Source organism: Leuciscus leuciscus, assembly GCF_965113295.1.
Source record: "Leuciscus leuciscus genome assembly, chromosome: 22".
In the NCBI taxonomy this organism is placed as follows: Eukaryota; Metazoa; Chordata; class Actinopteri; order Cypriniformes; family Leuciscidae; genus Leuciscus; species Leuciscus leuciscus.
The window spans coordinates 5,627-71,453 of NC_138746.1; the positions used below are offsets into that span (position 1 = coordinate 5,627).

The window sequence follows — 65,827 nt, forward strand, 5'->3', positions numbered from 1 at the left end:
AAAAAATAAAATGACATGAAATTATATGTATAGGCAAAAACAATGGGATTTTTTTTTTCAATCACCAATAAATTTGGGGGTTTCAGGATTTTTTCAACCAAAATTTGTATAAAGATTATTCTCAACTATGTTATGAAAGAAATAATGGAATGAATTGATACACCATTTTACTTTATGCAATATGTGGGTAAAATGTCCATAAATTAATATTCCCATTCAATGCAATGTATCTATAAACTGTATCTAATGTGCACATTAATGTGTTCTTGGAGCAACATTTAATGAAAAAAGAAGTGTAATAATTGGAGTAATAATTGGCAACATTTGAATAATAATATCTAATATTTCATAGAAATATTGATGTATAATTTATTTCCATATTCACTTGTTTCGTCTCACAAAATGCCTGATAAACATGATTTAAGTCCTGGTGTCCTCTACAGTGGACACGTATGAAATCAATGCCCTGTTCTGTAACAGAATTTTTTTTTTTTTTTTTAAACCCCTTAACATTTTCCTGAGATGTTGTTTTATGAAATACAATCTGAAAAGTAGTCCAATTTACTTTTTTTTTACCAAAAAAAAAACCTCTACTGCCTATGCTAATAATTCCTTGCAGTATACGTTGCATGGCCCACGTTTCATTTATAGAACAAACTAATGCCACAGTTTTACCCTTACCACGACCTTGCTTGGCACCGAAGTCCTTAATAGCCAGCCCCGTCCAGGTCTGCTCAGACAGGCACTTCATTATGGCCTCATCCGACTCTATGGCGAGGTTGGAAGGAGATGGTTTCCACAACCGTTGAATCTCCTCTGGCTTCGGGTAGTTGGACTTCCACCCCTCCTGCCTAATCAGCCTCGACAACTTTCCGGTCGAAGGCTTATGGACTTTGAAGTGTTCTGAAAGACAAAATGAAACCACTTTACTCAAAAGAAGTCAAAAGTGATCGGTGTGAGTCGGACATTGCTGCGTTTTGATAGAGATAGTGTGTGGTAGAAAAAGGTCTTTGGGTTTTGGGTTTGCATAAAAAAAATAAAAATAAAAAAAAACACACAACCCCACAGCAACCTGCAGCGTCTGCATGTTAAAATGCGGGACAATGCTGTATTGGTGGATTCGGAGACTTACCCAGAAGATATTCCCGCCTCTGGGCGTACTGCGAGACCCGCCACTTATCATAGAAGGTGCCGTCTTCAGGAAACCCATACTTCACACGCTGTTTTTTCGATGGAGGCTGCCCATCCAGTGAAATGGGAAAACTGGTCACAAATGCAGAGAAGTCTTTGCGGGCAGTTGGCAGACTCGAACTGCCTCCGGCTGTAGCCAATTCAGCAAATGACTGGTGGTCGTCGTCCGAAGAATTGCTTTGTAGGCGAGGAACAAAAAGGTTTGTTACTTGGGCAAAATTATGGCTACTCGGATGTAAAGATTGTTTGTGACATGTTAGGTCCTTGCTGCGTGAAGAGACTTACACGCACAAAGAGTCCAGCAGCACAGCTGCGTCAACAGCGTCCTGTGGTCCGACATCACGAGCGCCACGGTCCAGGTAAAACTGCACCGCCTGCCGTTGGGGCTCCGTTAGCTTCTGCGCAGCAATGCCAACCGCCCTGCGCACATCCTGGCTAGTAAAGTGGGGAAGTTTGTGCCTGCAGAAACAAAATGGAACACAAAGGGTTGCCTGTGAAATGACTGTGACTGACAAAATGTAGTTAACGGTGTGCACTCACACACGCATATGTGCAGGTACATACAGATCGTGTAGGCATTTGAGGTCTCGCGATACGCTGGAGACCGCCTCACCGGAGGACACAAGAAAGAAGGCATTGCATGGTTTCTCGTGACAGATGTTCCCTGGCCTTATCTTGCTGAAGTAGACCTGCAAACACTATGGGAAACAAAAACAAAAAAGGGAAAAAATGTCTGTGCGAACAAAAGATTATTAAATGGTATAAACAATGGTAGCAAGTCATCGGCTGTTTATGTCATACTAAAACTCACAGCTTCCTCCCATTGGGTCAGGGCAAGCAGCGTGTTGGTATCCGTGCCCCTCCCTACGCCGATCACCACCCTGCCACTATGCTCAAACCGATCAAGCCAATCTGAATCCTGGATAACGAAAGAGCGGTCACTAATGCATACGTAAACACTGCATCATATCATGAGCGTAAAGTCTTTAAAGTAGACATGGACTTACTGTCAAGGACTCCACAGCAATCGGGCGCAGCATGTGGGCAAAAACCAGTGTAGCTTCGCAGTAGTACCTATACATGGTACTTTCTCTGTGCCCGAGTTTTCTGCCCATCTCCAGATCTTGACACATCCTGTTTATTTCCGGCTTCGCCACTCTTAAAATAGTTTGACAATCTTTGAGTGCAGCAATCCCAAAGAGGAAGAACCTGTTTGGACAAAACAAAAAACAAGACAGGTGTAAGGGATCTGCTGGAGGCAAGTATAGATGAGAACTCAAATGCATTTAGAAACATATCAAGATCAGACATAGAACAAAAGCACAGCGTGGCATTAACTCACAACAGAAGGATGGGACGGCATGACACTCAGCAAACACGGGTACAGTGAAACAAAAAACTGACAAAGACACGTGGCAAACATGAGGGCTTAAATACACACAAGACTAATGACAAGACAAGGGACACCTGTAAACAATGAACCAATGACAACATGGCACATTAGACAAGGGAACACATGGCAGGATCATACTCAACACCAGACAAACAGCTGACAGACACTGTGTCGAGTTGATGAGGGTGATTGACTGATTGATTGCAGAGTGTTTGCAGGTGAGAGCCAAGAGCATTTCTTGGCATTGTGACTTTATCATCTCAGGATAAAAGTGTGGTCGCACATGTCAGTGAGTTTGTTTGTTTGTTTTATTCAGTTGCATTGTCACCTTATGGTAGGTAACATCCACACTACATTTCTCATGATTGATGTTCTTAATTAGTACTTTTGTCTTGTTTCCAGTACAAATGGCTAAATAATCTCAAGTCGAAATGCATTTACTAGAGGAGTAGATTTGTATAAGATGCTGCACTGCAAAAAACAAACATTTTCTTACTTAGTATTATTGTCTGGTTTCCAGTCCAAACATCTAAAAATTCTTACATGAAGATGCATTAAAATGAAGTGGGTTTTTACTCAACACAAGCTAAACTATCTGTCCATGGATTAAGAAAAAGAACCTTAAATTCAATAAGAAACCATATTTTTCTTACCCCATGGACCGATAGTTTTGCTTGTGTTAAGCAAAAAAACCCTTCATTTTAATTATTTCCACAGAAAACCAGACATAATATAGCATTTTACTACTTTAGTAAATTCATCTTGATTTTAAGAAATTCTTTTGATATTAGGACTGGAAAACAAGACACGGATACTAAGTAAGAAAAGCATTTTTTGCAGTGAATGTCTTTGTTAACAACTCCCTTCAATCTGATTTACTTATCACAGAAAACAGGACCCACTATAATTATGACATCTAGTGAATGCATCCTGATTTAAGAATTGTTAGATATTTGGACTGGAAAACGAGACAAGGATACGGAGGGGGAATAACACTCTTTTTCTTTTTGCAGTGTAGCACACGGTTTACTGCACTTACTTTTGAGTCGGACCAGACGGGACTACGCGGGTTGGAGATGGAGCTTCAGCATCGGTCTCCGAGGGCTGATTGGCAACGAAGAAGCCGCGGCGAAGAAGTTCATTGACCAAGTTGGCCTGGGAGCATCTGTCAGGAATGAGCTTGCAGATGACATTGTAGTCCCAGTTTCTGCCGTAGCGGACCCAACCCTTGCTTGAGGCCTTTGCGCTCTGCACCTCGGCTGCTCTCTCCTCTGGAGTGCTGCTCCTCATGCACACACGAGCCAGGTGAACGGAGATGCACTCCTGAGGCTTGTGGCACCGCAAGCAGTGGACAAGATGACGATCAGGAGTCCTGGGAGACAAACAGACACGTGAAAGAAATTATTTCAACGATTTTAAAGAACAATTCATGATTTGAAGAAATGTAATTAAAAAAAAAAACCACACTAAATGAGCAGCAGCACAACAGGGCCTGCCCTGCACTAATGCCATTTGCATTGTGAGGGCCTTAGTCTGTGCACGCTCACACCCTTTAATGACAATGGTCATCTTAAACCTAAACGTTGTCTTTAAACGCTGAGAAACACACAATGAATTCGCTTGAAAACTTGGTTTTAAAAAAATAAAATAATTTGTTTGTGCAATTGTTGTAGTAATTGTTTGTTCTTCTAAACAACTCGCTTTGTTTGTATTCTTTCCAGAAAACAAGACATTGCATCTTATTCCGTTTTACTCCTCTATTAAATGCATAATTATTTATATATAGTGTATATATATTTTTCAATATTTGGACTGTTTTAAAAAAAAAAGACAAACACTAAGTTGGAAAATCATTTTTGGTAGTGTATTTGCAGTCCAGTTTAAACTAAGAATATAGGTGGAAAATGCCTGGTGATCGGGTGTCTCTTAAATTGAAAACACAATAGGTTTGCTTTGAAACGTTGTTAACATGAGTTTTTTGTTTGTTTGTTTTTTTTTGGTTGAGAGAAATTGGTTTCTCTGTAACCACCATGACCTCTGACCTCAATGAATTGATTGTAGCTTATTCACAAAAAACAAGTCGAAGTTGAAAGCTGGATTCTAACTATACATTTTCTTTACATAAAGGCTTTACTTCAAAACTTTGGAACTACACTACCGTTTAGCAGTTTTAGACCTGTAAGACGTCTTAATGTTTTCAAAAAATGTCCCGTTAGCGCTTACCACGAAGACCACGCCCATAGCACCTATAGCACCTTGAATACTTAATGTTTATATATATGAGACACTTCAGAAATCAATCGCATGCCGAATAGCCGATCAAAAAACATTGATTATTATTACCATAAATGTTGATACTCGGAGACTATGTTGCTGCAAATAAGTCGGAGGAACGCGGGCGCATTCGTCGACCTGGAGCTGACTAGAGGAAACCGATATAACACAAAAAAATAATGTTTAGAAGCATTACCTTTTCTGTACTGTATCAGCCATGGAAAAATCAGTCAGGGAATAATACGTATTCGACAAAGTCTAATAAGTAAAAGTTGTTCGATAAAGTCGTTTGGTTTCCGCTATTCAAAGTGGAATTTAAATCCAATGGGGTGGGGCCTAACTTTTTTCCAACATCACTACATGGAATAAAAGTCTGGAATGAAAGTGTGTTGATCAAACATTTAATAACCTAAGGTCAACGATGTGTAATACAATTTTTTAAAAATATTTTTAAACCAATATGTAAAAAGAAGATATATATATATTTAGTACAACTGTTTGTAAGTATTCTTATTTATTTTCTACACATTATTATTTTATTGCAGGAATGATTGATCATTAGTTACATTGACAAGCAAACAACTCCAAATGCATAATTGCATATCATAACTCACAATTTATAAGGACAAAACAGAACTGCTATTAATAACTATGTTAATACTTATTTGAGAGAAATAAATCTGAATTACTAAAGTTATTGGTTGTAACTACAATATAATAACATTATAGAAATGAAGATTACATGTTTTTTGTAAAATACATTCATAGAACCATGTATATATGAATAAAAGGAACATTTGCAGTGAATAGTATCACATAAGCTGAAGGAAGTCACAATTTTTTTTTTCAAATGCATAATTGCATCCTGTGTTTCTACTTAAATCCTTCAATTATGAATTTATAGAGGTTACTAACTGTTTCATAACTCGCAATTTATAAGGACAAAACAGAACTGCCATTAAAAACTATGTTAATACTTATTTGAGAGAAATAAATCTGAATTACTAAAGTTATTTGGTAATGTGTTTGATCAATGTCACAATGTGACGTTGATTCTAAATAATTTTTTTTAAACACTGGTAATACAATGTCGCTGTCTGATGTACCAAGTTAATGTTGAAATAACATTAATATGTAAACTGCACTTCAATGGTGTGTCAACAAATTGGCATTATAAGGCATTAAGTTGCTTTGATTCTAGGGGGGACTTTATAAAAAAAGGAAAAAAAAAGAAAAGAAAACAAGCTTATTTGTATATGTACCTTCATATTTATTAAATTCACATTGTTATGGTGACATTTTCCAGAGCAGCATTGATAGGTTTGCTGTGCAGATGTTTCTCACTGGCCCACCCTGTTCAGGCAGCACAACCACTGTACATACTGGAAAGACGTCTCCTGCACATAAGGGGACAGCGCTGTCATATTCATGGTGGGGAAGGGGTAAAAAAAATCTGGCAGGCTCTGGCATCACTCCAACAGATATTTGATCTGTTTATATCCATATAAACAACTAATTCATACAGTCCTCGGAACCGAGCTTCGGATAAGCATGAAATCAAAATAGTACTTGCAGCCAGTAGTGTTCGCAGGGTGGGTGTGGTGTTGGGTTTTGTGGGGGACGGACACGTTGAGCACTTGTTTGCACAGGACAGCTCCTAGGTGCTGACAGTGGAAAAAAGTGCAGTGACTTACATTTTACACAGGGTGGCGCCAGTACTCATCAAACCCTGAAGCACACAGAAGAAAAACTTTATGCCAAACCTCACTTACTGAGGTGAAGCACACGATGAGGCTCTGGTAATCAGTCAAAAAAAAAAAAAAAAAAAAACTGAAATAACATTCCCACATTTCCATTGCTTTACAGGTGCTATATTCACGGTGCTATATTCACTCTCACTTGCAACATGATTTAAAAATTAATAATGATGTTAAACTAGTTCTCATGAATTATGACATTAATCAGAATAATAAGATGTCTGAATAGAGATGTCTGAATAATAAGATGAATGAATGTATATTTGAATATTTTATTCATATTTAATGTTTATTAACCATCACAATTAATTAAATAAATAAATATTAACAAGTATAATAAATGTCTGTTTTGATTCTATAAAAGATGTGCAACAGAGTGACGCTCCATCACAAGTGATCTGGCATCAAATCTGGTACTGCATCAGTCCAAACCTAACCCAAATCAAAACCTAACTCACACACAAGCTGAAAACAAGCCCCACCCACTCAAGCACAATCCAAATCTACCCAAGTCCAAACAACCAAAAGTCTAACTCCATCCATCCATGTGACACAGGCCTAAAAGACATTCACTTTTTCAAACATAAAAATATATTTTTTAACAAAAGTTGTTTAAACTCATGTATCTATATATTCATCTATTCATCTATCTATCTATTTATCTATCTATCCATCCATCCATCCATCCATCCATCACTCCATCACTCCATCCATCCATGTATAACACAGGCCTAAAAACATTCACTTTTTCAAACAAAAACATATTTTTTTTAACAAAAAGTGGTTTAAACTCATGTATCTATATATTCATCTATTCATCTATCTATCCATCCATCCATCCATCCATCCATCCATCACTCCATCACTCCATCCATCAATGTAACACAGGCCTAAAAAACATTCACTTTTTCAAACAAAAACATTTTTTTTAACAAAAACATTTTTTTTAACAAAAAGTTGTTTAAACTCATGTACCTATCTATCCATCCATCCATCCATCCATCCATCCATCCATCACTCCATCCATCAATCTATCTATAGAAATAGACACTTACCTGTCAGCATTGGTGCTGTTTCAGCACTCGTGCTGATATGCACGGCAAATGCAACCATTTTGCATTGACAGGTGAACAGCTGGGGGAAAACTCAAGTTCAGTTTGCGTCAGGGCGTCTGCATGGATGCAGGGTCAAAGGCCAAAGGCCTGGCACGCTACCTCACCTAACCAGCTAAACCTACCCACCACCTGCACAAAAAAACAGAAAACAAAACCAAAAAACACTGACCACTGGCGGGACCTACACAGACCCTACCCAAAATATACCAGGATAGACCACCCCTATATAAAATAACCCTAGATACAACAGCAATTTATAAAATAGACCCCTGTTAAAAAAAAACAAATCTAAAAAATAAAGTGCAGTACCGTGTCTACACACCTGGTGGCGCTAGAGGCGCACCAAACCACCACCAGTCGACTAGCCATACATCAATTACTATATAAACCAAGTTTCGTACAGATAAAACACACCGTTGCAGATATATGGACAGTTAAGATTCGGCCAATCAGATGCCCTTTATGCAAATGAGGGTGGTTACTAATGAGGGTGAAAGTCGTTTTTACCTCCCTACCTATATGCCATTTTAACCCTAACCTAACCATAGCCCCAAACTAACCCTAAACCCAAACTAACCATTAGTCCAAAGACTACTTTCAATATTTAACACAAAACAATAAAAAAATATGAACAAACAGTCGATCAAACTCATCTATCCATCTATCCATCTATCCATCTATCCATCTATCTATCCATCCATCCATCCATCACTCCATCACTCCATCACTCCATCCATCCATGTATAACACAGGCCTAAAAACATTCACTTTTTCAAACAAAAACTTTTTTTTTTTTAACAAAAAGTTGTTTAAACTCATGTATCTATATATTCATCTATTCATCTATCTATCTATTTATCTATCTATCCATCCATCCATCCATCCATCCATCACTCCATCCATCCATGTATAACACAGGCCTAAAAACATTCACTTTTTCAAACAAAAACATATTTTTTTTAACAAAAAGTGGTTTAAACTCATGTATCTATATATTCATCTATTCATCTATCTATCCATCCATCCATCCATCCATCCATCACTCCATCACTCCATCCATCAATGTAACACAGGCCTAAAAAACATTCACTTTTTCAAACAAAAACATTTTTTTTAACAAAAACATTTTTTTTAACAAAAAGTTGTTTCAACTCATGTACCTATCTATCCATCCATCCATCCATCCATCCATCCATCCATCCATCCATCCATCCATCCATCCATCCATCCATCCATCCATCACTCCATCCATCAATCTATCTATAGAAATAGACACTTACCTGTCAGCATTGGTGCTGTTTCAGCACTCGTGCTGATATGCACGGCAAATGCAACCATTTTGCATTGACAGGTGAACAGCTGGGGGAAAACTCAAGTTCAGTTTGCGTCAGGGCGTCTGCATGGATGCAGGGTCAAAGGCCAAAGGCCTGGCACGCTACCTCACCTAACCAGCTAAACCTACCCACCACCTGCACAAAAAAACAGAAAACAAAACCAAAAAACACTGACCACTGGCGGGACCTACACAGACCCTACCCAAAATATACCAGGATAGACCACCCCTATATAAAATAACCCTAGATACAACAGCAATTTATAAAATAGACCCCTGTTAAAAAAAAACAAATCTAAAAAATAAAGTGCAGTACCGTGTCTACACACCTGGTGGCGCTAGAGGCGCACCAAACCACCACCAGTCGACTAGCCATACATCAATTACTATATAAACCAAGTTTCGTACAGATAAAACACACCGTTGCAGATATATGGACAGTTAAGATTCGGCCAATCAGATGCCCTTTATGCAAATGAGGGTGGTTACTAATGAGGGTGAAAGTCGTTTTTACCTCCCTACCTATATGCCATTTTAACCCTAACCTAACCATAGCCCCAAACTAACCCTAAACCCAAACTAACCATTAGTCCAAAGACTACTTTCAATATTTAACACAAAACAATAAAAAAATATGAACAAACAGTCGATCAAACTCATCTATCCATCTATCCATCTATCCATCTATCCATCTATCTATCCATCCATCCATCCATCACTCCATCACTCCATCACTCCATCCATCCATGTATAACACAGGCCTAAAAACATTCACTTTTTCAAACAAAAACTTTTTTTTTTTTAACAAAAAGTTGTTTAAACTCATGTATCTATATATTCATCTATTCATCTATCTATCTATTTATCTATCTATCCATCCATCCATCCATCCATCCATCACTCCATCCATCCATGTATAACACAGGCCTAAAAACATTCACTTTTTCAAACAAAAACATATTTTTTTTAACAAAAAGTGGTTTAAACTCATGTATCTATATATTCATCTATTCATCTATCTATCCATCCATCCATCCATCCATCCATCACTCCATCACTCCATCCATCAATGTAACACAGGCCTAAAAAACATTCACTTTTTCAAACAAAAACATTTTTTTTAACAAAAACATTTTTTTTAACAAAAAGTTGTTTCAACTCATGTACCTATCTATCCATCCATCCATCCATCCATCCATCCATCCATCCATCCATCCATCCATCCATCCATCCATCACTCCATCCATCAATCTATCTATAGAAATAGACACTTACCTGTCAGCATTGGTGCTGTTTCAGCACTCGTGCTGATATGCACGGCAAATGCAACCATTTTGCATTGACAGGTGAACAGCTGGGGGAAAACTCAAGTTCAGTTTGCGTCAGGGCGTCTGCATGGATGCAGGGTCAAAGGCCAAAGGCCTGGCACGCTACCTCACCTAACCAGCTAAACCTACCCACCACCTGCACAAAAAAACAGAAAACAAAACCAAAAAACACTGACCACTGGCGGGACCTACACAGACCCTACCCAAAATATACCAGGATAGACCACCCCTATATAAAATAACCCTAGATACAACAGCAATTTATAAAATAGACCCCTGTTAAAAAAAAACAAATCTAAAAAATAAAGTGCAGTACCGTGTCTACACACCTGGTGGCGCTAGAGGCGCACCAAACCACCACCAGTCGACTAGCCATACATCAATTACTATATAAACCAAGTTTCGTACAGATAAAACACACCGTTGCAGATATATGGACAGTTAAGATTCGGCCAATCAGATGCCCTTTATGCAAATGAGGGTGGTTACTAATGAGGGTGAAAGTCGTTTTTACCTCCCTACCTATATGCCATTTTAACCCTAACCTAACCATAGCCTCAAACTAACCCTAAACCCAAACTAACCATTAGTCCAAAGACTACTTTCAATATTTAACACAAAACAATAAAAAAATATGAACAAACAGTCGATCAAACTCATCTATCCATCTATCCATCTATCCATCTATCCATCTATCTATCCATCCATCCATCCATCACTCCATCACTCCATCACTCCATCCATCCATGTATAACACAGGCCTAAAAACATTCACTTTTTCAAACAAAAACTTTTTTTTTTTTAACAAAAAGTTGTTTAAACTCATGTATCTATATATTCATCTATTCATCTATCTATCTATTTATCTATCTATCCATCCATCCATCCATCCATCCATCACTCCATCCATCCATGTATAACACAGGCCTAAAAACATTCACTTTTTCAAACAAAAACATATTTTTTTTAACAAAAAGTGGTTTAAACTCATGTATCTATATATTCATCTATTCATCTATCTATCCATCCATCCATCCATCCATCCATCACTCCATCACTCCATCCATCAATGTAACACAGGCCTAAAAAACATTCACTTTTTCAAACAAAAACATTTTTTTTAACAAAAACATTTTTTTTAACAAAAAGTTGTTTCAACTCATGTACCTATCTATCCATCCATCCATCCATCCATCCATCCATCCATCCATCCATCCATCCATCCATCCATCCATCACTCCATCCATCAATCTATCTATAGAAATAGACACTTACCTGTCAGCATTGGTGCTGTTTCAGCACTCGTGCTGATATGCACGGCAAATGCAACCATTTTGCATTGACAGGTGAACAGCTGGGGGAAAACTCAAGTTCAGTTTGCGTCAGGGCGTCTGCATGGATGCAGGGTCAAAGGCCAAAGGCCTGGCACGCTACCTCACCTAACCAGCTAAACCTACCCACCACCTGCACAAAAAAACAGAAAACAAAACCAAAAAACACTGACCACTGGCGGGACCTACACAGACCCTACCCAAAATATACCAGGATAGACCACCCCTATATAAAATAACCCTAGATACAACAGCAATTTATAAAATAGACCCCTGTTAAAAAAAAACAAATCTAAAAAATAAAGTGCAGTACCGTGTCTACACACCTGGTGGCGCTAGAGGCGCACCAAACCACCACCAGTCGACTAGCCATACATCAATTACTATATAAACCAAGTTTCGTACAGATAAAACACACCGTTGCAGATATATGGACAGTTAAGATTCGGCCAATCAGATGCCCTTTATGCAAATGAGGGTGGTTACTAATGAGGGTGAAAGTCGTTTTTACCTCCCTACCTAACACTCTAACCCTAACCCTAACCCTAACCCTAACCTCTAACCCTAACCCTAACTAACCCTAACCCTATCTATCCATCCATCCATCCATCACTCCATCACTCCATCACTCCATCCATCCATGTATAACACAGGCCTAAAAACATTCACTTTTTCAAACAAAAACTTTTTTTTTTTTAACAAAAAGTTGTTTAAACTCATGTATCTATATATTCATCTATTCATCTATCTATCTATTTATCTATCTATCCATCCATCCATCCATCCATCCATCACTCCATCCATCCATGTATAACACAGGCCTAAAAACATTCACTTTTTCAAACAAAAACATATTTTTTTTAACAAAAAGTGGTTTAAACTCATGTATCTATATATTCATCTATTCATCTATCTATCCATCCATCCATCCATCCATCCATCACTCCATCACTCCATCCATCAATGTAACACAGGCCTAAAAAACATTCACTTTTTCAAACAAAAACATTTTTTTTAACAAAAACATTTTTTTTAACAAAAAGTTGTTTCAACTCATGTACCTATCTATCCATCCATCCATCCATCCATCCATCCATCCATCCATCCATCCATCCATCCATCCATCCATCCATCCATCACTCCATCCATCAATCTATCTATAGAAATAGACACTTACCTGTCAGCATTGGTGCTGTTTCAGCACTCGTGCTGATATGCACGGCAAATGCAACCATTTTGCATTGACAGGTGAACAGCTGGGGGAAAACTCAAGTTCAGTTTGCGTCAGGGCGTCTGCATGGATGCAGGGTCAAAGGCCAAAGGCCTGGCACGCTACCTCACCTAACCAGCTAAACCTACCCACCACCTGCACAAAAAAACAGAAAACAAAACCAAAAAACACTGACCACTGGCGGGACCTACACAGACCCTACCCAAAATATACCAGGATAGACCACCCCTATATAAAATAACCCTAGATACAACAGCAATTTATAAAATAGACCCCTGTTAAAAAAAAACAAATCTAAAAAATAAAGTGCAGTACCGTGTCTACACACCTGGTGGCGCTAGAGGCGCACCAAACCACCACCAGTCGACTAGCCATACATCAATTACTATATAAACCAAGTTTCGTACAGATAAAACACACCGTTGCAGATATATGGACAGTTAAGATTCGGCCAATCAGATGCCCTTTATGCAAATGAGGGTGGTTACTAATGAGGGTGAAAGTCGTTTTTACCTCCCTACCTAACCCTAACCCTAACTCTGACCTACACAGACCCTACCCAAAATATACCAGGATAGACCACCCCTATATAAAATAACCCTAGATACAACAGCAATTTATAAAATAGACCCCTGTTAAAAAAAAACAAATCTAAAAAATAAAGTGCAGTACCGTGTCTACACACCTGGTGGCGCTAGAGGCGCACCAAACCACCACCAGTCGACTAGCCATACATCAATTACTATATAAACCAAGTTTCGTACAGATAAAACACACCGTTGCAGATATATGGACAGTTAAGATTCGGCCAATCAGATGCCCTTTATGCAAATGAGGGTGGTTACTAATGAGGGTGAAAGTCGTTTTTACCTCCCTACCTATATGCCATTTTAACCCTAACCTAACCATAGCCTCAAACTAACCCTAAACCCAAACTAACCATTAGTCCAAAGACTACTTTCAATATTTAACACAAAACAATAAAAAAATATGAACAAACAGTCGATCAAACTCATCTATCCATCTATCCATCTATCCATCTATCCATCTATCTATCCATCCATCCATCCATCACTCCATCACTCCATCACTCCATCCATCCATGTATAACACAGGCCTAAAAACATTCACTTTTTCAAACAAAAACTTTTTTTTTTTTAACAAAAAGTTGTTTAAACTCATGTATCTATATATTCATCTATTCATCTATCTATCTATTTATCTATCTATCCATCCATCCATCCATCCATCCATCACTCCATCCATCCATGTATAACACAGGCCTAAAAACATTCACTTTTTCAAACAAAAACATATTTTTTTTAACAAAAAGTGGTTTAAACTCATGTATCTATATATTCATCTATTCATCTATCTATCCATCCATCCATCCATCCATCCATCACTCCATCACTCCATCCATCAATGTAACACAGGCCTAAAAAACATTCACTTTTTCAAACAAAAACATTTTTTTTAACAAAAACATTTTTTTTAACAAAAAGTTGTTTCAACTCATGTACCTATCTATCCATCCATCCATCCATCCATCCATCCATCCATCCATCCATCCATCCATCCATCCATCCATCCATCCATCACTCCATCCATCAATCTATCTATAGAAATAGACACTTACCTGTCAGCATTGGTGCTGTTTCAGCACTCGTGCTGATATGCACGGCAAATGCAACCATTTTGCATTGACAGGTGAACAGCTGGGGGAAAACTCAAGTTCAGTTTGCGTCAGGGCGTCTGCATGGATGCAGGGTCAAAGGCCAAAGGCCTGGCACGCTACCTCACCTAACCAGCTAAACCTACCCACCACCTGCACAAAAAAACAGAAAACAAAACCAAAAAACACTGACCACTGGCGGGACCTACACAGACCCTACCCAAAATATACCAGGATAGACCACCCCTATATAAAATAACCCTAGATACAACAGCAATTTATAAAATAGACCCCTGTTAAAAAAAAACAAATCTAAAAAATAAAGTGCAGTACCGTGTCTACACACCTGGTGGCGCTAGAGGCGCACCAAACCACCACCAGTCGACTAGCCATACATCAATTACTATATAAACCAAGTTTCGTACAGATAAAACACACCGTTGCAGATATATGGACAGTTAAGATTCGGCCAATCAGATGCCCTTTATGCAAATGAGGGTGGTTACTAATGAGGGTGAAAGTCGTTTTTACCTCCCTACCTAACCCTAACCCTAACTCTGACCTACACAGACCCTACCCAAAATATACCAGGATAGACCACCCCTATATAAAATAACCCTAGATACAACAGCAATTTATAAAATAGACCCCTGTTAAAAAAAAACAAATCTAAAAAATAAAGTGCAGTACCGTGTCTACACACCTGGTGGCGCTAGAGGCGCACCAAACCACCACCAGTCGACTAGCCATACATCAATTACTATATAAACCAAGTTTCGTACAGATAAAACACACCGTTGCAGATATATGGACAGTTAAGATTCGGCCAATCAGATGCCCTTTATGCAAATGAGGGTGGTTACTAATGAGGGTGAAAGTCGTTTTTACCTCCCTACCTATATGCCATTTTAACCCTAACCTAACCATAGCCTCAAACTAACCCTAAACCCAAACTAACCATTAGTCCAAAGACTACTTTCAATATTTAACACAAAACAATAAAAAAATATGAACAAACAGTCGATCAAACTCATCTATCCATCTATCCATCTATCCATCTATCCATCTATCTATCCATCCATCCATCCATCACTCCATCACTCCATCACTCCATCCATCCATGTATAACACAGGCCTAAAAACATTCACTTTTTCAAACAAAAACTTTTTTTTTTTTAACAAAAAGTTGTTTAAACTCATGTATCTATATATTCATCTATTCATCTATCTATCTATTTATCTATCTATCCATCCATCCATCCATCCATCCATCACTCCATCCATCCATGTATAACACAGGCCTAAAAACATTCACTTTTTCAAACAAAAACATATTTTTTTTAACAAAAAGTGGTTTAAACTCATGTATCTATATATTCATCTATTCATCTATCTATCCATCCATCCATCCATCCATCCATCACTCCATCACTCCATCCATCAATGTAACACAGGCCTAAAAAACATTCACTTTTTCAAACAAAAACATTTTTTTTAACAAAAACATTTTTTTTAACAAAAAGTTGTTTCAACTCATGTACCTATCTATCCATCCATCCATCCATCCATCCATCCATCCATCCATCCATCCATCCATCCATCCATCCATCCATCCATCACTCCATCCATCAATCTATCTATAGAAATAGACACTTACCTGTCAGCATTGGTGCTGTTTCAGCACTCGTGCTGATATGCACGGCAAATGCAACCATTTTGCATTGACAGGTGAACAGCTGGGGGAAAACTCAAGTTCAGTTTGCGTCAGGGCGTCTGCATGGATGCAGGGTCAAAGGCCAAAGGCCTGGCACGCTACCTCACCTAACCAGCTAAACCTACCCACCACCTGCACAAAAAAACAGAAAACAAAACCAAAAAACACTGACCACTGGCGGGACCTACACAGACCCTACCCAAAATATACCAGGATAGACCACCCCTATATAAAATAACCCTAGATACAACAGCAATTTATAAAATAGACCCCTGTTAAAAAAAAACAAATCTAAAAAATAAAGTGCAGTACCGTGTCTACACACCTGGTGGCGCTAGAGGCGCACCAAACCACCACCAGTCGACTAGCCATACATCAATTACTATATAAACCAAGTTTCGTACAGATAAAACACACCGTTGCAGATATATGGACAGTTAAGATTCGGCCAATCAGATGCCCTTTATGCAAATGAGGGTGGTTACTAATGAGGGTGAAAGTCGTTTTTACCTCCCTACCTAACCCTAACCCTAACTCTGACCTACACAGACCCTACCCAAAATATACCAGGATAGACCACCCCTATATAAAATAACCCTAGATACAACAGCAATTTATAAAATAGACCCCTGTTAAAAAAAAACAAATCTAAAAAATAAAGTGCAGTACCGTGTCTACACACCTGGTGGCGCTAGAGGCGCACCAAACCACCACCAGTCGACTAGCCATACATCAATTACTATATAAACCAAGTTTCGTACAGATAAAACACACCGTTGCAGATATATGGACAGTTAAGATTCGGCCAATCAGATGCCCTTTATGCAAATGAGGGTGGTTACTAATGAGGGTGAAAGTCGTTTTTACCTCCCTACCTAACCCTAACCCTAACCCTAACTCTAACCCTAACCCTAACCCTAACTGGCACGCTACCTCACCTAACCAGCTAAACCTACCCACCACCTGCACAAAAAAACAGAAAACAAAACCAAAAAACACTGACCACTGGCGGGACCTACACAGACCCTACCCAAAATATACCAGGATAGACCACCCCTATATAAAATAACCCTAGATACAACAGCAATTTATAAAATAGACCCCTGTTAAAAAAAAACAAATCTAAAAAATAAAGTGCAGTACCGTGTCTACACACCTGGTGGCGCTAGAGGCGCACCAAACCACCACCAGTCGACTAGCCATACATCAATTACTATATAAACCAAGTTTCGTACAGATAAAACACACCGTTGCAGATATATGGACAGTTAAGATTCGGCCAATCAGATGCCCTTTATGCAAATGAGGGTGGTTACTAATGAGGGTGAAAGTCGTTTTTACCTCCCTACCTATATGCCATTTTAACCCTAACCTAACCATAGCCTAACCTAACCATAGCCCCAAACTAACCCTAAACCCAAACTAACCATTAGTCCAAAGACTACTTTCAATATTTAACACAAAACAATAAAAAAATATGAACAAACAGTCGATCAAACTCATCTATCCATCTATCCATCTATCCATCTATCCATCTATCTATCCATCCATCCATCCATCCATCCATCACTCCATCACTCCATCCATCCATGTATAACACAGGCCTAAAAACATTCACTTTTTCAAACAAAAACTTTTTTTTTTTTAACAAAAAGTTGTTTAAACTCATGTATCTATATATTCATCTATTCATCTATCTATCTATTTATCTATCTATCCATCCATCCATCCATCCATCCATCACTCCATCCATCCATGTATAACACAGGCCTAAAAACATTCACTTTTTCAAACAAAAACATATTTTTTTTAACAAAAAGTGGTTTAAACTCATGTATCTATATATTCATCTATTCATCTATCTATCCATCCATCCATCCATCCATCCATCACTCCATCACTCCATCCATCAATGTAACACAGGCCTAAAAAACATTCACTTTTTCAAACAAAAACATTTTTTTTAACAAAAACATTTTTTTTAACAAAAAGTTGTTTCAACTCATGTACCTATCTATCCATCCATCCATCCATCCATCCATCCATCCATCCATCCATCCATCCATCCATCCATCACTCCATCCATCAATCTATCTATAGAAATAGACACTTACCTGTCAGCATTGGTGCTGTTTCAGCACTCGTGCTGATATGCACGGCAAATGCAACCATTTTGCATTGACAGGTGAACAGCTGGGGGAAAACTCAAGTTCAGTTTGCGTCAGGGCGTCTGCATGGATGCAGGGTCAAAGGCCAAAGGCCTGGCACGCTACCTCACCTAACCAGCTAAACCTACCCACCACCTGCACAAAAAAACAGAAAACAAAACCAAAAAACACTGACCACTGGCGGGACCTACACAGACCCTACCCAAAATATACCAGGATAGACCACCCCTATATAAAATAACCCTAGATACAACAGCAATTTATAAAATAGACCCCTGTTAAAAAAAAACAAATCTAAAAAATAAAGTGCAGTACCGTGTCTACACACCTGGTGGCGCTAGAGGCGCACCAAACCACCACCAGTCGACTAGCCATACATCAATTACTATATAAACCAAGTTTCGTACAGATAAAACACACCGTTGCAGATATATGGACAGTTAAGATTCGGCCAATCAGATGCCCTTTATGCAAATGAGGGTGGTTACTAATGAGGGTGAAAGTCGTTTTTACCTCCCTACCTATATGCCATTTTAACCCTAACCTAACCATAGCCTCAAACTAACCCTAAACCCAAACTAACCATTAGTCCAAAGACTACTTTCAATATTTAACACAAAACAATAAAAAAATATGAACAAACAGTCGATCAAACTCATCTATCCATCTATCCATCTATCCATCTATCCATCTATCTATCCATCCATCCATCCATCCATCACTCCATCACTCCATCACTCCATCCATCCATGTATAACACAGGCCTAAAAACATTCACTTTTTCAAACAAAAACTTTTTTTTTTTTAACAAAAAGTTGTTTAAACTCATGTATCTATATATTCATCTATTCATCTATCTATCTATTTATCTATCTATCCATCCATCCATCCATCCATCCATCACTCCATCCATCCATGTATAACACAGGCCTAAAAACATTCACTTTTTCAAACAAAAACATATTTTTTTTAACAAAAAGTGGTTTAAACTCATGTATCTATATATTCATCTATTCATCTATCTATCCATCCATCCATCCATCCATCCATCACTCCATCACTCCATCCATCAATGTAACACAGGCCTAAAAAACATTCACTTTTTCAAACAAAAACATTTTTTTTAACAAAAACATTTTTTTTAACAAAAAGTTGTTTCAACTCATGTACCTATCTATCCATCCATCCATCCATCCATCCATCCATCCATCCATCCATCCATCCATCCATCCATCACTCCATCCATCAATCTATCTATAGAAATAGACACTTACCTGTCAGCATTGGTGCTGTTTCAGCACTCGTGCTGATATGCACGGCAAATGCAACCATTTTGCATTGACAGGTGAACAGCTGGGGGAAAACTCAAGTTCAGTTTGCGTCAGGGCGTCTGCATGGATGCAGGGTCAAAGGCCAAAGGCCTGGCACGCTACCTCACCTAACCAGCTAAACCTACCCACCACCTGCACAAAAAAACAGAAAACAAAACCAAAAAACACTGACCACTGGCGGGACCTACACAGACCCTACCCAAAATATACCAGGATAGACCACCCCTATATAAAATAACCCTAGATACAACAGCAATTTATAAAATAGACCCCTGTTAAAAAAAAAACAAATAAAGTGCAGTACCGTGTCTACACACCTGGTGGCGCTAGAGGCGCACCAAACCACCACCAGTCGACTAGCCATACATCAATTACTATATAAACCAAGTTTCGTACAGATAAAACACACCGTTGCAGATATCTGGACAGTTAAGATTCGGCCAATCAGATTCCATATATGCAAATGAGGGTGGTTACTAATGAGGGTGAAAGTCGTTTTTACCTCCCTACCTAACCCTAACCCTAACATGAGATCAACACACAAGATGAAAGATGTCTTAAAAGGCATTTATTTTTCTAACATTTAAAACTTAGACCACAGAGTTACAAATATGTAATAAACGATCAGGAGTCAGCTGACCAATCAGGACGTGGCACCAATCAGACTGCAGGACCAATCCAGTCTTCTTCCTGGACAGAGAACAATACAAACAACTCACACATAGAAACAGATCAAAAGGGACATAACTTGATAATTTTGCTTGTTTTAATGTATTAGCCATCCATCCATCCAGGCCCAGCCAGAGCAGGACAACTGGGCATAGGTGCTCAAATTCATACAAAGCCACATTACATACAGCCATTGAGCCGGTTCAGCACTGGTGCTGATATGCACGCCAAATGCAACCATTACGCATTGACAGGTTAACAGGTGGGGAAAACTCAAGTACACTTTGCGTCAGGCCGTCTGCATGCAGGGTCAAAGGCCACAACACCACTTGTGATTTGCAATAGAAGAAAACATTACATTGAGTTTGTGAATAAACAATGCATTCATTTTGAAATTGTTTTCTGTAAATACACTGGTTTCTGTTGCAATGTTAAGGGCCTACGGAGCATGAGAACTGGACTCAGAGGCTCAAATCAGGAGGGGGGGGGGGGGGGGGCTCACTTTTGTATACACTAAAAAGTAATTTGGTTGTATACACTAATGCATGACATCTCAAATTAAAATATTTATAGAGAACAAGCAGAGAAATTGAGATGGGTAACAGATTTATTTGAAAAATAAAAAAGTGACAAACATTTTACAAAATAACATCTTAAAAAGAAACAATGTAAACATTAAAGAACTATAAAATAAAAACTATAACAGAACTATAAAATTGAGACAAAACAACTGGCAACGAAATCAAGCTCTGTGGACTGAGGGGAAAGGGGAGACAAAAAAACCCCGGCAGGCAGCCATCTTCGGCACAAGATCCACATACAAATTCATCCAGTCCTCGGAACCAAGCTTCGCCTGTGTCGAAAAGTGACAGGACAGATTTTTTAGGTGCAAGTCCTGGCCTACTCATCAAGCCATTCTAGGTTTAAGCCCTCGCCACGGAATGAGGTCCTCCGAACACCATAATCGAATTTGAGCTGGGTGTCGACAGGTATGTCAGAGAGCGCTTTGAACAAAATTACATCCGTTTTCACTCCACTCAGCTTAACGGAGCAGTAAAACGGCTTTAAGTTTGGCATCTTTGCAGAATGATTTATGAGTCGGCCAAACGTGTCCGAGTTGGGATGGCATGTGCAGGGAAAGGTCTGCGCGTCGACACATAGGTCTCTTTGGCCCGCCTTAAAAAAAAACAAGTAGCCAGCCTGGTCACCGAGGTCCCGCATCATCTCCTTCCCAACTGATGCTGGAATCACCTTCCCGTGATAGTCACAAACTATTTCCCCTTTAAGAAAGGGCCGTGTTGCAACCACTCCTACAATAGAACAAAACATTACATTTTGAGTTGGTTGAATAAACATTGCATTCATTTGAAAAATGTGTTCTGTAAAAAAAAAAAAAAAAACCTCTACTGCCTATGCTAATAATTCACTGCAGTATACGTTGCATGGCCCACGTTTCATTTATAGAACAAACTAATGCCACAGTTTTACCCTTACCACGACCTTGCTTGGCACCGAAGTCCTTAATAGCCAGCCCCGTCCAGGTCTGCTCAGACAGGCACTTCATTATGGCCTCATCCGACTCTATGGCGAGGTTGGAAGGAGATGGTTTCCACAACCGTTGAATCTCCTCTGGCTTCGGGTAGTTGGACTTCCACCCCTCCTGCCTAATCAGCCTCGACAACTTTCCGGTCGAAGGCTTATGGACTTTGAAGTGTTCTGAAAGACAAAATGAAACCACTTTACTCAAAAGAAGTCAAAAGTGATCGTGTGAGTCGGACATTGCTGCGTTTTGATAGAGATAGTGTGTGGTAGGAAAAGGTGTTTGGGTTTGGAGTTTGTATTAAAAAAAAACAAACAAAGGTTTAGTTTTGACCAGGAGATCAAACCCTTGGCTAATTGTGTGATGTGGGTGTGTTGCTGTGTTAAGGGGTTTAGAAAAAAAAAATGCCTTAAGCATTGGTAAAAACTTGGCGGCTGTTTACAAAAAATTTTTAAAAAAAATTAAAAAAAACACCCACAGCAACCTGCAGCGTCTGCATGTTAAAATGCGGGACAATGCTGTATTGGTGGATTCGGAGACTTACCCAGAAGATATTCCCGCCTCTGGGCGTACTGCGAGACCCGCCACTTATCATAGAAGGTGCGGTCTTCAGGAAACCCATACTTCACACGCTGTTTTTTCGATGGAGGCTGCCCATCCAGTGAAATGGGAAAACTGGTCACAAATGCAGAGAAGTCTTTGCGGGCAGTTGGCAGACTCGAACTGCCTCCGGCTGTAGCCAATTCAGCAAATGACTGGTGGTCGTCGTCCGAAGAATTGCTTTGTAGGCGAGGAACAAAAAGGTTTGTTACTTGGGCAAAATTATGGCTACTCGGATGTAAAGATTGTTTGTGACATGTTAGGTCCTTGCTGCGTGAAGAGACATACACGCACAAAGAGTCCAGCAGCACAGCTGCGTCAACAGCGTCCTGGCACAACCAGAATGAGCACAACCGGGTTAAATCATCTAGAAAACAATACAGAATAAAAGAGAGAAAAAAAATAGGAGGCCAAAAACAATTTATATAGATGTAATGCTCTCCCTGTGTCATGTCTGGGAAGAACTGCAATAATCATTACGAACATTTTTATTAGCTTCTCGAGACATTCACAGCTCAAGGATTTTACTGCCATAAGGTCTACTCTACATACTAAATCATAATTTAAAAAACTGGTTATGCATCAGTGATTTAAACGATGTGTACTAAAATGAATGGTGCTCTGTCTGAACTTGAGAACTTCCGTGAAACGTACCACTGTCTTGTAGAAGAGTGACAGCTATGTGTTTCCTGAGGTTGTTAACTGATTCTTCATCACTGGAAAAATCAATTGGCTGCTGACGGAGAATACATTCGGCAAACTACAAAAAATGTAATAAAAAAAGATGTGTGTATATATATATATATATATATATATATATATATATATATATATATATATATATATATATATATATGTTGTCATTTTAGGACAGTGCTATTAGAAATTACTATATGATGTCCATGGCCACCATCATATAATCATCCTTATTTTTTTATTTATTATTCAATCAAATTGGATGTTTAAGTCATTGAAACTTGAATTCATCAAACTGACTTAAAAAAATAAGTTGAATCTTATATGTCAGGAAAACATATTACATTAACTCATCAAAATAAGTTGAGCAGTTTTTTACACCTTTGATACCTTCAGTGCAAAAACTCCACAGGACGAGGAATCCCTCTGTTTGGGATGAGGAACCGTCTCGCACGTCCAGGCTGAGGCGTCGTATCCTCTCTGAAGCATCAGTGCTCTTATATTGACAAACAACAATGTAACAAATGACAGCGCTATGCATTGTAGTTTCAAATACATTACTGTAAAAAGCCTTTGATTTTATTTATTCATACCTTGTCACCTTCTGGCACTTCATTATATCGATTTGACTTTCTCCCATTGGGTCTAAAAACAATGCCTTCTTCTGTGATGGCAGGATAACCTTTCAGTATTTTAGAATATATAGAAACATAGTTATGCACACTAATGGTCCATTTTAGTTTGGTTTATTTCAAAAACAAAGCAAGTTCCATCTTATACCGTAACTGTCCAGTGGTTGTGCTTGTTTGTGATGCCAATGATGAAGTGGTACACTGAGGGGTCAATCTGAAAATATTTTTGTTGTTGTTAGAATTCAAAGCCTTTGTGACCTTATCGTATTTACACTGAATAAAACCAACCTTCAGCATTGTTAAATGTCCTCGCCAAATTTTTCTCATTTCAAAGCTGTCTATGTAGAATGCCTGCTCTGCTGACCGAATGTTGAATTTCTGGATTTCCAGATAGATGAAGGCATTGATGACCTGCTGACAATGAGGTTCACATGAGGGTGCATACATGTTGTGTTTATTATACATAATAATAAAGTCAAGCGACTGTTTGTTTGTGTACCTCACTCTCGAGCTCCAGACCTGGAGAAGTACTGTAAAGGTCAAAAAAGAAGACTTTGTATGGCCCAATTTTGGAGACCATCACAAAAACATTCTTTCCTCTCCATGCATCTGTAATGCCTGTATTTGAAAACATACTGAGTGTATAATGTCACTTTTCAAAGAGCCTTCCCATAGTTCACATCACAGACGCAATATTTCTAACTTACACTGTTCTATGCGTGGGCTGACTTGAGTTTCTGACACAGTTTCTGCTGTGGAAGGGTGGATAACACAGTGATAGATTATTTGTTTATTTAGTTTGACAACACAACTACAATTTTAAATGTGTCTTGCCTTATACAAAATAAATATAATGTTAAAAAAAGTATGTGAATTGATATTTTACTGTTTGTACATGTGCCCAGATCCAGCAGACGATGCTCTAGCCTCCTCATGTCTTCCTTGCTATCTATAATGAGTTGGACAACATGTCGTCTTACATCCTTGTATTGCCTTCTGATGCGTCTCACAGACTCTAGAAAGAAATAATGAATGTGAATTATGAGATGGGTTATTGTCCCAGTGCTAACTTATTCCATATGGCTATCACTCAAAGCAATTGTCTAATAAAAGGACTTGAGGATAGAATCATTTGATCTCTCTCTCTCTCTCTCTCTCTCTATGTATATATATATATGTAATTAAATTATTCATTCATTGACGATGTCCTTAAAGACACTTGATGAAGTGGGACCAAACTTTGCATGGCAGTTTTCTAGTGAATCGGGCCTTACCTTCTTCCATTGTCACACGTCAAAAATCAGTCTCTTGCAATAACTGATTCTTTTTAGAAAACCTACAAATAATCATTCAAAAAGTATAAATTAAAAAGAGCCAAAGATGTTGATAAATACACAATCAAAAATACAATTTAAACAAGAGAACAATAAAGACTACAAAATTAATCATTGTTTCGCTACATGACGTTCAAGCATGGTATTTTTTTTAGTAAAAAAATGTTCATGTCCAAATGGTTTTATATATGGCAGAGAAAAAAAAAAAAGCTATAGCAAAAGTGTTACAAGGTAACAACACAGCGTATAAACGCTCGATCACTTCAAAGCCACATGAAACTGTTATTTATCCACTCAGTAGCCCAGTTTCGAAACCGCTCACGTGATGTCATAAGTACAGGCATAACTTGAAATATCATGCAAATAATTAAAAAAGTTGAAAGACTGTCACCTTGATCAGCAGAAGATCGATCTCACACGGTGTAAAACAACAGGTTTGATTGACAGTAAGACGTCACAGGTCACAGAGGGGGATGGGAATTAGTAGAGTAGCGGTGGCCATACAGTAGGCTATAATATCTCTAATTTACACTCGTGGCCACTGATGTTTTGCCCCTCGTAGCAAAGGCAAGGCACGTTATTTATATAGCACATGTCATACTCAATGGCAATTTAAAGTGCTTTACATGAAAAGGAAACATAACAATATAAAAAGTAAAAAATAAAAAAGAGAAAAAACTACTTAAAGCACATGTGCATTTCATTTGAGACCGAAGGACAGTGGGGTCGATTGAACATATCATATCATTTTGTCTATTCATAAAGATTGTCAGACACGTTGCCCCTTCATTTTTAATATTCTGCATCTATAATAAACTTTAGGCCATAACTGAGAACAGAATAAGGAGCGGGACTTCTCATTTAAAAAGGAATCTGCTGCCCTCTGCTGGACAACTTGAGACAACTTCCACTTTAGCAACAGATATCCTCCTGGGACCCAGAAAAAAAAAGTTTTTTGAATTTAGTTTTTTTCCAGGTTATCACACTGTTTAGAGCACAATAAACAAATGGTAAAAAAAAACATTTTTGAAAAATAATATTTTATTCATACGTTATGCTATGTCCTCTGTAGTGGACGTCAGGACTAAGTTGTTTAAAAAATAAAATGACATGAAATTATATGTATAGGCAAAAACAATGGGATTTTTTTTTTCAATCACCAATAAATTTGGGGGTTTCAGGATTTTTTCAACCAAAATTTGTATAAAGATTATTCTCAACTATGTTATGAAAGAAATAATGGAATGAATTGATACACCATTTTACTTTATGCAATATGTGGGTAAAATGTCCATAAATTAATATTCCCATTCAATGCAATGTATCTATAAACTGTATCTAATGTGCACATTAATGTGTTCTTGGAGCAACATTTAATGAAAAAAGAAGTGTAATAATTGGAGTAATAATTGGCAACATTTGAATAATAATATCTAATATTTCATAGAAATATTGATGTATAATTTATTTCCATATTCACTTGTTTCGTCTCACAAAATGCCTGATAAACATGATTTAAGTCCTGGTGTCCTCTACAGTGGACACGTATGAAATCAATGCCCTGTTCTGTAACAGAATTTTTTTTTTTTTTTTTAAACCCCTTAACATTTTCCTGAGATGTTGTTTTATGAAATACAATCTGAAAAGTAGTCCAATTTACTTTTTTTTTACCAAAAAAAAAACCTCTACTGCCTATGCTAATAATTCCTTGCAGTATACGTTGCATGGCCCACGTTTCATTTATAGAACAAACTAATGCCACAGTTTTACCCTTACCACGACCTTGCTTGGCACCGAAGTCCTTAATAGCCAGCCCCGTCCAGGTCTGCTCAGACAGGCACTTCATTATGGCCTCATCCGACTCTATGGCGAGGTTGGAAGGAGATGGTTTCCACAACCGTTGAATCTCCTCTGGCTTCGGGTAGTTGGACTTCCACCCCTCCTGCCTAATCAGCCTCGACAACTTTCCGGTCGAAGGCTTATGGACTTTGAAGTGTTCTGAAAGACAAAATGAAACCACTTTACTCAAAAGAAGTCAAAAGTGATCGGTGTGAGTCGGACATTGCTGCGTTTTGATAGAGATAGTGTGTGGTAGAAAAAGGTCTTTGGGTTTTGGGTTTGCATAAAAAAAATAAAAATAAAAAAAAACACACAACCCCACAGCAACCTGCAGCGTCTGCATGTTAAAATGCGGGACAATGCTGTATTGGTGGATTCGGAGACTTACCCAGAAGATATTCCCGCCTCTGGGCGTACTGCGAGACCCGCCACTTATCATAGAAGGTGCCGTCTTCAGGAAACCCATACTTCACACGCTGTTTTTTCGATGGAGGCTGCCCATCCAGTGAAATGGGAAAACTGGTCACAAATGCAGAGAAGTCTTTGCGGGCAGTTGGCAGACTCGAACTGCCTCCGGCTGTAGCCAATTCAGCAAATGACTGGTGGTCGTCGTCCGAAGAATTGCTTTGTAGGCGAGGAACAAAAAGGTTTGTTACTTGGGCAAAATTATGGCTACTCGGATGTAAAGATTGTTTGTGACATGTTAGGTCCTTGCTGCGTGAAGAGACTTACACGCACAAAGAGTCCAGCAGCACAGCTGCGTCAACAGCGTCCTGTGGTCCGACATCACGAGCGCCACGGTCCAGGTAAAACTGCACCGCCTGCCGTTGGGGCTCCGTTAGCTTCTGCGCAGCAATGCCAACCGCCCTGCGCACATCCTGGCTAGTAAAGTGGGGAAGTTTGTGCCTGCAGAAACAAAATGGAACACAAAGGGTTGCCTGTGAAATGACTGTGACTGACAAAATGTAGTTAACGGTGTGCACTCACACACGCATATGTGCAGGTACATACAGATCGTGTAGGCATTTGAGGTCTCGCGATACGCTGGAGACCGCCTCACCGGAGGACACAAGAAAGAAGGCATTGCATGGTTTCTCGTGACAGATGTTCCCTGGCCTTATCTTGCTGAAGTAGACCTGCAAACACTATGGGAAACAAAAACAAAAAAGGGAAAAAATGTCTGTGCGAACAAAAGATTATTAAATGGTATAAACAATGGTAGCAAGTCATCGGCTGTTTATGTCATACTAAAACTCACAGCTTCCTCCCATTGGGTCAGGGCAAGCAGCGTGTTGGTATCCGTGCCCCTCCCTACGCCGATCACCACCCTGCCACTATGCTCAAACCGATCAAGCCAATCTGAATCCTGGATAACGAAAGAGCGGTCACTAATGCATACGTAAACACTGCATCATATCATGAGCGTAAAGTCTTTAAAGTAGACATGGACTTACTGTCAAGGACTCCACAGCAATCGGGCGCAGCATGTGGGCAAAAACCAGTGTAGCTTCGCAGTAGTACCTATACATGGTACTTTCTCTGTGCCCGAGTTTTCTGCCCATCTCCAGATCTTGACACATCCTGTTTATTTCCGGCTTCGCCACTCTTAAAATAGTTTGACAATCTTTGAGTGCAGCAATCCCAAAGAGGAAGAACCTGTTTGGACAAAACAAAAAACAAGACAGGTGTAAGGGATCTGCTGGAGGCAAGTATAGATGAGAACTCAAATGCATTTAGAAACATATCAAGATCAGACATAGAACAAAAGCACAGCGTGGCATTAACTCACAACAGAAGGATGGGACGGCATGACACTCAGCAAACACGGGTACAGTGAAACAAAAAACTGACAAAGACACGTGGCAAACATGAGGGCTTAAATACACACAAGACTAATGACAAGACAAGGGACACCTGTAAACAATGAACCAATGACAACATGGCACATTAGACAAGGGAACACATGGCAGGATCATACTCAACACCAGACAAACAGCTGACAGACACTGTGTCGAGTTGATGAGGGTGATTGACTGATTGATTGCAGAGTGTTTGCAGGTGAGAGCCAAGAGCATTTCTTGGCATTGTGACTTTATCATCTCAGGATAAAAGTGTGGTCGCACATGTCAGTGAGTTTGTTTGTTTGTTTTATTCAGTTGCATTGTCACCTTATGGTAGGTAACATCCACACTACATTTCTCATGATTGATGTTCTTAATTAGTACTTTTGTCTTGTTTCCAGTACAAATGGCTAAATAATCTCAAGTCGAAATGCATTTACTAGAGGAGTAGATTTGTATAAGATGCTGCACTGCAAAAAACAAACATTTTCTTACTTAGTATTATTGTCTGGTTTCCAGTCCAAACATCTAAAAATTCTTACATGAAGATGCATTAAAATGAAGTGGGTTTTTACTCAACACAAGCTAAACTATCTGTCCATGGATTAAGAAAAAGAACCTTAAATTCAATAAGAAACCATATTTTTCTTACCCCATGGACCGATAGTTTTGCTTGTGTTAAGCAAAAAAACCCTTCATTTTAATTATTTCCACAGAAAACCAGACATAATATAGCATTTTACTACTTTAGTAAATTCATCTTGATTTTAAGAAATTCTTTTGATATTAGGACTGGAAAACAAGACACGGATACTAAGTAAGAAAAGCATTTTTTGCAGTGAATGTCTTTGTTAACAACTCCCTTCAATCTGATTTACTTATCACAGAAAACAGGACCCACTATAATTATGACATCTAGTGAATGCATCCTGATTTAAGAATTGTTAGATATTTGGACTGGAAAACGAGACAAGGATACGGAGGGGGAATAACACTCTTTTTCTTTTTGCAGTGTAGCACACGGTTTACTGCACTTACTTTTGAGTCGGACCAGACGGGACTACGCGGGTTGGAGATGGAGCTTCAGCATCGGTCTCCGAGGGCTGATTGGCAACGAAGAAGCCGCGGCGAAGAAGTTCATTGACCAAGTTGGCCTGGGAGCATCTGTCAGGAATGAGCTTGCAGATGACATTGTAGTCCCAGTTTCTGCCGTAGCGGACCCAACCCTTGCTTGAGGCCTTTGCGCTCTGCACCTCGGCTGCTCTCTCCTCTGGAGTGCTGCTCCTCATGCACACACGAGCCAGGTGAACGGAGATGCACTCCTGAGGCTTGTGGCACCGCAAGCAGTGGACAAGATGACGATCAGGAGTCCTGGGAGACAAACAGACACGTGAAAGAAATTATTTCAACGATTTTAAAGAACAATTCATGATTTGAAGAAATGTAATTAAAAAAAAAAACCACACTAAATGAGCAGCAGCACAACAGGGCCTGCCCTGCACTAATGCCATTTGCATTGTGAGGGCCTTAGTCTGTGCACGCTCACACCCTTTAATGACAATGGTCATCTTAAACCTAAACGTTGTCTTTAAACGCTGAGAAACACACAATGAATTCGCTTGAAAACTTGGTTTTAAAAAAATAAAATAATTTGTTTGTGCAATTGTTGTAGTAATTGTTTGTTCTTCTAAACAACTCGCTTTGTTTGTATTCTTTCCAGAAAACAAGACATTGCATCTTATTCCGTTTTACTCCTCTATTAAATGCATAATTATTTATATATAGTGTATATATATTTTTCAATATTTGGACTGTTTTAAAAAAAAAAGACAAACACTAAGTTGGAAAATCATTTTTGGTAGTGTATTTGCAGTCCAGTTTAAACTAAGAATATAGGTGGAAAATGCCTGGTGATCGGGTGTCTCTTAAATTGAAAACACAATAGGTTTGCTTTGAAACGTTGTTAACATGAGTTTTTTGTTTGTTTGTTTTTTTTTGGTTGAGAGAAATTGGTTTCTCTGTAACCACCATGACCTCTGACCTCAATGAATTGATTGTAGCTTATTCACAAAAAACAAGTCGAAGTTGAAAGCTGGATTCTAACTATACATTTTCTTTACATAAAGGCTTTACTTCAAAACTTTGGAACTACACTACCGTTTAGCAGTTTTAGACCTGTAAGACGTCTTAATGTTTTCAAAAAATGTCCCGTTAGCGCTTACCACGAAGACCACGCCCATAGCACCTATAGCACCTTGAATACTTAATGTTTATATATATGAGACACTTCAGAAATCAATCGCATGCCGAATAGCCGATCAAAAAACATTGATTATTATTACCATAAATGTTGATACTCGGAGACTATGTTGCTGCAAATAAGTCGGAGGAACGCGGGCGCATTCGTCGACCTGGAGCTGACTAGAGGAAACCGATATAACACAAAAAAATAATGTTTAGAAGCATTACCTTTTCTGTACTGTATCAGCCATGGAAAAATCAGTCAGGGAATAATACGTATTCGACAAAGTCTAATAAGTAAAAGTTGTTCGATAAAGTCGTTTGGTTTCCGCTATTCAAAGTGGAATTTAAATCCAATGGGGTGGGGCCTAACTTTTTTCCAACATCACTACATGGAATAAAAGTCTGGAATGAAAGTGTGTTGATCAAACATTTAATAACCTAAGGTCAACGATGTGTAATACAATTTTTTAAAAATATTTTTAAACCAATATGTAAAAAGAAGATATATATATATTTAGTACAACTGTTTGTAAGTATTCTTATTTATTTTCTACACATTATTATTTTATTGCAGGAATGATTGATCATTAGTTACATTGACAAGCAAACAACTCCAAATGCATAATTGCATATCATAACTCACAATTTATAAGGACAAAACAGAACTGCTATTAATAACTATGTTAATACTTATTTGAGAGAAATAAATCTGAATTACTAAAGTTATTGGTTGTAACTACAATATAATAACATTATAGAAATGAAGATTACATGTTTTTTGTAAAATACATTCATAGAACCATGTATATATGAATAAAAGGAACATTTGCAGTGAATAGTATCACATAAGCTGAAGGAAGTCACAATTTTTTTTTTCAAATGCATAATTGCATCCTGTGTTTCTACTTAAATCCTTCAATTATGAATTTATAGAGGTTACTAACTGTTTCATAACTCGCAATTTATAAGGACAAAACAGAACTGCCATTAAAAACTATGTTAATACTTATTTGAGAGAAATAAATCTGAATTACTAAAGTTATTTGGTAATGTGTTTGATCAATGTCACAATGTGACGTTGATTCTAAATAATTTTTTTTAAACACTGGTAATACAATGTCGCTGTCTGATGTACCAAGTTAATGTTGAAATAACATTAATATGTAAACTGCACTTCAATGGTGTGTCAACAAATTGGCATTATAAGGCATTAAGTTGCTTTGATTCTAGGGGGGACTTTATAAAAAAAGGAAAAAAAAAGAAAAGAAAACAAGCTTATTTGTATATGTACCTTCATATTTATTAAATTCACATTGTTATGGTGACATTTTCCAGAGCAGCATTGATAGGTTTGCTGTGCAGATGTTTCTCACTGGCCCACCCTGTTCAGGCAGCACAACCACTGTACATACTGGAAAGACGTCTCCTGCACATAAGGGGACAGCGCTGTCATATTCATGGTGGGGAAGGGGTAAAAAAAATCTGGCAGGCTCTGGCATCACTCCAACAGATATTTGATCTGTTTATATCCATATAAACAACTAATTCATACAGTCCTCGGAACCGAGCTTCGGATAAGCATGAAATCAAAATAGTACTTGCAGCCAGTAGTGTTCGCAGGGTGGGTGTGGTGTTGGGTTTTGTGGGGGACGGACACGTTGAGCACTTGTTTGCACAGGACAGCTCCTAGGTGCTGACAGTGGAAAAAAGTGCAGTGACTTACATTTTACACAGGGTGGCGCCAGTACTCATCAAACCCTGAAGCACACAGAAGAAAAACTTTATGCCAAACCTCACTTACTGAGGTGAAGCACACGATGAGGCTCTGGTAATCAGTCAAAAAAAAAAAAAAAAAAAAACTGAAATAACATTCCCACATTTCCATTGCTTTACAGGTGCTATATTCACGGTGCTATATTCACTCTCACTTGCAACATGATTTAAAAATTAATAATGATGTTAAACTAGTTCTCATGAATTATGACATTAATCAGAATAATAAGATGTCTGAATAGAGATGTCTGAATAATAAGATGAATGAATGTATATTTGAATATTTTATTCATATTTAATGTTTATTAACCATCACAATTAATTAAATAAATAAATATTAACAAGTATAATAAATGTCTGTTTTGATTCTATAAAAGATGTGCAACAGAGTGACGCTCCATCACAAGTGATCTGGCATCAAATCTGGTACTGCATCAGTCCAAACCTAACCCAAATCAAAACCTAACTCACACACAAGCTGAAAACAAGCCCCACCCACTCAAGCACAATCCAAATCTACCCAAGTCCAAACAACCAAAAGTCTAACTCCATCCATCCATGTGACACAGGCCTAAAAGACATTCACTTTTTCAAACATAAAAATATATTTTTTAACAAAAGTTGTTTAAACTCATGTATCTATATATTCATCTATTCATCTATCTATCTATTTATCTATCTATCCATCCATCCATCCATCCATCCATCACTCCATCACTCCATCCATCCATGTATAACACAGGCCTAAAAACATTCACTTTTTCAAACAAAAACATATTTTTTTTAACAAAAAGTGGTTTAAACTCATGTATCTATATATTCATCTATTCATCTATCTATCCATCCATCCATCCATCCATCCATCCATCACTCCATCACTCCATCCATCAATGTAACACAGGCCTAAAAAACATTCACTTTTTCAAACAAAAACATTTTTTTTAACAAAAACATTTTTTTTAACAAAAAGTTGTTTAAACTCATGTACCTATCTATCCATCCATCCATCCATCCATCCATCCATCCATCACTCCATCCATCAATCTATCTATAGAAATAGACACTTACCTGTCAGCATTGGTGCTGTTTCAGCACTCGTGCTGATATGCACGGCAAATGCAACCATTTTGCATTGACAGGTGAACAGCTGGGGGAAAACTCAAGTTCAGTTTGCGTCAGGGCGTCTGCATGGATGCAGGGTCAAAGGCCAAAGGCCTGGCACGCTACCTCACCTAACCAGCTAAACCTACCCACCACCTGCACAAAAAAACAGAAAACAAAACCAAAAAACACTGACCACTGGCGGGACCTACACAGACCCTACCCAAAATATACCAGGATAGACCACCCCTATATAAAATAACCCTAGATACAACAGCAATTTATAAAATAGACCCCTGTTAAAAAAAAACAAATCTAAAAAATAAAGTGCAGTACCGTGTCTACACACCTGGTGGCGCTAGAGGCGCACCAAACCACCACCAGTCGACTAGCCATACATCAATTACTATATAAACCAAGTTTCGTACAGATAAAACACACCGTTGCAGATATATGGACAGTTAAGATTCGGCCAATCAGATGCCCTTTATGCAAATGAGGGTGGTTACTAATGAGGGTGAAAGTCGTTTTTACCTCCCTACCTATATGCCATTTTAACCCTAACCTAACCATAGCCCCAAACTAACCCTAAACCCAAACTAACCATTAGTCCAAAGACTACTTTCAATATTTAACACAAAACAATAAAAAAATATGAACAAACAGTCGATCAAACTCATCTATCCATCTATCCATCTATCCATCTATCCATCTATCTATCCATCCATCCATCCATCACTCCATCACTCCATCACTCCATCCATCCATGTATAACACAGGCCTAAAAACATTCACTTTTTCAAACAAAAACTTTTTTTTTTTTAACAAAAAGTTGTTTAAACTCATGTATCTATATATTCATCTATTCATCTATCTATCTATTTATCTATCTATCCATCCATCCATCCATCCATCCATCACTCCATCCATCCATGTATAACACAGGCCTAAAAACATTCACTTTTTCAAACAAAAACATATTTTTTTTAACAAAAAGTGGTTTAAACTCATGTATCTATATATTCATCTATTCATCTATCTATCCATCCATCCATCCATCCATCCATCACTCCATCACTCCATCCATCAATGTAACACAGGCCTAAAAAACATTCACTTTTTCAAACAAAAACATTTTTTTTAACAAAAACATTTTTTTTAACAAAAAGTTGTTTCAACTCATGTACCTATCTATCCATCCATCCATCCATCCATCCATCCATCCATCCATCCATCCATCCATCCATCCATCCATCCATCCATCCATCACTCCATCCATCAATCTATCTATAGAAATAGACACTTACCTGTCAGCATTGGTGCTGTTTCAGCACTCGTGCTGATATGCACGGCAAATGCAACCATTTTGCATTGACAGGTGAACAGCTGGGGGAAAACTCAAGTTCAGTTTGCGTCAGGGCGTCTGCATGGATGCAGGGTCAAAGGCCAAAGGCCTGGCACGCTACCTCACCTAACCAGCTAAACCTACCCACCACCTGCACAAAAAAACAGAAAACAAAACCAAAAAACACTGACCACTGGCGGGACCTACACAGACCCTACCCAAAATATACCAGGATAGACCACCCCTATATAAAATAACCCTAGATACAACAGCAATTTATAAAATAGACCCCTGTTAAAAAAAAACAAATCTAAAAAATAAAGTGCAGTACCGTGTCTACACACCTGGTGGCGCTAGAGGCGCACCAAACCACCACCAGTCGACTAGCCATACATCAATTACTATATAAACCAAGTTTCGTACAGATAAAACACACCGTTGCAGATATATGGACAGTTAAGATTCGGCCAATCAGATGCCCTTTATGCAAATGAGGGTGGTTACTAATGAGGGTGAAAGTCGTTTTTACCTCCCTACCTATATGCCATTTTAACCCTAACCTAACCATAGCCCCAAACTAACCCTAAACCCAAACTAACCATTAGTCCAAAGACTACTTTCAATATTTAACACAAAACAATAAAAAAATATGAACAAACAGTCGATCAAACTCATCTATCCATCTATCCATCTATCCATCTATCCATCTATCTATCCATCCATCCATCCATCACTCCATCACTCCATCACTCCATCCATCCATGTATAACACAGGCCTAAAAACATTCACTTTTTCAAACAAAAACTTTTTTTTTTTTAACAAAAAGTTGTTTAAACTCATGTATCTATATATTCATCTATTCATCTATCTATCTATTTATCTATCTATCCATCCATCCATCCATCCATCCATCACTCCATCCATCCATGTATAACACAGGCCTAAAAACATTCACTTTTTCAAACAAAAACATATTTTTTTTAACAAAAAGTGGTTTAAACTCATGTATCTATATATTCATCTATTCATCTATCTATCCATCCATCCATCCATCCATCCATCACTCCATCACTCCATCCATCAATGTAACACAGGCCTAAAAAACATTCACTTTTTCAAACAAAAACATTTTTTTTAACAAAAACATTTTTTTTAACAAAAAGTTGTTTCAACTCATGTACCTATCTATCCATCCATCCATCCATCCATCCATCCATCCATCCATCCATCCATCCATCCATCCATCCATCACTCCATCCATCAATCTATCTATAGAAATAGACACTTACCTGTCAGCATTGGTGCTGTTTCAGCACTCGTGCTGATATGCACGGCAAATGCAACCATTTTGCATTGACAGGTGAACAGCTGGGGGAAAACTCAAGTTCAGTTTGCGTCAGGGCGTCTGCATGGATGCAGGGTCAAAGGCCAAAGGCCTGGCACGCTACCTCACCTAACCAGCTAAACCTACCCACCACCTGCACAAAAAAACAGAAAACAAAACCAAAAAACACTGACCACTGGCGGGACCTACACAGACCCTACCCAAAATATACCAGGATAGACCACCCCTATATAAAATAACCCTAGATACAACAGCAATTTATAAAATAGACCCCTGTTAAAAAAAAACAAATCTAAAAAATAAAGTGCAGTACCGTGTCTACACACCTGGTGGCGCTAGAGGCGCACCAAACCACCACCAGTCGACTAGCCATACATCAATTACTATATAAACCAAGTTTCGTACAGATAAAACACACCGTTGCAGATATATGGACAGTTAAGATTCGGCCAATCAGATGCCCTTTATGCAAATGAGGGTGGTTACTAATGAGGGTGAAAGTCGTTTTTACCTCCCTACCTATATGCCATTTTAACCCTAACCTAACCATAGCCTCAAACTAACCCTAAACCCAAACTAACCATTAGTCCAAAGACTACTTTCAATATTTAACACAAAACAATAAAAAAATATGAACAAACAGTCGATCAAACTCATCTATCCATCTATCCATCTATCCATCTATCCATCTATCTATCCATCCATCCATCCATCACTCCATCACTCCATCACTCCATCCATCCATGTATAACACAGGCCTAAAAACATTCACTTTTTCAAACAAAAACTTTTTTTTTTTTAACAAAAAGTTGTTTAAACTCATGTATCTATATATTCATCTATTCATCTATCTATCTATTTATCTATCTATCCATCCATCCATCCATCCATCCATCACTCCATCCATCCATGTATAACACAGGCCTAAAAACATTCACTTTTTCAAACAAAAACATATTTTTTTTAACAAAAAGTGGTTTAAACTCATGTATCTATATATTCATCTATTCATCTATCTATCCATCCATCCATCCATCCATCCATCACTCCATCACTCCATCCATCAATGTAACACAGGCCTAAAAAACATTCACTTTTTCAAACAAAAACATTTTTTTTAACAAAAACATTTTTTTTAACAAAAAGTTGTTTCAACTCATGTACCTATCTATCCATCCATCCATCCATCCATCCATCCATCCATCCATCCATCCATCCATCCATCCATCCATCACTCCATCCATCAATCTATCTATAGAAATAGACACTTACCTGTCAGCATTGGTGCTGTTTCAGCACTCGTGCTGATATGCACGGCAAATGCAACCATTTTGCATTGACAGGTGAACAGCTGGGGGAAAACTCAAGTTCAGTTTGCGTCAGGGCGTCTGCATGGATGCAGGGTCAAAGGCCAAAGGCCTGGCACGCTACCTCACCTAACCAGCTAAACCTACCCACCACCTGCACAAAAAAACAGAAAACAAAACCAAAAAACACTGACCACTGGCGGGACCTACACAGACCCTACCCAAAATATACCAGGATAGACCACCCCTATATAAAATAACCCTAGATACAACAGCAATTTATAAAATAGACCCCTGTTAAAAAAAAACAAATCTAAAAAATAAAGTGCAGTACCGTGTCTACACACCTGGTGGCGCTAGAGGCGCACCAAACCACCACCAGTCGACTAGCCATACATCAATTACTATATAAACCAAGTTTCGTACAGATAAAACACACCGTTGCAGATATATGGACAGTTAAGATTCGGCCAATCAGATGCCCTTTATGCAAATGAGGGTGGTTACTAATGAGGGTGAAAGTCGTTTTTACCTCCCTACCTAACACTCTAACCCTAACCCTAACCCTAACCCTAACCTCTAACCCTAACCCTAACTAACCCTAACCCTATCTATCCATCCATCCATCCATCACTCCATCACTCCATCACTCCATCCATCCATGTATAACACAGGCCTAAAAACATTCACTTTTTCAAACAAAAACTTTTTTTTTTTTAACAAAAAGTTGTTTAAACTCATGTATCTATATATTCATCTATTCATCTATCTATCTATTTATCTATCTATCCATCCATCCATCCATCCATCCATCACTCCATCCATCCATGTATAACACAGGCCTAAAAACATTCACTTTTTCAAACAAAAACATATTTTTTTTAACAAAAAGTGGTTTAAACTCATGTATCTATATATTCATCTATTCATCTATCTATCCATCCATCCATCCATCCATCCATCACTCCATCACTCCATCCATCAATGTAACACAGGCCTAAAAAACATTCACTTTTTCAAACAAAAACATTTTTTTTAACAAAAACATTTTTTTTAACAAAAAGTTGTTTCAACTCATGTACCTATCTATCCATCCATCCATCCATCCATCCATCCATCCATCCATCCATCCATCCATCCATCCATCCATCCATCCATCACTCCATCCATCAATCTATCTATAGAAATAGACACTTACCTGTCAGCATTGGTGCTGTTTCAGCACTCGTGCTGATATGCACGGCAAATGCAACCATTTTGCATTGACAGGTGAACAGCTGGGGGAAAACTCAAGTTCAGTTTGCGTCAGGGCGTCTGCATGGATGCAGGGTCAAAGGCCAAAGGCCTGGCACGCTACCTCACCTAACCAGCTAAACCTACCCACCACCTGCACAAAAAAACAGAAAACAAAACCAAAAAACACTGACCACTGGCGGGACCTACACAGACCCTACCCAAAATATACCAGGATAGACCACCCCTATATAAAATAACCCTAGATACAACAGCAATTTATAAAATAGACCCCTGTTAAAAAAAAACAAATCTAAAAAATAAAGTGCAGTACCGTGTCTACACACCTGGTGGCGCTAGAGGCGCACCAAACCACCACCAGTCGACTAGCCATACATCAATTACTATATAAACCAAGTTTCGTACAGATAAAACACACCGTTGCAGATATATGGACAGTTAAGATTCGGCCAATCAGATGCCCTTTATGCAAATGAGGGTGGTTACTAATGAGGGTGAAAGTCGTTTTTACCTCCCTACCTAACCCTAACCCTAACTCTGACCTACACAGACCCTACCCAAAATATACCAGGATAGACCACCCCTATATAAAATAACCCTAGATACAACAGCAATTTATAAAATAGACCCCTGTTAAAAAAAAACAAATCTAAAAAATAAAGTGCAGTACCGTGTCTACACACCTGGTGGCGCTAGAGGCGCACCAAACCACCACCAGTCGACTAGCCATACATCAATTACTATATAAACCAAGTTTCGTACAGATAAAACACACCGTTGCAGATATATGGACAGTTAAGATTCGGCCAATCAGATGCCCTTTATGCAAATGAGGGTGGTTACTAATGAGGGTGAAAGTCGTTTTTACCTCCCTACCTATATGCCATTTTAACCCTAACCTAACCATAGCCTCAAACTAACCCTAAACCCAAACTAACCATTAGTCCAAAGACTACTTTCAATATTTAACACAAAACAATAAAAAAATATGAACAAACAGTCGATCAAACTCATCTATCCATCTATCCATCTATCCATCTATCCATCTATCTATCCATCCATCCATCCATCACTCCATCACTCCATCACTCCATCCATCCATGTATAACACAGGCCTAAAAACATTCACTTTTTCAAACAAAAACTTTTTTTTTTTTAACAAAAAGTTGTTTAAACTCATGTATCTATATATTCATCTATTCATCTATCTATCTATTTATCTATCTATCCATCCATCCATCCATCCATCCATCACTCCATCCATCCATGTATAACACAGGCCTAAAAACATTCACTTTTTCAAACAAAAACATATTTTTTTTAACAAAAAGTGGTTTAAACTCATGTATCTATATATTCATCTATTCATCTATCTATCCATCCATCCATCCATCCATCCATCACTCCATCACTCCATCCATCAATGTAACACAGGCCTAAAAAACATTCACTTTTTCAAACAAAAACATTTTTTTTAACAAAAACATTTTTTTTAACAAAAAGTTGTTTCAACTCATGTACCTATCTATCCATCCATCCATCCATCCATCCATCCATCCATCCATCCATCCATCCATCCATCCATCCATCCATCCATCACTCCATCCATCAATCTATCTATAGAAATAGACACTTACCTGTCAGCATTGGTGCTGTTTCAGCACTCGTGCTGATATGCACGGCAAATGCAACCATTTTGCATTGACAGGTGAACAGCTGGGGGAAAACTCAAGTTCAGTTTGCGTCAGGGCGTCTGCATGGATGCAGGGTCAAAGGCCAAAGGCCTGGCACGCTACCTCACCTAACCAGCTAAACCTACCCACCACCTGCACAAAAAAACAGAAAACAAAACCAAAAAACACTGACCACTGGCGGGACCTACACAGACCCTACCCAAAATATACCAGGATAGACCACCCCTATATAAAATAACCCTAGATACAACAGCAATTTATAAAATAGACCCCTGTTAAAAAAAAACAAATCTAAAAAATAAAGTGCAGTACCGTGTCTACACACCTGGTGGCGCTAGAGGCGCACCAAACCACCACCAGTCGACTAGCCATACATCAATTACTATATAAACCAAGTTTCGTACAGATAAAACACACCGTTGCAGATATATGGACAGTTAAGATTCGGCCAATCAGATGCCCTTTATGCAAATGAGGGTGGTTACTAATGAGGGTGAAAGTCGTTTTTACCTCCCTACCTAACCCTAACCCTAACTCTGACCTACACAGACCCTACCCAAAATATACCAGGATAGACCACCCCTATATAAAATAACCCTAGATACAACAGCAATTTATAAAATAGACCCCTGTTAAAAAAAAACAAATCTAAAAAATAAAGTGCAGTACCGTGTCTACACACCTGGTGGCGCTAGAGGCGCACCAAACCACCACCAGTCGACTAGCCATACATCAATTACTATATAAACCAAGTTTCGTACAGATAAAACACACCGTTGCAGATATATGGACAGTTAAGATTCGGCCAATCAGATGCCCTTTATGCAAATGAGGGTGGTTACTAATGAGGGTGAAAGTCGTTTTTACCTCCCTACCTATATGCCATTTTAACCCTAACCTAACCATAGCCTCAAACTAACCCTAAACCCAAACTAACCATTAGTCCAAAGACTACTTTCAATATTTAACACAAAACAATAAAAAAATATGAACAAACAGTCGATCAAACTCATCTATCCATCTATCCATCTATCCATCTATCCATCTATCTATCCATCCATCCATCCATCACTCCATCACTCCATCACTCCATCCATCCATGTATAACACAGGCCTAAAAACATTCACTTTTTCAAACAAAAACTTTTTTTTTTTTAACAAAAAGTTGTTTAAACTCATGTATCTATATATTCATCTATTCATCTATCTATCTATTTATCTATCTATCCATCCATCCATCCATCCATCCATCACTCCATCCATCCATGTATAACACAGGCCTAAAAACATTCACTTTTTCAAACAAAAACATATTTTTTTTAACAAAAAGTGGTTTAAACTCATGTATCTATATATTCATCTATTCATCTATCTATCCATCCATCCATCCATCCATCCATCACTCCATCACTCCATCCATCAATGTAACACAGGCCTAAAAAACATTCACTTTTTCAAACAAAAACATTTTTTTTAACAAAAACATTTTTTTTAACAAAAAGTTGTTTCAACTCATGTACCTATCTATCCATCCATCCATCCATCCATCCATCCATCCATCCATCCATCCATCCATCCATCCATCCATCCATCCATCACTCCATCCATCAATCTATCTATAGAAATAGACACTTACCTGTCAGCATTGGTGCTGTTTCAGCACTCGTGCTGATATGCACGGCAAATGCAACCATTTTGCATTGACAGGTGAACAGCTGGGGGAAAACTCAAGTTCAGTTTGCGTCAGGGCGTCTGCATGGATGCAGGGTCAAAGGCCAAAGGCCTGGCACGCTACCTCACCTAACCAGCTAAACCTACCCACCACCTGCACAAAAAAACAGAAAACAAAACCAAAAAACACTGACCACTGGCGGGACCTACACAGACCCTACCCAAAATATACCAGGATAGACCACCCCTATATAAAATAACCCTAGATACAACAGCAATTTATAAAATAGACCCCTGTTAAAAAAAAACAAATCTAAAAAATAAAGTGCAGTACCGTGTCTACACACCTGGTGGCGCTAGAGGCGCACCAAACCACCACCAGTCGACTAGCCATACATCAATTACTATATAAACCAAGTTTCGTACAGATAAAACACACCGTTGCAGATATATGGACAGTTAAGATTCGGCCAATCAGATGCCCTTTATGCAAATGAGGGTGGTTACTAATGAGGGTGAAAGTCGTTTTTACCTCCCTACCTAACCCTAACCCTAACTCTGACCTACACAGACCCTACCCAAAATATACCAGGATAGACCACCCCTATATAAAATAACCCTAGATACAACAGCAATTTATAAAATAGACCCCTGTTAAAAAAAAACAAATCTAAAAAATAAAGTGCAGTACCGTGTCTACACACCTGGTGGCGCTAGAGGCGCACCAAACCACCACCAGTCGACTAGCCATACATCAATTACTATATAAACCAAGTTTCGTACAGATAAAACACACCGTTGCAGATATATGGACAGTTAAGATTCGGCCAATCAGATGCCCTTTATGCAAATGAGGGTGGTTACTAATGAGGGTGAAAGTCGTTTTTACCTCCCTACCTAACCCTAACCCTAACCCTAACTCTAACCCTAACCCTAACCCTAACTGGCACGCTACCTCACCTAACCAGCTAAACCTACCCACCACCTGCACAAAAAAACAGAAAACAAAACCAAAAAACACTGACCACTGGCGGGACCTACACAGACCCTACCCAAAATATACCAGGATAGACCACCCCTATATAAAATAACCCTAGATACAACAGCAATTTATAAAATAGACCCCTGTTAAAAAAAAACAAATCTAAAAAATAAAGTGCAGTACCGTGTCTACACACCTGGTGGCGCTAGAGGCGCACCAAACCACCACCAGTCGACTAGCCATACATCAATTACTATATAAACCAAGTTTCGTACAGATAAAACACACCGTTGCAGATATATGGACAGTTAAGATTCGGCCAATCAGATGCCCTTTATGCAAATGAGGGTGGTTACTAATGAGGGTGAAAGTCGTTTTTACCTCCCTACCTATATGCCATTTTAACCCTAACCTAACCATAGCCTAACCTAACCATAGCCCCAAACTAACCCTAAACCCAAACTAACCATTAGTCCAAAGACTACTTTCAATATTTAACACAAAACAATAAAAAAATATGAACAAACAGTCGATCAAACTCATCTATCCATCTATCCATCTATCCATCTATCCATCTATCTATCCATCCATCCATCCATCCATCCATCACTCCATCACTCCATCCATCCATGTATAACACAGGCCTAAAAACATTCACTTTTTCAAACAAAAACTTTTTTTTTTTTAACAAAAAGTTGTTTAAACTCATGTATCTATATATTCATCTATTCATCTATCTATCTATTTATCTATCTATCCATCCATCCATCCATCCATCCATCACTCCATCCATCCATGTATAACACAGGCCTAAAAACATTCACTTTTTCAAACAAAAACATATTTTTTTTAACAAAAAGTGGTTTAAACTCATGTATCTATATATTCATCTATTCATCTATCTATCCATCCATCCATCCATCCATCCATCACTCCATCACTCCATCCATCAATGTAACACAGGCCTAAAAAACATTCACTTTTTCAAACAAAAACATTTTTTTTAACAAAAACATTTTTTTTAACAAAAAGTTGTTTCAACTCATGTACCTATCTATCCATCCATCCATCCATCCATCCATCCATCCATCCATCCATCCATCCATCCATCCATCACTCCATCCATCAATCTATCTATAGAAATAGACACTTACCTGTCAGCATTGGTGCTGTTTCAGCACTCGTGCTGATATGCACGGCAAATGCAACCATTTTGCATTGACAGGTGAACAGCTGGGGGAAAACTCAAGTTCAGTTTGCGTCAGGGCGTCTGCATGGATGCAGGGTCAAAGGCCAAAGGCCTGGCACGCTACCTCACCTAACCAGCTAAACCTACCCACCACCTGCACAAAAAAACAGAAAACAAAACCAAAAAACACTGACCACTGGCGGGACCTACACAGACCCTACCCAAAATATACCAGGATAGACCACCCCTATATAAAATAACCCTAGATACAACAGCAATTTATAAAATAGACCCCTGTTAAAAAAAAACAAATCTAAAAAATAAAGTGCAGTACCGTGTCTACACACCTGGTGGCGCTAGAGGCGCACCAAACCACCACCAGTCGACTAGCCATACATCAATTACTATATAAACCAAGTTTCGTACAGATAAAACACACCGTTGCAGATATATGGACAGTTAAGATTCGGCCAATCAGATGCCCTTTATGCAAATGAGGGTGGTTACTAATGAGGGTGAAAGTCGTTTTTACCTCCCTACCTATATGCCATTTTAACCCTAACCTAACCATAGCCTCAAACTAACCCTAAACCCAAACTAACCATTAGTCCAAAGACTACTTTCAATATTTAACACAAAACAATAAAAAAATATGAACAAACAGTCGATCAAACTCATCTATCCATCTATCCATCTATCCATCTATCCATCTATCTATCCATCCATCCATCCATCCATCACTCCATCACTCCATCACTCCATCCATCCATGTATAACACAGGCCTAAAAACATTCACTTTTTCAAACAAAAACTTTTTTTTTTTTAACAAAAAGTTGTTTAAACTCATGTATCTATATATTCATCTATTCATCTATCTATCTATTTATCTATCTATCCATCCATCCATCCATCCATCCATCACTCCATCCATCCATGTATAACACAGGCCTAAAAACATTCACTTTTTCAAACAAAAACATATTTTTTTTAACAAAAAGTGGTTTAAACTCATGTATCTATATATTCATCTATTCATCTATCTATCCATCCATCCATCCATCCATCCATCACTCCATCACTCCATCCATCAATGTAACACAGGCCTAAAAAACATTCACTTTTTCAAACAAAAACATTTTTTTTAACAAAAACATTTTTTTTAACAAAAAGTTGTTTCAACTCATGTACCTATCTATCCATCCATCCATCCATCCATCCATCCATCCATCCATCCATCCATCCATCCATCCATCACTCCATCCATCAATCTATCTATAGAAATAGACACTTACCTGTCAGCATTGGTGCTGTTTCAGCACTCGTGCTGATATGCACGGCAAATGCAACCATTTTGCATTGACAGGTGAACAGCTGGGGGAAAACTCAAGTTCAGTTTGCGTCAGGGCGTCTGCATGGATGCAGGGTCAAAGGCCAAAGGCCTGGCACGCTACCTCACCTAACCAGCTAAACCTACCCACCACCTGCACAAAAAAACAGAAAACAAAACCAAAAAACACTGACCACTGGCGGGACCTACACAGACCCTACCCAAAATATACCAGGATAGACCACCCCTATATAAAATAACCCTAGATACAACAGCAATTTATAAAATAGACCCCTGTTAAAAAAAAAACAAATAAAGTGCAGTACCGTGTCTACACACCTGGTGGCGCTAGAGGCGCACCAAACCACCACCAGTCGACTAGCCATACATCAATTACTATATAAACCAAGTTTCGTACAGATAAAACACACCGTTGCAGATATCTGGACAGTTAAGATTCGGCCAATCAGATTCCATATATGCAAATGAGGGTGGTTACTAATGAGGGTGAAAGTCGTTTTTACCTCCCTACCTAACCCTAACCCTAACATGAGATCAACACACAAGATGAAAGATGTCTTAAAAGGCATTTATTTTTCTAACATTTAAAACTTAGACCACAGAGTTACAAATATGTAATAAACGATCAGGAGTCAGCTGACCAATCAGGACGTGGCACCAATCAGACTGCAGGACCAATCCAGTCTTCTTCCTGGACAGAGAACAATACAAACAACTCACACATAGAAACAGATCAAAAGGGACATAACTTGATAATTTTGCTTGTTTTAATGTATTAGCCATCCATCCATCCAGGCCCAGCCAGAGCAGGACAACTGGGCATAGGTGCTCAAATTCATACAAAGCCACATTACATACAGCCATTGAGCCGGTTCAGCACTGGTGCTGATATGCACGCCAAATGCAACCATTACGCATTGACAGGTTAACAGGTGGGGAAAACTCAAGTACACTTTGCGTCAGGCCGTCTGCATGCAGGGTCAAAGGCCACAACACCACTTGTGATTTGCAATAGAAGAAAACATTACATTGAGTTTGTGAATAAACAATGCATTCATTTTGAAATTGTTTTCTGTAAATACACTGGTTTCTGTTGCAATGTTAAGGGCCTACGGAGCATGAGAACTGGACTCAGAGGCTCAAATCAGGAGGGGGGGGGGGGGGGGGCTCACTTTTGTATACACTAAAAAGTAATTTGGTTGTATACACTAATGCATGACATCTCAAATTAAAATATTTATAGAGAACAAGCAGAGAAATTGAGATGGGTAACAGATTTATTTGAAAAATAAAAAAGTGACAAACATTTTACAAAATAACATCTTAAAAAGAAACAATGTAAACATTAAAGAACTATAAAATAAAAACTATAACAGAACTATAAAATTGAGACAAAACAACTGGCAACGAAATCAAGCTCTGTGGACTGAGGGGAAAGGGGAGACAAAAAAACCCCGGCAGGCAGCCATCTTCGGCACAAGATCCACATACAAATTCATCCAGTCCTCGGAACCAAGCTTCGCCTGTGTCGAAAAGTGACAGGACAGATTTTTTAGGTGCAAGTCCTGGCCTACTCATCAAGCCATTCTAGGTTTAAGCCCTCGCCACGGAATGAGGTCCTCCGAACACCATAATCGAATTTGAGCTGGGTGTCGACAGGTATGTCAGAGAGCGCTTTGAACAAAATTACATCCGTTTTCACTCCACTCAGCTTAACGGAGCAGTAAAACGGCTTTAAGTTTGGCATCTTTGCAGAATGATTTATGAGTCGGCCAAACGTGTCCGAGTTGGGATGGCATGTGCAGGGAAAGGTCTGCGCGTCGACACATAGGTCTCTTTGGCCCGCCTTAAAAAAAAACAAGTAGCCAGCCTGGTCACCGAGGTCCCGCATCATCTCCTTCCCAACTGATGCTGGAATCACCTTCCCGTGATAGTCACAAACTATTTCCCCTTTAAGAAAGGGCCGTGTTGCAACCACTCCTACAATAGAACAAAACATTACATTTTGAGTTGGTTGAATAAACATTGCATTCATTTGAAAAATGTGTTCTGTAAAAAAAAAAAAAAAAACCTCTACTGCCTATGCTAATAATTCACTGCAGTATACGTTGCATGGCCCACGTTTCATTTATAGAACAAACTAATGCCACAGTTTTACCCTTACCACGACCTTGCTTGGCACCGAAGTCCTTAATAGCCAGCCCCGTCCAGGTCTGCTCAGACAGGCACTTCATTATGGCCTCATCCGACTCTATGGCGAGGTTGGAAGGAGATGGTTTCCACAACCGTTGAATCTCCTCTGGCTTCGGGTAGTTGGACTTCCACCCCTCCTGCCTAATCAGCCTCGACAACTTTCCGGTCGAAGGCTTATGGACTTTGAAGTGTTCTGAAAGACAAAATGAAACCACTTTACTCAAAAGAAGTCAAAAGTGATCGTGTGAGTCGGACATTGCTGCGTTTTGATAGAGATAGTGTGTGGTAGGAAAAGGTGTTTGGGTTTGGAGTTTGTATTAAAAAAAAACAAACAAAGGTTTAGTTTTGACCAGGAGATCAAACCCTTGGCTAATTGTGTGATGTGGGTGTGTTGCTGTGTTAAGGGGTTTAGAAAAAAAAAATGCCTTAAGCATTGGTAAAAACTTGGCGGCTGTTTACAAAAAATTTTTAAAAAAAATTAAAAAAAACACCCACAGCAACCTGCAGCGTCTGCATGTTAAAATGCGGGACAATGCTGTATTGGTGGATTCGGAGACTTACCCAGAAGATATTCCCGCCTCTGGGCGTACTGCGAGACCCGCCACTTATCATAGAAGGTGCGGTCTTCAGGAAACCCATACTTCACACGCTGTTTTTTCGATGGAGGCTGCCCATCCAGTGAAATGGGAAAACTGGTCACAAATGCAGAGAAGTCTTTGCGGGCAGTTGGCAGACTCGAACTGCCTCCGGCTGTAGCCAATTCAGCAAATGACTGGTGGTCGTCGTCCGAAGAATTGCTTTGTAGGCGAGGAACAAAAAGGTTTGTTACTTGGGCAAAATTATGGCTACTCGGATGTAAAGATTGTTTGTGACATGTTAGGTCCTTGCTGCGTGAAGAGACATACACGCACAAAGAGTCCAGCAGCACAGCTGCGTCAACAGCGTCCTGGCACAACCAGAATGAGCACAACCGGGTTAAATCATCTAGAAAACAATACAGAATAAAAGAGAGAAAAAAAATAGGAGGCCAAAAACAATTTATATAGATGTAATGCTCTCCCTGTGTCATGTCTGGGAAGAACTGCAATAATCATTACGAACATTTTTATTAGCTTCTCGAGACATTCACAGCTCAAGGATTTTACTGCCATAAGGTCTACTCTACATACTAAATCATAATTTAAAAAACTGGTTATGCATCAGTGATTTAAACGATGTGTACTAAAATGAATGGTGCTCTGTCTGAACTTGAGAACTTCCGTGAAACGTACCACTGTCTTGTAGAAGAGTGACAGCTATGTGTTTCCTGAGGTTGTTAACTGATTCTTCATCACTGGAAAAATCAATTGGCTGCTGACGGAGAATACATTCGGCAAACTACAAAAAATGTAATAAAAAAAGATGTGTGTATATATATATATATATATATATATATATATATATATATATATATATATATATATATATATATATGTTGTCATTTTAGGACAGTGCTATTAGAAATTACTATATGATGTCCATGGCCACCATCATATAATCATCCTTATTTTTTTATTTATTATTCAATCAAATTGGATGTTTAAGTCATTGAAACTTGAATTCATCAAACTGACTTAAAAAAATAAGTTGAATCTTATATGTCAGGAAAACATATTACATTAACTCATCAAAATAAGTTGAGCAGTTTTTTACACCTTTGATACCTTCAGTGCAAAAACTCCACAGGACGAGGAATCCCTCTGTTTGGGATGAGGAACCGTCTCGCACGTCCAGGCTGAGGCGTCGTATCCTCTCTGAAGCATCAGTGCTCTTATATTGACAAACAACAATGTAACAAATGACAGCGCTATGCATTGTAGTTTCAAATACATTACTGTAAAAAGCCTTTGATTTTATTTATTCATACCTTGTCACCTTCTGGCACTTCATTATATCGATTTGACTTTCTCCCATTGGGTCTAAAAACAATGCCTTCTTCTGTGATGGCAGGATAACCTTTCAGTATTTTAGAATATATAGAAACATAGTTATGCACACTAATGGTCCATTTTAGTTTGGTTTATTTCAAAAACAAAGCAAGTTCCATCTTATACCGTAACTGTCCAGTGGTTGTGCTTGTTTGTGATGCCAATGATGAAGTGGTACACTGAGGGGTCAATCTGAAAATATTTTTGTTGTTGTTAGAATTCAAAGCCTTTGTGACCTTATCGTATTTACACTGAATAAAACCAACCTTCAGCATTGTTAAATGTCCTCGCCAAATTTTTCTCATTTCAAAGCTGTCTATGTAGAATGCCTGCTCTGCTGACCGAATGTTGAATTTCTGGATTTCCAGATAGATGAAGGCATTGATGACCTGCTGACAATGAGGTTCACATGAGGGTGCATACATGTTGTGTTTATTATACATAATAATAAAGTCAAGCGACTGTTTGTTTGTGTACCTCACTCTCGAGCTCCAGACCTGGAGAAGTACTGTAAAGGTCAAAAAAGAAGACTTTGTATGGCCCAATTTTGGAGACCATCACAAAAACATTCTTTCCTCTCCATGCATCTGTAATGCCTGTATTTGAAAACATACTGAGTGTATAATGTCACTTTTCAAAGAGCCTTCCCATAGTTCACATCACAGACGCAATATTTCTAACTTACACTGTTCTATGCGTGGGCTGACTTGAGTTTCTGACACAGTTTCTGCTGTGGAAGGGTGGATAACACAGTGATAGATTATTTGTTTATTTAGTTTGACAACACAACTACAATTTTAAATGTGTCTTGCCTTATACAAAATAAATATAATGTTAAAAAAAGTATGTGAATTGATATTTTACTGTTTGTACATGTGCCCAGATCCAGCAGACGATGCTCTAGCCTCCTCATGTCTTCCTTGCTATCTATAATGAGTTGGACAACATGTCGTCTTACATCCTTGTATTGCCTTCTGATGCGTCTCACAGACTCTAGAAAGAAATAATGAATGTGAATTATGAGATGGGTTATTGTCCCAGTGCTAACTTATTCCATATGGCTATCACTCAAAGCAATTGTCTAATAAAAGGACTTGAGGATAGAATCATTTGATCTCTCTCTCTCTCTCTCTCTCTCTATGTATATATATATATGTAATTAAATTATTCATTCATTGACGATGTCCTTAAAGACACTTGATGAAGTGGGACCAAACTTTGCATGGCAGTTTTCTAGTGAATCGGGCCTTACCTTCTTCCATTGTCACACGTCAAAAATCAGTCTCTTGCAATAACTGATTCTTTTTAGAAAACCTACAAATAATCATTCAAAAAGTATAAATTAAAAAGAGCCAAAGATGTTGATAAATACACAATCAAAAATACAATTTAAACAAGAGAACAATAAAGACTACAAAATTAATCATTGTTTCGCTACATGACGTTCAAGCATGGTATTTTTTTTAGTAAAAAAATGTTCATGTCCAAATGGTTTTATATATGGCAGAGAAAAAAAAAAAAGCTATAGCAAAAGTGTTACAAGGTAACAACACAGCGTATAAACGCTCGATCACTTCAAAGCCACATGAAACTGTTATTTATCCACTCAGTAGCCCAGTTTCGAAACCGCTCACGTGATGTCATAAGTACAGGCATAACTTGAAATATCATGCAAATAATTAAAAAAGTTGAAAGACTGTCACCTTGATCAGCAGAAGATCGATCTCACACGGTGTAAAACAACAGGTTTGATTGACAGTAAGACGTCACAGGTCACAGAGGGGGATGGGAATTAGTAGAGTAGCGGTGGCCATACAGTAGGCTATAATATCTCTAATTTACACTCGTGGCCACTGATGTTTTGCCCCTCGTAGCAAAGGCAAGGCACGTTATTTATATAGCACATGTCATACTCAATGGCAATTTAAAGTGCTTTACATGAAAAGGAAACATAACAATATAAAAAGTAAAAAATAAAAAAGAGAAAAAACTACTTAAAGCACATGTGCATTTCATTTGAGACCGAAGGACAGTGGGGTCGATTGAACATATCATATCATTTTGTCTATTCATAAAGATTGTCAGACACGTTGCCCCTTCATTTTTAATATTCTGCATCTATAATAAACTTTAGGCCATAACTGAGAACAGAATAAGGAGCGGGACTTCTCATTTAAAAAGGAATCTGCTGCCCTCTGCTGGACAACTTGAGACAACTTCCACTTTAGCAACAGATATCCTCCTGGGACCCAGAAAAAAAAAGTTTTTTGAATTTAGTTTTTTTCCAGGTTATCACACTGTTTAGAGCACAATAAACAAATGGTAAAAAAAAACATTTTTGAAAAATAATATTTTATTCATACGTTATGCTATGTCCTCTGTAGTGGACGTCAGGACTAAGTTGTTTAAAAAATAAAATGACATGAAATTATATGTATAGGCAAAAACAATGGGATTTTTTTTTTCAATCACCAATAAATTTGGGGGTTTCAGGATTTTTTCAACCAAAATTTGTATAAAGATTATTCTCAACTATGTTATGAAAGAAATAATGGAATGAATTGATACACCATTTTACTTTATGCAATATGTGGGTAAAATGTCCATAAATTAATATTCCCATTCAATGCAATGTATCTATAAACTGTATCTAATGTGCACATTAATGTGTTCTTGGAGCAACATTTAATGAAAAAAGAAGTGTAATAATTGGAGTAATAATTGGCAACATTTGAATAATAATATCTAATATTTCATAGAAATATTGATGTATAATTTATTTCCATATTCACTTGTTTCGTCTCACAAAATGCCTGATAAACATGATTTAAGTCCTGGTGTCCTCTACAGTGGACACGTATGAAATCAATGCCCTGTTCTGTAACAGAATTTTTTTTTTTTTTTTTAAACCCCTTAACATTTTCCTGAGATGTTGTTTTATGAAATACAATCTGAAAAGTAGTCCAATTTACTTTTTTTTTACCAAAAAAAAAACCTCTACTGCCTATGCTAATAATTCCTTGCAGTATACGTTGCATGGCCCACGTTTCATTTATAGAACAAACTAATGCCACAGTTTTACCCTTACCACGACCTTGCTTGGCACCGAAGTCCTTAATAGCCAGCCCCGTCCAGGTCTGCTCAGACAGGCACTTCATTATGGCCTCATCCGACTCTATGGCGAGGTTGGAAGGAGATGGTTTCCACAACCGTTGAATCTCCTCTGGCTTCGGGTAGTTGGACTTCCACCCCTCCTGCCTAATCAGCCTCGACAACTTTCCGGTCGAAGGCTTATGGACTTTGAAGTGTTCTGAAAGACAAAATGAAACCACTTTACTCAAAAGAAGTCAAAAGTGATCGGTGTGAGTCGGACATTGCTGCGTTTTGATAGAGATAGTGTGTGGTAGAAAAAGGTCTTTGGGTTTTGGGTTTGCATAAAAAAAATAAAAATAAAAAAAAACACACAACCCCACAGCAACCTGCAGCGTCTGCATGTTAAAATGCGGGACAATGCTGTATTGGTGGATTCGGAGACTTACCCAGAAGATATTCCCGCCTCTGGGCGTACTGCGAGACCCGCCACTTATCATAGAAGGTGCCGTCTTCAGGAAACCCATACTTCACACGCTGTTTTTTCGATGGAGGCTGCCCATCCAGTGAAATGGGAAAACTGGTCACAAATGCAGAGAAGTCTTTGCGGGCAGTTGGCAGACTCGAACTGCCTCCGGCTGTAGCCAATTCAGCAAATGACTGGTGGTCGTCGTCCGAAGAATTGCTTTGTAGGCGAGGAACAAAAAGGTTTGTTACTTGGGCAAAATTATGGCTACTCGGATGTAAAGATTGTTTGTGACATGTTAGGTCCTTGCTGCGTGAAGAGACTTACACGCACAAAGAGTCCAGCAGCACAGCTGCGTCAACAGCGTCCTGTGGTCCGACATCACGAGCGCCACGGTCCAGGTAAAACTGCACCGCCTGCCGTTGGGGCTCCGTTAGCTTCTGCGCAGCAATGCCAACCGCCCTGCGCACATCCTGGCTAGTAAAGTGGGGAAGTTTGTGCCTGCAGAAACAAAATGGAACACAAAGGGTTGCCTGTGAAATGACTGTGACTGACAAAATGTAGTTAACGGTGTGCACTCACACACGCATATGTGCAGGTACATACAGATCGTGTAGGCATTTGAGGTCTCGCGATACGCTGGAGACCGCCTCACCGGAGGACACAAGAAAGAAGGCATTGCATGGTTTCTCGTGACAGATGTTCCCTGGCCTTATCTTGCTGAAGTAGACCTGCAAACACTATGGGAAACAAAAACAAAAAAGGGAAAAAATGTCTGTGCGAACAAAAGATTATTAAATGGTATAAACAATGGTAGCAAGTCATCGGCTGTTTATGTCATACTAAAACTCACAGCTTCCTCCCATTGGGTCAGGGCAAGCAGCGTGTTGGTATCCGTGCCCCTCCCTACGCCGATCACCACCCTGCCACTATGCTCAAACCGATCAAGCCAATCTGAATCCTGGATAACGAAAGAGCGGTCACTAATGCATACGTAAACACTGCATCATATCATGAGCGTAAAGTCTTTAAAGTAGACATGGACTTACTGTCAAGGACTCCACAGCAATCGGGCGCAGCATGTGGGCAAAAACCAGTGTAGCTTCGCAGTAGTACCTATACATGGTACTTTCTCTGTGCCCGAGTTTTCTGCCCATCTCCAGATCTTGACACATCCTGTTTATTTCCGGCTTCGCCACTCTTAAAATAGTTTGACAATCTTTGAGTGCAGCAATCCCAAAGAGGAAGAACCTGTTTGGACAAAACAAAAAACAAGACAGGTGTAAGGGATCTGCTGGAGGCAAGTATAGATGAGAACTCAAATGCATTTAGAAACATATCAAGATCAGACATAGAACAAAAGCACAGCGTGGCATTAACTCACAACAGAAGGATGGGACGGCATGACACTCAGCAAACACGGGTACAGTGAAACAAAAAACTGACAAAGACACGTGGCAAACATGAGGGCTTAAATACACACAAGACTAATGACAAGACAAGGGACACCTGTAAACAATGAACCAATGACAACATGGCACATTAGACAAGGGAACACATGGCAGGATCATACTCAACACCAGACAAACAGCTGACAGACACTGTGTCGAGTTGATGAGGGTGATTGACTGATTGATTGCAGAGTGTTTGCAGGTGAGAGCCAAGAGCATTTCTTGGCATTGTGACTTTATCATCTCAGGATAAAAGTGTGGTCGCACATGTCAGTGAGTTTGTTTGTTTGTTTTATTCAGTTGCATTGTCACCTTATGGTAGGTAACATCCACACTACATTTCTCATGATTGATGTTCTTAATTAGTACTTTTGTCTTGTTTCCAGTACAAATGGCTAAATAATCTCAAGTCGAAATGCATTTACTAGAGGAGTAGATTTGTATAAGATGCTGCACTGCAAAAAACAAACATTTTCTTACTTAGTATTATTGTCTGGTTTCCAGTCCAAACATCTAAAAATTCTTACATGAAGATGCATTAAAATGAAGTGGGTTTTTACTCAACACAAGCTAAACTATCTGTCCATGGATTAAGAAAAAGAACCTTAAATTCAATAAGAAACCATATTTTTCTTACCCCATGGACCGATAGTTTTGCTTGTGTTAAGCAAAAAAACCCTTCATTTTAATTATTTCCACAGAAAACCAGACATAATATAGCATTTTACTACTTTAGTAAATTCATCTTGATTTTAAGAAATTCTTTTGATATTAGGACTGGAAAACAAGACACGGATACTAAGTAAGAAAAGCATTTTTTGCAGTGAATGTCTTTGTTAACAACTCCCTTCAATCTGATTTACTTATCACAGAAAACAGGACCCACTATAATTATGACATCTAGTGAATGCATCCTGATTTAAGAATTGTTAGATATTTGGACTGGAAAACGAGACAAGGATACGGAGGGGGAATAACACTCTTTTTCTTTTTGCAGTGTAGCACACGGTTTACTGCACTTACTTTTGAGTCGGACCAGACGGGACTACGCGGGTTGGAGATGGAGCTTCAGCATCGGTCTCCGAGGGCTGATTGGCAACGAAGAAGCCGCGGCGAAGAAGTTCATTGACCAAGTTGGCCTGGGAGCATCTGTCAGGAATGAGCTTGCAGATGACATTGTAGTCCCAGTTTCTGCCGTAGCGGACCCAACCCTTGCTTGAGGCCTTTGCGCTCTGCACCTCGGCTGCTCTCTCCTCTGGAGTGCTGCTCCTCATGCACACACGAGCCAGGTGAACGGAGATGCACTCCTGAGGCTTGTGGCACCGCAAGCAGTGGACAAGATGACGATCAGGAGTCCTGGGAGACAAACAGACACGTGAAAGAAATTATTTCAACGATTTTAAAGAACAATTCATGATTTGAAGAAATGTAATTAAAAAAAAAAACCACACTAAATGAGCAGCAGCACAACAGGGCCTGCCCTGCACTAATGCCATTTGCATTGTGAGGGCCTTAGTCTGTGCACGCTCACACCCTTTAATGACAATGGTCATCTTAAACCTAAACGTTGTCTTTAAACGCTGAGAAACACACAATGAATTCGCTTGAAAACTTGGTTTTAAAAAAATAAAATAATTTGTTTGTGCAATTGTTGTAGTAATTGTTTGTTCTTCTAAACAACTCGCTTTGTTTGTATTCTTTCCAGAAAACAAGACATTGCATCTTATTCCGTTTTACTCCTCTATTAAATGCATAATTATTTATATATAGTGTATATATATTTTTCAATATTTGGACTGTTTTAAAAAAAAAAGACAAACACTAAGTTGGAAAATCATTTTTGGTAGTGTATTTGCAGTCCAGTTTAAACTAAGAATATAGGTGGAAAATGCCTGGTGATCGGGTGTCTCTTAAATTGAAAACACAATAGGTTTGCTTTGAAACGTTGTTAACATGAGTTTTTTGTTTGTTTGTTTTTTTTTGGTTGAGAGAAATTGGTTTCTCTGTAACCACCATGACCTCTGACCTCAATGAATTGATTGTAGCTTATTCACAAAAAACAAGTCGAAGTTGAAAGCTGGATTCTAACTATACATTTTCTTTACATAAAGGCTTTACTTCAAAACTTTGGAACTACACTACCGTTTAGCAGTTTTAGACCTGTAAGACGTCTTAATGTTTTCAAAAAATGTCCCGTTAGCGCTTACCACGAAGACCACGCCCATAGCACCTATAGCACCTTGAATACTTAATGTTTATATATATGAGACACTTCAGAAATCAATCGCATGCCGAATAGCCGATCAAAAAACATTGATTATTATTACCATAAATGTTGATACTCGGAGACTATGTTGCTGCAAATAAGTCGGAGGAACGCGGGCGCATTCGTCGACCTGGAGCTGACTAGAGGAAACCGATATAACACAAAAAAATAATGTTTAGAAGCATTACCTTTTCTGTACTGTATCAGCCATGGAAAAATCAGTCAGGGAATAATACGTATTCGACAAAGTCTAATAAGTAAAAGTTGTTCGATAAAGTCGTTTGGTTTCCGCTATTCAAAGTGGAATTTAAATCCAATGGGGTGGGGCCTAACTTTTTTCCAACATCACTACATGGAATAAAAGTCTGGAATGAAAGTGTGTTGATCAAACATTTAATAACCTAAGGTCAACGATGTGTAATACAATTTTTTAAAAATATTTTTAAACCAATATGTAAAAAGAAGATATATATATATTTAGTACAACTGTTTGTAAGTATTCTTATTTATTTTCTACACATTATTATTTTATTGCAGGAATGATTGATCATTAGTTACATTGACAAGCAAACAACTCCAAATGCATAATTGCATATCATAACTCACAATTTATAAGGACAAAACAGAACTGCTATTAATAACTATGTTAATACTTATTTGAGAGAAATAAATCTGAATTACTAAAGTTATTGGTTGTAACTACAATATAATAACATTATAGAAATGAAGATTACATGTTTTTTGTAAAATACATTCATAGAACCATGTATATATGAATAAAAGGAACATTTGCAGTGAATAGTATCACATAAGCTGAAGGAAGTCACAATTTTTTTTTTCAAATGCATAATTGCATCCTGTGTTTATTGCATCCTGTGTTTCTACTTAAATCCTTCAATTATGAATTTATAGAGGTTACTAACTGTTTCATAACTCGCAATTTATAAGGACAAAACAGAACTGCCATTAAAAACTATGTTAATACTTATTTGAGAGAAATAAATCTGAATTACTAAAGTTATTTGGTAATGTGTTTGATCAATGTCACAATGTGACGTTGATTCTAAATAATTTTTTTTAAACACTGGTAATACAATGTCGCTGTCTGATGTACCAAGTTAATGTTGAAATAACATTAATATGTAAACTGCACTTCAATGGTGTGTCAACAAATTGGCATTATAAGGCATTAAGTTGCTTTGATTCTAGGGGGGACTTTATAAAAAAAGGAAAAAAAAAGAAAAGAAAACAAGCTTATTTGTATATGTACCTTCATATTTATTAAATTCACATTGTTATGGTGACATTTTCCAGAGCAGCATTGATAGGTTTGCTGTGCAGATGTTTCTCACTGGCCCACCCTGTTCAGGCAGCACAACCACTGTACATACTGGAAAGACGTCTCCTGCACATAAGGGGACAGCGCTGTCATATTCATGGTGGGGAAGGGGTAAAAAAAATCTGGCAGGCTCTGGCATCACTCCAACAGATATTTGATCTGTTTATATCCATATAAACAACTAATTCATACAGTCCTCGGAACCGAGCTTCGGATAAGCATGAAATCAAAATAGTACTTGCAGCCAGTAGTGTTCGCAGGGTGGGTGTGGTGTTGGGTTTTGTGGGGGACGGACACGTTGAGCACTTGTTTGCACAGGACAGCTCCTAGGTGCTGACAGTGGAAAAAAGTGCAGTGACTTACATTTTACACAGGGTGGCGCCAGTACTCATCAAACCCTGAAGCACACAGAAGAAAAACTTTATGCCAAACCTCACTTACTGAGGTGAAGCACACGATGAGGCTCTGGTAATCAGTCAAAAAAAAAAAAAAAAAAAAACTGAAATAACATTCCCACATTTCCATTGCTTTACAGGTGCTATATTCACGGTGCTATATTCACTCTCACTTGCAACATGATTTAAAAATTAATAATGATGTTAAACTAGTTCTCATGAATTATGACATTAATCAGAATAATAAGATGTCTGAATAGAGATGTCTGAATAATAAGATGAATGAATGTATATTTGAATATTTTATTCATATTTAATGTTTATTAACCATCACAATTAATTAAATAAATAAATATTAACAAGTATAATAAATGTCTGTTTTGATTCTATAAAAGATGTGCAACAGAGTGACGCTCCATCACAAGTGATCTGGCATCAAATCTGGTACTGCATCAGTCCAAACCTAACCCAAATCAAAACCTAACTCACACACAAGCTGAAAACAAGCCCCACCCACTCAAGCACAATCCAAATCTACCCAAGTCCAAACAACCAAAAGTCTAACTCCATCCATCCATGTGACACAGGCCTAAAAGACATTCACTTTTTCAAACATAAAAATATATTTTTTAACAAAAGTTGTTTAAACTCATGTATCTATATATTCATCTATTCATCTATCTATCTATTTATCTATCTATCCATCCATCCATCCATCCATCCATCACTCCATCACTCCATCCATCCATGTATAACACAGGCCTAAAAACATTCACTTTTTCAAACAAAAACATATTTTTTTTAACAAAAAGTGGTTTAAACTCATGTATCTATATATTCATCTATTCATCTATCTATCCATCCATCCATCCATCCATCCATCACTCCATCACTCCATCCATCAATGTAACACAGGCCTAAAAAACATTCACTTTTTCAAACAAAAACATTTTTTTTAACAAAAACATTTTTTTTAACAAAAAGTTGTTTAAACTCATGTACCTATCTATCCATCCATCCATCCATCCATCCATCCATCCATCACTCCATCCATCAATCTATCTATAGAAATAGACACTTACCTGTCAGCATTGGTGCTGTTTCAGCACTCGTGCTGATATGCACGGCAAATGCAACCATTTTGCATTGACAGGTGAACAGCTGGGGGAAAACTCAAGTTCAGTTTGCGTCAGGGCGTCTGCATGGATGCAGGGTCAAAGGCCAAAGGCCTGGCACGCTACCTCACCTAACCAGCTAAACCTACCCACCACCTGCACAAAAAAACAGAAAACAAAACCAAAAAACACTGACCACTGGCGGGACCTACACAGACCCTACCCAAAATATACCAGGATAGACCACCCCTATATAAAATAACCCTAGATACAACAGCAATTTATAAAATAGACCCCTGTTAAAAAAAAACAAATCTAAAAAATAAAGTGCAGTACCGTGTCTACACACCTGGTGGCGCTAGAGGCGCACCAAACCACCACCAGTCGACTAGCCATACATCAATTACTATATAAACCAAGTTTCGTACAGATAAAACACACCGTTGCAGATATATGGACAGTTAAGATTCGGCCAATCAGATGCCCTTTATGCAAATGAGGGTGGTTACTAATGAGGGTGAAAGTCGTTTTTACCTCCCTACCTATATGCCATTTTAACCCTAACCTAACCATAGCCCCAAACTAACCCTAAACCCAAACTAACCATTAGTCCAAAGACTACTTTCAATATTTAACACAAAACAATAAAAAAATATGAACAAACAGTCGATCAAACTCATCTATCCATCTATCCATCTATCCATCTATCCATCTATCTATCCATCCATCCATCCATCCATCCATCACTCCATCACTCCATCCATCCATGTATAACACAGGCCTAAAAACATTCACTTTTTCAAACAAAAACTTTTTTTTTTTTAACAAAAAGTTGTTTAAACTCATGTATCTATATATTCATCTATTCATCTATCTATCTATTTATCTATCTATCCATCCATCCATCCATCCATCCATCACTCCATCCATCCATGTATAACACAGGCCTAAAAACATTCACTTTTTCAAACAAAAACATATTTTTTTTAACAAAAAGTGGTTTAAACTCATGTATCTATATATTCATCTATTCATCTATCTATCCATCCATCCATCCATCCATCCATCACTCCATCACTCCATCCATCAATGTAACACAGGCCTAAAAAACATTCACTTTTTCAAACAAAAACATTTTTTTTAACAAAAACATTTTTTTTAACAAAAAGTTGTTTCAACTCATGTACCTATCTATCCATCCATCCATCCATCCATCCATCCATCCATCCATCCATCCATCCATCCATCACTCCATCCATCAATCTATCTATAGAAATAGACACTTACCTGTCAGCATTGGTGCTGTTTCAGCACTCGTGCTGATATGCACGGCAAATGCAACCATTTTGCATTGACAGGTGAACAGCTGGGGGAAAACTCAAGTTCAGTTTGCGTCAGGGCGTCTGCATGGATGCAGGGTCAAAGGCCAAAGGCCTGGCACGCTACCTCACCTAACCAGCTAAACCTACCCACCACCTGCACAAAAAAACAGAAAACAAAACCAAAAAACACTGACCACTGGCGGGACCTACACAGACCCTACCCAAAATATACCAGGATAGACCACCCCTATATAAAATAACCCTAGATACAACAGCAATTTATAAAATAGACCCCTGTTAAAAAAAAACAAATCTAAAAAATAAAGTGCAGTACCGTGTCTACACACCTGGTGGCGCTAGAGGCGCACCAAACCACCACCAGTCGACTAGCCATACATCAATTACTATATAAACCAAGTTTCGTACAGATAAAACACACCGTTGCAGATATATGGACAGTTAAGATTCGGCCAATCAGATGCCCTTTATGCAAATGAGGGTGGTTACTAATGAGGGTGAAAGTCGTTTTTACCTCCCTACCTATATGCCATTTTAACCCTAACCTAACCATAGCCTCAAACTAACCCTAAACCCAAACTAACCATTAGTCCAAAGACTACTTTCAATATTTAACACAAAACAATAAAAAAATATGAACAAACAGTCGATCAAACTCATCTATCCATCTATCCATCTATCCATCTATCCATCTATCCATCTATCTATCCATCCATCCATCCATCACTCCATCACTCCATCACTCCATCCATCCATGTATAACACAGGCCTAAAAACATTCACTTTTTCAAACAAAAACTTTTTTTTTTTTAACAAAAAGTTGTTTAAACTCATGTATCTATATATTCATCTATTCATCTATCTATCTATTTATCTATCTATCCATCCATCCATCCATCCATCCATCACTCCATCCATCCATGTATAACACAGGCCTAAAAACATTCACTTTTTCAAACAAAAACATATTTTTTTTAACAAAAAGTGGTTTAAACTCATGTATCTATATATTCATCTATTCATCTATCTATCCATCCATCCATCCATCCATCCATCACTCCATCACTCCATCCATCAATGTAACACAGGCCTAAAAAACATTCACTTTTTCAAACAAAAACATTTTTTTTAACAAAAACATTTTTTTTAACAAAAAGTTGTTTCAACTCATGTACCTATCTATCCATCCATCCATCCATCCATCCATCCATCCATCCATCCATCCATCCATCCATCCATCCATCCATCCATCCATCCATCCATCCATCACTCCATCCATCAATCTATCTATAGAAATAGACACTTACCTGTCAGCATTGGTGCTGTTTCAGCACTCGTGCTGATATGCACGGCAAATGCAACCATTTTGCATTGACAGGTGAACAGCTGGGGGAAAACTCAAGTTCAGTTTGCGTCAGGGCGTCTGCATGGATGCAGGGTCAAAGGCCAAAGGCCTGGCACGCTACCTCACCTAACCAGCTAAACCTACCCACCACCTGCACAAAAAAACAGAAAACAAAACCAAAAAACACTGACCACTGGCGGGACCTACACAGACCCTACCCAAAATATACCAGGATAGACCACCCCTATATAAAATAACCCTAGATACAACAGCAATTTATAAAATAGACCCCTGTTAAAAAAAAACAAATCTAAAAAATAAAGTGCAGTACCGTGTCTACACACCTGGTGGCGCTAGAGGCGCACCAAACCACCACCAGTCGACTAGCCATACATCAATTACTATATAAACCAAGTTTCGTACAGATAAAACACACCGTTGCAGATATATGGACAGTTAAGATTCGGCCAATCAGATGCCCTTTATGCAAATGAGGGTGGTTACTAATGAGGGTGAAAGTCGTTTTTACCTCCCTACCTATATGCCATTTTAACCCTAACCTAACCATAGCCTCAAACTAACCCTAAACCCAAACTAACCATTAGTCCAAAGACTACTTTCAATATTTAACACAAAACAATAAAAAAATATGAACAAACAGTCGATCAAACTCATCTATCCATCTATCCATCTATCCATCTATCCATCTATCTATCCATCCATCCATCCATCACTCCATCACTCCATCACTCCATCCATCCATGTATAACACAGGCCTAAAAACATTCACTTTTTCAAACAAAAACTTTTTTTTTTTTAACAAAAAGTTGTTTAAACTCATGTATCTATATATTCATCTATTCATCTATCTATCTATTTATCTATCTATCCATCCATCCATCCATCCATCCATCACTCCATCCATCCATGTATAACACAGGCCTAAAAACATTCACTTTTTCAAACAAAAACATATTTTTTTTAACAAAAAGTGGTTTAAACTCATGTATCTATATATTCATCTATTCATCTATCTATCCATCCATCCATCCATCCATCCATCACTCCATCACTCCATCCATCAATGTAACACAGGCCTAAAAAACATTCACTTTTTCAAACAAAAACATTTTTTTTAACAAAAACATTTTTTTTAACAAAAAGTTGTTTCAACTCATGTACCTATCTATCCATCCATCCATCCATCCATCCATCCATCCATCCATCCATCCATCCATCCATCCATCCATCCATCCATCACTCCATCCATCAATCTATCTATAGAAATAGACACTTACCTGTCAGCATTGGTGCTGTTTCAGCACTCGTGCTGATATGCACGGCAAATGCAACCATTTTGCATTGACAGGTGAACAGCTGGGGGAAAACTCAAGTTCAGTTTGCGTCAGGGCGTCTGCATGGATGCAGGGTCAAAGGCCAAAGGCCTGGCACGCTACCTCACCTAACCAGCTAAACCTACCCACCACCTGCACAAAAAAACAGAAAACAAAACCAAAAAACACTGACCACTGGCGGGACCTACACAGACCCTACCCAAAATATACCAGGATAGACCACCCCTATATAAAATAACCCTAGATACAACAGCAATTTATAAAATAGACCCCTGTTAAAAAAAAACAAATCTAAAAAATAAAGTGCAGTACCGTGTCTACACACCTGGTGGCGCTAGAGGCGCACCAAACCACCACCAGTCGACTAGCCATACATCAATTACTATATAAACCAAGTTTCGTACAGATAAAACACACCGTTGCAGATATATGGACAGTTAAGATTCGGCCAATCAGATGCCCTTTATGCAAATGAGGGTGGTTACTAATGAGGGTGAAAGTCGTTTTTACCTCCCTACCTATATGCCATTTTAACCCTAACCTAACCTAACCATAGCCCCAAACTAACCCTAAACCCAAACTAACCATTAGTCCAAAGACTACTTTCAATATTTAACACAAAACAATAAAAAAATATGAACAAACAGTCGATCAAACTCATCTATCCATCTATCCATCTATCCATCTATCCATCTATCTATCCATCCATCCATCCATCACTCCATCACTCCATCACTCCATCCATCCATGTATAACACAGGCCTAAAAACATTCACTTTTTCAAACAAAAACTTTTTTTTTTTTAACAAAAAGTTGTTTAAACTCATGTATCTATATATTCATCTATTCATCTATCTATCTATTTATCTATCTATCCATCCATCCATCCATCCATCCATCACTCCATCCATCCATGTATAACACAGGCCTAAAAACATTCACTTTTTCAAACAAAAACATATTTTTTTTAACAAAAAGTGGTTTAAACTCATGTATCTATATATTCATCTATTCATCTATCTATCCATCCATCCATCCATCCATCCATCACTCCATCACTCCATCCATCAATGTAACACAGGCCTAAAAAACATTCACTTTTTCAAACAAAAACATTTTTTTTAACAAAAACATTTTTTTTAACAAAAAGTTGTTTCAACTCATGTACCTATCTATCCATCCATCCATCCATCCATCCATCCATCCATCCATCCATCCATCCATCCATCCATCCATCCATCCATCCATCACTCCATCC

The 65,827-nt window shown here is 38.4% G+C and overlaps 5 protein-coding genes and 3 long non-coding RNA genes across 18 annotated transcripts in view; 3 read left to right on the forward strand and 5 right to left on the reverse strand.

The window, feature by feature from the left end:
- LOC309486611 (uncharacterized protein) overlaps nucleotides 1-2,763 on the reverse strand; it is a 3,189-nt gene extending 426 nt beyond the window's left edge. The window contains exons 1-7 of one of the 3 annotated variants that reach the window (XM_082153963.1): nucleotides 2,534-2,763; nucleotides 2,199-2,400; nucleotides 2,003-2,110; nucleotides 1,756-1,889; nucleotides 1,477-1,650; nucleotides 1,133-1,368; nucleotides 1-903 (exon numbers count right to left, since the gene is read on the reverse strand). The exon at nucleotides 1-903 is cut by the window's left edge and continues 269 nt beyond it. In XM_082153963.1, the coding sequence (XP_082010089.1) occupies nucleotides 347-903; nucleotides 1,133-1,368; nucleotides 1,477-1,650; nucleotides 1,756-1,889; nucleotides 2,003-2,110; nucleotides 2,199-2,324 (1,335 nt within the window). In that variant the 5' untranslated portion in view covers nucleotides 2,325-2,400; nucleotides 2,534-2,763 and the 3' untranslated portion in view covers nucleotides 1-346. Of the gene's footprint in view, nucleotides 904-1,132; nucleotides 1,369-1,476; nucleotides 1,651-1,755; nucleotides 1,890-2,002; nucleotides 2,111-2,198; nucleotides 2,507-2,533 lie in introns of those variants that run through there. The other 2 variants (XM_082153964.1, XM_082153962.1) reach the window with 2 other exon arrangements.
- A 71-nt stretch (nucleotides 2,764-2,834) lies between these two features.
- Nucleotides 2,835-4,248, forward strand: LOC309486612. The gene is made up of 2 exons (XR_014201617.1): nucleotides 2,835-2,918; nucleotides 3,598-4,248. It is a non-coding gene; the product is annotated as an uncharacterized lncRNA (long non-coding RNA).
- Nucleotides 4,249-21,099: 16,851 nt separating this feature from the next.
- On the reverse strand, nucleotides 21,100-25,397 carry LOC309486776 (uncharacterized protein). Of its 3 annotated transcripts, none has more exons than XM_082154216.1 (13): nucleotides 25,253-25,397; nucleotides 24,874-24,993; nucleotides 24,686-24,730; nucleotides 24,478-24,596; nucleotides 24,267-24,389; nucleotides 24,127-24,192; nucleotides 23,940-24,028; nucleotides 23,737-23,842; nucleotides 23,305-23,410; nucleotides 22,939-23,017; nucleotides 22,595-22,830; nucleotides 22,005-22,226; nucleotides 21,100-21,820 (listed from the first exon to the last, which is right to left on the reverse strand). In XM_082154216.1, exons 1-13 carry the CDS (start codon nucleotides 25,260-25,262, stop codon nucleotides 21,411-21,413), a joined length of 1,731 nt encoding a protein of 576 aa, XP_082010342.1. In that variant the 5' UTR covers nucleotides 25,263-25,397; the 3' UTR covers nucleotides 21,100-21,410. The 3 variants fall into 3 exon arrangements, with proteins under 3 accessions (XP_082010342.1, XP_082010341.1, XP_082010343.1); XM_082154215.1 differs by having other exon boundaries at nucleotides 24,865-24,993; XM_082154217.1 differs by lacking the exon at nucleotides 25,253-25,397 and having other exon boundaries at nucleotides 24,478-24,508; nucleotides 24,865-24,992.
- A 584-nt stretch (nucleotides 25,398-25,981) lies between these two features.
- On the reverse strand, nucleotides 25,982-29,170 carry LOC309486778 (uncharacterized protein). Of its 3 annotated transcripts, none has more exons than XM_082154222.1 (7): nucleotides 28,606-28,910; nucleotides 28,410-28,517; nucleotides 28,163-28,296; nucleotides 27,884-28,057; nucleotides 27,540-27,775; nucleotides 27,089-27,310; nucleotides 25,982-26,242 (listed from the first exon to the last, which is right to left on the reverse strand). In XM_082154222.1, the coding sequence occupies exons 1-7, from the start codon at nucleotides 28,882-28,884 to the stop codon at nucleotides 26,082-26,084; spliced, it is 1,314 nt and encodes a 437-aa protein (XP_082010348.1). In that variant the 5' UTR covers nucleotides 28,885-28,910; the 3' UTR covers nucleotides 25,982-26,081. The 3 variants fall into 3 exon arrangements, with proteins under 3 accessions (XP_082010348.1, XP_082010347.1, XP_082010346.1); XM_082154221.1 differs by adding an exon at nucleotides 28,941-29,170 and having other exon boundaries at nucleotides 26,139-27,310; nucleotides 28,606-28,807; XM_082154220.1 differs by having other exon boundaries at nucleotides 26,139-27,310; nucleotides 28,606-28,913.
- Nucleotides 29,171-29,241: 71 nt separating this feature from the next.
- Nucleotides 29,242-30,655, forward strand: LOC309486779. Its single transcript, XR_014201682.1, has 2 exons — nucleotides 29,242-29,325; nucleotides 30,005-30,655. It is a non-coding gene; the product is annotated as an uncharacterized lncRNA (long non-coding RNA).
- Nucleotides 30,656-47,506: 16,851 nt separating this feature from the next.
- LOC309485998 (uncharacterized protein) lies at nucleotides 47,507-51,804 on the reverse strand. Of its 3 annotated transcripts, none has more exons than XM_082153046.1 (13): nucleotides 51,660-51,804; nucleotides 51,281-51,400; nucleotides 51,093-51,137; nucleotides 50,885-51,003; nucleotides 50,674-50,796; nucleotides 50,534-50,599; nucleotides 50,347-50,435; nucleotides 50,144-50,249; nucleotides 49,712-49,817; nucleotides 49,346-49,424; nucleotides 49,002-49,237; nucleotides 48,412-48,633; nucleotides 47,507-48,227 (listed from the first exon to the last, which is right to left on the reverse strand). In XM_082153046.1, exons 1-13 carry the CDS (start codon nucleotides 51,667-51,669, stop codon nucleotides 47,818-47,820), a joined length of 1,731 nt encoding a protein of 576 aa, XP_082009172.1. In that variant the 5' UTR covers nucleotides 51,670-51,804; the 3' UTR covers nucleotides 47,507-47,817. The 3 variants fall into 3 exon arrangements, with proteins under 3 accessions (XP_082009172.1, XP_082009171.1, XP_082009173.1); XM_082153045.1 differs by having other exon boundaries at nucleotides 51,272-51,400; XM_082153047.1 differs by lacking the exon at nucleotides 51,660-51,804 and having other exon boundaries at nucleotides 50,885-50,915; nucleotides 51,272-51,399.
- A 584-nt stretch (nucleotides 51,805-52,388) lies between these two features.
- On the reverse strand, nucleotides 52,389-55,577 carry LOC309485999 (uncharacterized protein). Of its 3 annotated transcripts, none has more exons than XM_082153050.1 (7): nucleotides 55,013-55,317; nucleotides 54,817-54,924; nucleotides 54,570-54,703; nucleotides 54,291-54,464; nucleotides 53,947-54,182; nucleotides 53,496-53,717; nucleotides 52,389-52,649 (listed from the first exon to the last, which is right to left on the reverse strand). In XM_082153050.1, the coding sequence occupies exons 1-7, from the start codon at nucleotides 55,289-55,291 to the stop codon at nucleotides 52,489-52,491; spliced, it is 1,314 nt and encodes a 437-aa protein (XP_082009176.1). In that variant the 5' UTR covers nucleotides 55,292-55,317; the 3' UTR covers nucleotides 52,389-52,488. The 3 variants fall into 3 exon arrangements, with proteins under 3 accessions (XP_082009176.1, XP_082009175.1, XP_082009174.1); XM_082153049.1 differs by adding an exon at nucleotides 55,348-55,577 and having other exon boundaries at nucleotides 52,546-53,717; nucleotides 55,013-55,214; XM_082153048.1 differs by having other exon boundaries at nucleotides 52,546-53,717; nucleotides 55,013-55,320.
- Nucleotides 55,578-55,648: 71 nt separating this feature from the next.
- LOC309486000 lies at nucleotides 55,649-57,062 on the forward strand. Its single transcript, XR_014201361.1, has 2 exons — nucleotides 55,649-55,732; nucleotides 56,412-57,062. It is a non-coding gene; the product is annotated as an uncharacterized lncRNA (long non-coding RNA).
- Nucleotides 57,063-65,827: the final 8,765 nt, after the last annotated feature.

Bases quoted from the DNA above. Each gene is read 5' to 3' on its own strand.
- LOC309486776 (XM_082154215.1), bottom strand. The intron at 24,029-24,126 runs GTATAAGATGGA...AAATACTGAAAG, and splicing joins ACAACCACTGGACAGTTACG to GTTATCCTGCCATCACAGAA. The intron at 23,843-23,939 runs GTATGAATAAAT...TGTCAATATAAG, and splicing joins AAGTGCCAGAAGGTGACAAG to AGCACTGATGCTTCAGAGAG.
- LOC309486778 (XM_082154220.1), bottom strand. From the start codon at position 28,884: ATGCATTTGAGTTCTCATCTATACTTGCCTCCAGCAGATCCCTTACAC. The intron at 28,058-28,162 runs GTATGTACCTGC...TTGTTTCTGCAG, and splicing joins CTCAAATGCCTACACGATCT to GCACAAACTTCCCCACTTTA. The intron at 27,311-27,539 runs GTAAGTCTCCGA...TTTGTCTTTCAG, and splicing joins GAGGCGGGAATATCTTCTGG to AACACTTCAAAGTCCATAAG.
- LOC309485998 (XM_082153045.1), bottom strand. The intron at 51,138-51,271 runs GTAAAATATCAA...ACCCTTCCACAG, and splicing joins TCTGGGCACATGTACAAACA to CAGAAACTGTGTCAGAAACT. The intron at 51,004-51,092 runs GTAAGTTAGAAA...TTTCAAATACAG, and splicing joins CAGCCCACGCATAGAACAGT to GCATTACAGATGCATGGAGA.
- LOC309485999 (XM_082153048.1), bottom strand. From the start codon at position 55,291: ATGCATTTGAGTTCTCATCTATACTTGCCTCCAGCAGATCCCTTACAC. The intron at 54,465-54,569 runs GTATGTACCTGC...TTGTTTCTGCAG, and splicing joins CTCAAATGCCTACACGATCT to GCACAAACTTCCCCACTTTA. The intron at 54,183-54,290 runs GTAAGTCTCTTC...TCGCCTACAAAG, and splicing joins CTGCTGGACTCTTTGTGCGT to CAATTCTTCGGACGACGACC.